Here is a 72,089-nt window from a genome sequence, read left to right on the forward strand (position 1 = left end):
CAGAGAGCAATCGGAGCGAGACACGGCTCGTTTCATCTCCCACCTCAGAAATTTGGGCTTCAACATCAATCTCACAAAGAGTTGTTTGACACCCTGCCAGAGGATAGAATATCTGGGGGTCCAGATAAATTCTATCTCCTATCGCGCTATACTGTCACAGAGACGCGTTGAGTCATTTCGGCAATGTCTGTCTTAATTCCACACAAGAGGGCATGTCCCATTCAGAACCTGTCTTCGTTTAGCAGGCCTGATGGCTTTGACCCTGGCTGTCATTCCGTTGGGGCTATTGAGAATGAGAGACTTTCAGCGCTGGATATTAGCGCTACGTCTCTGCCCACGGAGGCATCTGCGCCGCAAGGTGTCGATCACTGCACAATGCCTCACAGCCCTACGCTGGTGGCGGGACCCTGCGATCTTCCTCACGGGAGCCCCCCTAGGTATGGTTTCTCTGAGGAAGGTAATAACAACAGACGTGTCCCTGACAGGCTGGGGAGCGGTGTACGAAGGCAGAACAGTAAACGGCATCTGGCCTCTGCACCTCCGCAGCCACCACATAAACGCCCTGGAGCTGTTAGCTGATTTTGGCGTTGAAACACTTCCTCCCCTTCATCCACAACTGTCATGTTCTAATCAGGTCGGACAACACGACCGTGGTAGCTTACATCAACAGACAGGGTGGGACGCGCTCTCTTCAGCTTCACAGGCTAGCGCGCGGACTTGTGTTGTGGTGCAGCACGCATCTCGCCTCGATACGCGCCACACACATTCCGGGAGTCCTAAACAGGGGGGCAGATCTCCTCTCCAGAGGGAATCCCCTCAACGGATTCCACCGATGAGTCTCATATCACCCACGCTCGCCAGGGTAAGAAAGCACGGCCTGTCACTGCTTCTCATAGCCCCCCTTTAGCCAGGGAGGATGTGGCTATCAGAGATAACGCAACTCCTCTACGGAGAGCCATGGCAGCTTCCTCTGCGCCGAGACCTTCTCTCCCAAGCGCGAGGTCAAATATTTCTTCCCCAGCCTGACCGGCTAGCTCTTTGGGTCTGGCCCCTGAGCGGTTCAACTTGAATGCGGTTAGTCTCTCCGATAATGTGATCGCCACCATTCAAAGCGCTCGAGTACCCTCCACACGCGCCCTATATGATAATAAATGGCGTGTGTTTGAAAAGTGGTGTGATGACAAACAGATTGTGCCCTTCTAATGCGATGTTGCTAATGTGCTGTGTTTTCTACAGTCATTGTTGGACAAGGGTAAGGCCTTCTCCACGATTAAAGTCTACTTATCAGCCATCTCCGCCTGTCATGTGGGGTTCGACAAAGCGTCGGCGGGCAAACACCCTCTGGTGTGTCGCTTTATGAAGGGGGCACGCCATTTACGCCCAGCTACAAAGTGTCTTTTCCCGTCCTGGGACCTGTCCGTGGTCCTGGAGGCGCTCTCTCATCCACCTTTTAAACCAATGGACGGAATCGAGTTGAAGCTTCTTACGCTCAAGACTGTCCTCTTACTGGCGCTTGTGTCAGCTAAGCAAGTGAGTGAATTACGGGCCCTGTCAGTGCATCCCTCTTGCTTGCAATTTAGCCCTTCATTCAAAAAAGTGGCTTTACAGCCCAACCCCGCTTTCGTTCCGAAGGTCGTTGAATCATCTTATAGGTGTAATTCTTTTGACCTGGACGCGTTTCACCTGCCCCCCTTCTCTTCAGAAGAGGAGGCGAGGCTCCATTACCTGTGCCCAGTCCGTGCCTTACGCATTTACGTGGACAGGACAAAGATACTTAGGAAAAGTAGTCAGCTGTTCGTGTCATGGGCTACTTCACATCAGGGGCTCCCCATTTCATCCCAGCGTTTGTCTCACTGGATGGTGGAGGCTATTGGTTTGGCTTACGAGGCGAGGGGCGTGCCGCTCCCGGTGCGCCACAGAGCGCATTCTACAAGGGGTATTTCTACGTCCTGGGCGCTGTTCAGAAGAATATCAGTCCGTGATATTTGCGCTGCAGCTTGCTGGGAAAATCCCCATACGTTCATGAGATTTTATAGACTGGATGTTACTGCGCCCTCACTGGCTCACGCAGTCCTCAGTGTTGGTGCCCGTTTGGTCTGACTTGGACACCAAATGGACACCAAACTCAAATAGTGTTCAATGTGTGTTATAAGTTGGCATGTCACGTCTGTTGCGAACTCGAGCATGCAATCCGGGAGTTGGCTATATCTCCCATAGTGAGATACCAAGCGAATGTTTGAAAGAGAACGTTAGGTTATTTACATAACCCCGGTTCTCTGATAACAGAGTGAGGTATCTCACCACACTTTCCTTCTTGCATTCACGCACGGGGAAGAGCGCATGCTATGAATGACGAGTAGCTGCTGATACTGTAATATATATATGGAGGGCGGCCCTCCGTATCACAGCTGTGATTAGTCTGTCTGCGACAGACGTGGTGTAATTGGTGCTTCCGTGGTTGGTCACGCCAGAGGGCGTCTCCCATAGTGAGATACCTCACTCTGTTATCAGAGAACCGGGGTTATGTAAATAACCTAACGATATGTGTGCATTTACTTAATACATGGGGTTGCCTGGTTGGGAGGACAGCTTCATTCCTCCCTACATTCAGCAATAGCCTTATGCATCCATTACAAACAAACATGCAATGTGTGAAAGTCTGGGATTGGGGAGAGCACTTAATAGGCCATATGCCTATTCTAAGCTACTGAATATGCATGAAGTCGAACCTTTAGATGAAAAACAGTCTTTAATAATAGGCCTACAATGAATAAATAAATAAACCGCTAATGAAGTTTACTTTTGACCATCGCATTTATGGCCTGTAACTCCGTGATAAAAGGACGTAACAGGAAAGTATTTGGCTGAGCAACGGAGGTTAATATGTAGGCTACTATGTTTTGTCCAAATGATATCTATCGTTGTTGCACTCGAAGAAAACTGGAATGTTTCATTCGTCCTCCTTTTCAAGCGTCCCGGTTATAGGCCTACCCTACTTTGGAGCGGTCGTTCTCTCTCCAAACTTTATTCTCAAAATGTTGAGTTTAATGTCGACACGTGATATTTCAACTTTATTCTCGAAATGTCGAGTTTAATGTCGACATGGCGACTTTAAAGTCGACACGTCGAGATTAAAGTCGACATGACATTTCAACTTTATTCTCGACATGTCGAGTTTAATGTCGACATGGCGATTTTTTCAAGTTTAAGTGGGCCTTTTTTTCTTCAGAGTGTGTAATACTCCGTTAGAATTGGGTTATTCACCGTCTCCCCTAGAGTTAGATAAGTGAGCAAAAACATTTTTGTCTCCGTGCATGCTTTGTCGTAGTCCGGTAGTGCCCCCACTAGGTTAGCTCAGCATAGTGAATGGAGTCCTTTGTAGCCAGATAGTATGTTGTGAATAAAAGTGAGCCAACAAAAAAAAATTACTTCTTGTGGCCTCCGTCTTCACGAGTACAAATGGCAATGCAGATTAAGACGAGTATAGGTATTGACTTGGGGACACAAATGTTTTTGCTCACTTATCTAACTCTAGGGGAGACGGTGAATAACCCAATTTTATAAAACGGTGGCGTGTTCCTTTAACTCTGGGGGAGACAGAAAATAGGCTAAATTTCTCAAAATGTTGTGAATGGCGTGATCCTTTAATGTTATCAGTTGACTCTGTTCATCTACACTTGTGATTGAGTTGCGGGCATCGCAAATTCCATAAGAGGTGGTGATGAGCGCTTTTTATATATTTATTGTCTTTAATCCGCCAGGGGTGCGTTTCCCAAAACCATAGTTGCTAACCTGTTTAACTAACTTAGTTGGTTGGCAATGGGAAATTGCATTGCAACCAACAAAGTTGCTAACTTAGTAAGCAACTATGGTTTTGGGAAACGCGCCCTAGGACAGTAGAGAGAGTGACAGGAAGCGAGCAGAAGAGAGATAGGGTGAAACCAGGATATGGACTCGGGTCGGACTCGAATATGGTATGGGCACTGTAACCAGTTGTGACACTGTACCCCACCCATGAGCGATGTTTAACTGATGAAGTGAAATCTTAATATATAGCAATTAAGGAACAGCGTGCACTGTCTGTGGGCAGAAAAAGTTGTTATGTTTGCTGTATAGCTGCCCTCAGTGAGTATCATTTACTGTGGCTACATGGTCCATCAGTGTATGTGATGAGGATGTCATCTGTATTGGCATTTTAATGTCAATCAAAATGTTTATTCTCCAAAAAAACATTAGACTTAACTTTATGTTTAATAACCAAAGGTGAATAGTTCATTATCACAATCTCAAAATACAAAAAAAAAATACTCAGTATTTACAAAATACAGGAATTAAAATGTTTTTAAAAAACATGTTTGATATTGGACTGCTGAGTTGGCAAAGGAGTTGTTTTAATTTTGTACATTATCTCCAAGGAGATAAAAAGAAAATACGGTAAACCCTATGGCTTCTAAATTACATGAACTATCTTAAAAATTCCCACCCTTAGTGAATCTAGGAACACAGTGAAATAATTACAATCAAATAATTTTAATGTTGTGATTTATACATACTTTAGTCCCCTTTACATATATTAGCACATCCAAACCTTATCAGCAAAACTTCCTTTTGTCTCATCATGTCTTCATGGTTTCCTCTGCAAATCATTGACAGCATAACTGAATTTCTGAAACTACTGTACAATATGCATACCCTTTCTAAGGTTATTTGTTGTGGTGCAAAGCATGTGAGAGGATTTCAGACATCCATCATCAAAGCACGACAATTTCCTATAGTTACACGGTAATGCCACAATCCTTGCTTGAGTACTACAAAAAACAGACAGTTCAATTTGTGTATGGCATAACAAAAGATACAATGGCCTATTTACAAAATTCAAGTTTACATATCTAATATAAAAAAGTGCATTGAAGTCAGGAATGCGCGTTGAGGATTTCCAGCTTAGGAAATTAAGAACTATCCATAGGGGGCAGTCTAAGGTAGAAGCACCCTGTTCCAGTACAGAGGGCCGGTAGAATGTATTAGAAACCAGTGCATGGGTGACTGACATGTCAGGAGAGTTGCCTGGGTCCTCGTGACTGGTACATTGTTCAGCTGTTTTGCTGTGGATCAGAGCTGTTCACTGCAGTGCCTGATGGATGTCACCTCCCATCAAAAGAGAGTGTGTGAGTCCAGCCCCTGCTGTTCCAGAGCCTTGTGAGCTCTGAGGAAGCACCAGAATAAAAGAGAGAGTGTGTGTGTGTGTGTGTGTGTGTGTGTGTGTGTGTGTGTGAGTCCAGCCCCTGCTGTTCCGGAGCTCCACGAGTTCTGAGGGAGCACCAGAGAATTGCTGGTGTTATTTCAACCCGCACCTGTGAGGTTTTCATTAGGGACAGGTCATGAATGAAGAAACCAGAGACCAGGAATGATACTGTATCCCAACAGAAATGCAGGTCCTTCTATAATACAAAAAGACTGAGGCATCACCACACCTCAAACAGGGAACAAACGGCATGAGCAGCCCAGTTGCCTGTCTGTGTGCGTCTGTGTAATCAGTCGGCAGTGCAGGACGGTGTTGGGATCTGTGCAGTGGTTCAGTGGTTGATGGACGGACGGATCATCCAGTGCTCAGAGGTCTGCTCTCTCTCTCTCTCCCCTCGGTGTGTGTGTGTGGAGGCTTCGGTACCGGTCAGTCTGGGGCGGTCCCTGAGTGTGGGGTCTGCTCGCGCCCGGCTGCAGCCTGTGTTACCGCTCCTCCGCCACCTTCCCATTGGCCTCCTGCTCGGCCTCCTCCCGCCGCTTCTGCCGCTGGAAGAAACCCAGCTGGCCGAGGAGAGGGAGAGATTAGCGTTACGTGAACACAACCAGGTCTCACTGGAGAAGGAGAGATATCTTATTGAGAGTGAGCAATGAATGGCTCATCTGGCTAACGCCGTTTTCATGAATGTCAAAAACGGTAAAGAAAACACAAAATCTACACAAACCTAATAAATAAGTTATTTTGTTCACACACAAAAGTGCATGCAGTACCAGTTAGTCTAAATGTCAGACAGGTACACTGACTGCAAGATATCATGAGAATACTAATGACTATACAACTTTGAAGTAATGGCCATTCTTTACATGTGTGTAACAATGTGTGCATTCTTTACATGTCTCTGTGTTTTTGGTTATACATACAAATGCATATTTTATATGTTATAATACTGAATACATTCAATATATGTGTACTGAATACATGTAATATATATATATGTTGTATTTCAGTATTATTACTTGACACACTAACATGAATGGGCCATTGACATTAGCAAATTGAAATGTTTTTTGCACTTCTTTTTGTCTGTTAGACCTAATCTATCTAATAATTCCAGGGACACCTGTCTGTATGCCTGTCTGTGTGTCTGTTCTGTTCTTTGCATATCTCTTGAACCATTCACCAGACCGACTTCACACATGGCAGATGTCTTGCTAAAGGCAAAAGTAAGTGCAGTGTGGAGTTTGAGATCATGTCTGACCTCAACTGTATAGAGGCCTGACCGCCCCTGGATGCGGTTTGCCAGGAGGCATAAACACACTCAGCAGATCTTGACTTCTTAACCTTACTCAGCATGGACATTGACATGTTTATAAGTGCATCTCAAAAAAATAGAATGTCATGGAAAAATAAAGAATTTATAATACAGAAATGTCAACCTGAGAAGAGCTCTAATCAACTAATTAAGTCAAAGCACCGACAATGGTTTGGTATCCTTTAATCTCTCAGTCTGTGCAGGGCAATGGACTTTTCCATGATATTCTAATTTTGTGAGATGCACCTGTACCTCTCCCTGAACACTCTTAAAACGAATGTGTTTGAAACAACACAAACTGTGTTGTCCCTATCTGGACACAGAGATGTGTTAAAAACAACATTGTGTTGTTTTCAAAGCAAGTTATTTTTCAACACATACAGTACTGTGTAACAGATAACAAAAGCAACGTGTTGTCCGCCAGTGCAGGTTGGCGCCTTGCACGGCAGCCTCCGTAATTGGTGTACAAGTGTATGTGTGTGAATGGGTGAATGTGAGGCATGAAAATGGAAAGCGTTTGAGTGTGTTTGATGAGTAGAATAGATATAAATGCAGTCCATTTACCATTTACATTACAACGTACCTTCCACAGAGCGAGGATGAGCAGGGCCAGTAGTAACAGTCCCCCAAGGGTACTTCCTATGATAATCCAGATGGGGATCCGATAATCCTCCTCTTTCCTGATTTCCAAAACTATCTGTGGACATACAATAGTATAAAGGTATTTATACCTTATAAAAGTGATAGTTCATCCATGGACAGCAAAACTATTTATGGACATACTGAGGAATAAGGTTCATGTGGTAGACATCAATAGACAGTAGAATTGCTTGGCAGAAAAAAAAATCTATGATAAAAGACATCCTGTTAATATAATGTTATTTTCTGTTAATATACAGACAAATATCATGTTATATTCTGTTAACAGGTTAACAAAGTGTTATATTCTTGTAATAAACAGATTGCGTGCACAGCTCTGACTCATAACAACGCTGAAATTAACAACAAGCGTAAATTATAGTTTCAGAAATAGATGGAGGGTGCCTGGACGCCATTCTTGGATGCTGCTCTATGTCCACATGGCATCAGTAGATGTTTGGAAGCTGCTCTATGTTCACATGGCATCAGTAGATGCTGCTCTATGTCCACATGGCATCAGTAGATGTTTGGATGCTGCTCTATGTCCACATGGCATCAGTAGATGTTTGGAAGCTGCTCTATGTTCACATGGCATCAGTAGATGCTGCTCTATGTCCACATGGCATCAGTAGATGTTTGGATGCTGCTCTATGTCCACATGGCATCAGTAGATGTTTGGATGCTGCTCTATGTCCACATGGCATCAGTAGATGTTTGGATGCTGCTGTATGTTCACATGGCACCAGTAGATGCTGCTCTATGTCCACATGGCATCAGTAGATGTTTGGATGCTGCGGTATGTTCACATGGCACCAGTAGATGGCAGCAACGCTCAATCTATATGAGTTGTGCTCATGGTCCTTTCGGTCCTTTGGCTCCACTGAGTCAGAACATGCTGGAGAAAGCAAATGCTCTCAAACCAAACAGTGTGGACCCTCGACCCCAGCCACACAGTAGTGTGGACGAGGCCTTTGTGTGTGTGTGTGTGTGTGTGTGTGTGTGTGTGTGTGTGGACGCAGGCCTTTATGTGTGTGTGTGTGTGTGTGTGTGTGCCTTTATTGTGTGTGTGTGTGTGTGTGTGTGTGTGTGTGTGTGTGTGTGTGTGTGTGTGTGTGTGTGTGTGTGTGTGTGCACACACAGTAGTGTGGACCTTTGTGTGTGTGTGTGTGTGTGTGTGTGTGTGTAGTGTGTGTGCGACCTTTGTGTGTGTGTGTGTGTGTGTGTGTGTGTGTGTGTAGTGTGGGCCCTTTGTGTGTGTGTGTGTGTGTGTGTGTGTGTGTGTGTGGACCGAGGCCTTAGTGTGTGTGTGTGTGTGTGTGTGTGTGTGTGCACGCAGTAGTGTGGACGAGGCCTTTGTGTGTGTGTGTGTGTGTGTGTGTGTGTGTGTGCACACAGTAGTGTGGACGAGGCCTTTGTGTGTGTGTGTGTGTGTGTGTGTGTGTGTGTGTGCACACAGTAGTGTGGACGAGGCCTTTGTGTGTGTGTGTGTGTGTGTGTGTGTGTGTGTGCACACAGTAGTGTGGACAAGGCCTTTGTGTGTGTGTGTGTGTGTGTGTGCACGCAGTAGTTTGGACGAGTCCTGGGTGGGGTGTTAGCACGCAAACTGGGCCGCGTGCAGAGCTGTGTACATAGTGTGTACAGCTTGTTTGGAATGTCGCAAACAAGAGCTGGTAAATAAACTCACATGTCTGAGTGGCTGTTCCTCAAACAAAAACATCGGGCTGCTGGGACTGATCTGGATGGAGGCTGTTGTCACCAACTCCAAAGTTTTGAACTTCAGCTGGACAATAGGAGGTTGTTTTAAGTTTAGTTAGTTACTAAAATGGGCATACAGTGAAAACACTGAATATATCCATCAGAAGAAGTTGGCAGAGCTGTATTGGCAAGTGTAACTTCAACTATTCATATTACAGTGTGAACAGCAATCAATTAATCTGAGTGCAAAATCCCCATGCAGCATGGACTCAATACACTTTACAAAATAACAAATAATCAAATGAACCAATGATGGAAAAAGTAAAGTGTCTAACTGGTTAAAGTAATGTGAAGTGGTTGGATATGAACTGCAATGGTTCTGGTGATGTTGAGTAGCACTCACAGCGTGTAAGGAGTCAATGCGTAGGATCCCTCTGATGCGGACACCAACTTCTCTATGGGGTGGCAGGTTGACACTGCAGTGTACTGGCACTGATAACGCGTGTTGGAGTAATTCTGCCCAGACACAGAGACACCAGAGATTAAACAGCATTCCCACACAGATAGATCAGAGATTAAACAGCATTCCCACACAGGTAGACCAGAGATTAAACAGCATTCCCACACAGAGACACCATGGATTAAACAGCATTCCCACACAGGTAGATCAGAGATTAAACAGCATTCCCACCATACCTGTCAACATTTAGCTTTCCAAAAATGGGTCCAAAATCTGTGTTTGCATATTTAATACGTTTCATACACGTGTTTCAACACTGCATTTCGGTCGTTGCTTTTACCTTACCATTACCTTACGCATGCCAGTTATGTATCCACCAGCTGCCTGCCTGCAGCCTACTTCTAAAACTCCAAAGCTTCTTGCTGTCAGATTTGGTTCCGAGGGAACAAGTGTATCAACAACACTCAATAACAGTTTATGTGATGTGTTAATCAATTCAATTCCCAACAATTTCACAACAGCTAGTTCTGGAGTAGGCCATTCATCTAGCCCGCTTGCTTACGACGAGACTCAGCAGTTGGCACCCGCTTCCTTATTTGGGTTTTGGGTTGCCAGGGTTTAGCCTATGACAAAACAGTTGAAATTGAAACTAAGTGATCGTGTATGTGTAGGGTGTATTTCATACACAACCTGGCAACCTGAATGGATCAATGATTTTAAAATGAAGTTTGATGGCCATGCAAATTACGGGAGTTTTCCGGGAGAAATAACAAAACGGGAGGGTGCTGGGAGATGACCTTGAAATACGGGAGAAACCCGGGAAAAACAGGAGTGTTGACAGGTATGATTCCCACACAGGTAGACCAGAGATTAAACAGCATTCCCACACAGGTAGACCAGAGATTAAACAGCATTCCCACACAGGTAGACCAGAGATTAAACAGCATTCCCGCACTAGCCACACTAGCATGGATATCACAAATAAAGGATCATTTGGTGGAGAAAACTAAAGGTATCTTACCAGACGCGATACACGAGACAGATCCTCAGGGGAGGCCCGGCTGTGGGCCACGTGTTGCGGTGGAATGCAGTGGGTGCCGTCGATCTGAGGGGTCGGAAGATCGGAAGAATTCGGTTTATTTTGAGTAGAGACAGTCACAATTAAAATAATGCCTCGTGTATGATATGTTTTTATGTTTTCAAAGCTAAACACTAAGACGCATAGATGTGGACCAGATCACATGTCTCATTGTTCTTTTGCTGTCCTCATGTGGAAAGATTCCACTAAGACTGCCGAGATCAAGTTAGCTGGAAAATGAGGAGTTGTGGTATGCAGCAATTCTGGTCAGATAAAAACTGAGGCAGAGCTTTATAGACCCTTTCAACAATAAAAACAAAAACAATGCATGAACATTCCATTTGGTTCCCAATCTACTTCCTCTGCATTAAGATAACATATGGAATGTTAAAACGGAAGCCTTGTGGGGCCAACTATGATGCTGATAATGGAACTCTCTTGAAAGGGTCTATTGTAACTTTTGGCAAATCCTCTCCATTTGTGCCATGTGCACTTCCCCTTACTTGATCTATCTGGAAGCTGGCTATCTGCAGAAGCTGGTTTCCATTCTTTGTCACCTCAGGGATGTCAATGTTCAGCTGCAGGCCCCTCACAGGGAAGTAGCCTAAGTTCTGAATCTGTGTGCAGAAAAAATCTGATTAAGTCAGATGGTAGAACAGTGCATTTAGTTGGTAGAACAGTGCATTCAGATGGTAGAACAGTGCATTCAGTTACACTGAAATTAAATGTTAGTAGAACTTGTAAGTAATAGACTGTTTTTGACAGGTTTTGATTCCTTATGGTTGTTGGCCTGATGACTCACCTGAAAGGTGAAGTTAAAAGGAGGACCTAAGCTTCCGGGCTTTTCCAAGGACAGGTCAGCTTTGATTTCATAACGGGAAGGGTCCGAGTCCCTGGAAAGATAAAGGAAAGTATTCCATTTCTGTGCTGCTGGGGAGGCAGTAAACACTGATAGTGCGGATATGTCCTCCTAGCCATGTGCCATAAACATAAACATAATCATGGCAGAGTATGAGATTACCTTTGTGTCCAAAATAACTTTTTTGGTCTTTGCTATGGAAAGGAGGTTGGATAAACTCTCTACAGAAAACAAAATGCACTCACCCCAGACCACCCTGCAGTATGTGCAAAAGTAAAAAATGTGGATAAACATAGTGAAATGGAGCTCTCACCTTGTAAACAGAAGGTCAGCCTGGTATTTTAGCTGGTAAAAGAGGTCAACGACATTGTCATGCAGGTATACTTCCTGTCCGTCACTGTGAGAGAAGAGACAGGCATTTCTGACATGTCAAATATTTTACCATTCATAGTTCATATTTACTGTGATTTAGATACATGTTTGGCTAATTGTGTGTATGTGTGTGTGTGTGTGTGTGTGCGTGCGCGCATGCATGTGTGCATGTGTGTGTATTTCGTACAGTGCACAGTGATCACCTGCTAGCATTCAGGGTTACCCGCAGATAGTCCAAGACCATAGAACGATTAAACTCAAACTCCAGACGGAAGGACACCTTCAAGAAGAAGAAGGAACAGATGTTTAGTACAGCATCTCTGAAGACAGCACAGCGTACTGCTCCAGATCACACGTGACACATTTAGATTCTAGAAAATAGTGAGAAGTCTCGAACTGAGTCTAAGTGCTGTATGTTTAAAACGGAATTTCAGTGCTGTATGTTTAGAACTCTATCAACAACATGCGACTAAAGTATCTAAGGCTTGAGGGGAAAAGCCTGCAGTAACCTGCAGTAAATCCTTGGCTTCCATTCTGACCTGCAGTCAGTGCTGTTAGTGCAGTGGACTCTTAGGAACCAGAGCCTGTTGCTTTCCCTCAAGACAAAAACAATACCACACATGCATGCACACAGACACACACACACACACACACACACACACACACACATGCATGCACAGACACACACACACACACACACACACACATGCATGCACTGTGTTGACCTATGCCATATTCCTCCAAGCAGCAATACAACCACAGTTTTAGCAAAGCAGTTATTGGCACATTTACACACCAAACACAGTGCAATCCATTTCTCTTGTTTGCCTAGCTGCATCCTGTACTACCAGAGAATTCTTTTTGGCCTGATTTTTGTCAGTAAAGAGGAAAAGAGACAACGGTGATCTCTTTCCAGTGAGGGGGAGCATAAGGCTGAAAAAGAGTTTACAGTTATCCGTCTTATCCTCAGGATTAACCCTGATGAATGCCTGTTGGCTCTGCACAAACGGCCTAATCAGGTATTTACTTCATAAGCACGTTACTGACAGAACACAGGCGCTTAAATGGTACAGGCTGCTGCTTGCTGCAACCCCCCCCCTTCTGAATGCAACTTGAATTAGATATGTCAAAGGAATGCCTATTTGCTTGGTATGCCCGACCAAAATGATGTACATTACAGGGCCTGCGCTGCTGGTGAAGTTTATATGAGGTCCTTTGGGGGCTCCGTAATAACCCTGTCCCTTCGCTCTGAGATGGGGCTTGGAAAGAGCTGCCGGGCCATGCGGGTAACGGCTCCATTGGTTTTGAATGCTGGCACAGCTGAGCATGGAAAATGCTGCACTTCACTGGGCCGAGGGGCCAGCTCTGAAATGTTTATGTGTCCCTCGAAGGGAACGCGTTTCATTCATGAAGGGGGGGGGGCTCATCTGTGTAAAGCTTTCAAGAGAGACATCAATTCAGCTCTCACCACGGTCAAGTACCTGAACCATCGATCGGCAAACAAAGGGGAAAGGGAGATTACGTGTTTCCTCATGTGACAGATTTTTGTGGTTTGGTATTCGAAGTGTGGCTTCCTCACAGCTCATTTCGTGTCTTCCGGAGGGACACTGTCATTGTCTGGCACTGATGAAGATATAGAGGGAGTCTTAACTCTAGGCTCTTTAAAATGCCCAAATCAAGGCTCACTGGTTTGGGTCGTGGTCAAGCGTGTTAACTCACTTCGATGAATCATCTAGTGCTTTAAAGGCCCGTGTGACCCTTTGGCACATTGTCTGACATTCCAGGCTTAGAGAAACCCAATGACCAGGTTAAACAGTGCAATACAGCAGCAATGTTACCCACTGCATAATTTCATACTGCACAATATTCATCTCTTGGTAAGCTACACTACCCCATACTGACCCCACACACACACACACACACACATACACCCGCCTGCAGCCATTGACTGTATTGACTGTATTTTTCCCGGTTGCTAACAGACTGAACACTCCACAGAATGCTTTTACACAACAATGAGTCCTTTCTATTGAGGTCATGTTTTGGACTTTAAAGGTCTATATTTATGGGCTGAAGAGGACTGAACAGGCCATTAGTGGTTCACTGAAAGAAAGTCCTGAGGAAGTTGGAGAATCAAATTCCCAACCAATGAGTTTCATGCCAACTGCTACAAACAGAACGATGCAGCCTTAGATCATCCTTAGATCCTCTTGTTCCTCATAGGGAATCCAAAGTTAATCAGCTCCTGCTCATTTGATGGAGGGCTACACAGTAGTTGTTTATCAATGGCCAGCATATTTGTTCTCCAGTTATTTTGGTATCATCAACAAATTCAGTACTCGAGGGGCGCTGTGGCGCAACAGGCTACAGTGCCCACGGGGACCCAGGTTTGAATCCGACCTGGGGTCATTTCCCGATCCCACCCCATCTCTATCTCCCAATTACTTCCTGTCTCACTCTTCACTGTCCTATACAAATAAAGGCAAAAAGCCCAAAAAATATACAGTAACACTTTACTTGACGGATGAGTTCATAACACATTCATAGCAGCTATCATAAACTGCACATATGCAGCATTCATGACTGTTTCATAATTCAACATTCAAACCAAACCTTTCATGAATGTGGAAGACAGAACGACGACAACTTGTCCAAATAAAAGTCCAACAATTGCAAAGCAGCATTGCCGTTTTTGTTCCAAATCTCTTACCTGATCACGTCACATAGGAGTCAATGGGCTAAATATTTCATGAATACCTTATGAAGTCTACATCAAATGCCACTTTAGTATACAAGTAACATGGTTTGGTATGAATGTTGAGTCATGTCTCATGAAACAGTCATGAATGCTTTATGTGCAGTTTATGACAGCTGCTAGGAATGTGTTATGAACACACCCATCAAATAAAAAAACTTAAAAAAAAAACTAAAAAAACCCCAACAAAGTCACCAAACCAAACCAAAGTGACCCTGATCTTGCAATATTAGGTGAAACCAAACTCCAGGCTCTGGAAACTGATTCAGAGGAAATGGTGGACACAGATATGGTGACCCCTCTACCTTGTCTGCACTACACACACACACAAACACACACACACCTGCTTACAATACATCAGGGGAGTAATCCAAGTACGTGGTTTAGTGACAAATCTGCGTAAGTTAAAGGGAAACTTGGCAGGATTAGCTATATTTCCCCCTCTGCTGGAGAAGTTGTGCATTATGCTATTTCAAACTGTGGAAAAAAGGTAACAATAAAGCACATGGATTTGTTTACAAGCTAGCGAAACGGTTAGCATAAGTAAGGCAGAACAATGTGGATGTCACAAGGTAAGAAACACAATTTTAAAACGAGTTTCTTGTTTCTCACTTCTCTTACCGGGACGGTAGTCCCAAAGTTGCAAGGTTGGTTTTCCGCCTGGGCACGCTAAGGGGAGTGGGGAACAGGTCATTTAACCATCCAAATGATTTCTAAACGGGTTTATTAAGTTGAAATAGTTGCCAAGTTCCCCTTTAACTCAGAGTAAGTGATAAACCTCCTGTATGGCTAAGAGCTGTATGGCTTCCTTCTCCTTACAAAACAATGCCATAGGGCTCTTGTAGGAGGTTTACAACTTACTCTGATTTAACTTACCCAGATTTGTCACTAAACCACGTACTTGGAATACCCCCCAGGACATCAGGTTATAATTATATATCACTTCTTCAGAAAGATGCATGTAAGGCAGTGACTCACTTGGGTCTTGGCTCTCATGAATGGGGAGCTGACATTGCAAGATTTCCCATATTTGTTCTTCTCCACGTTGCGGCATTCTATCTTGATGTCAGAATTATCCTGTAATGGCAATGGTAAAGACAATGTGTGTAACTATTTGGCCATAGTAGGAAATCTTGGAAATGGCCATACAATACAATGTGGATTGTGTTATCTAAATACCAAATAACAGCATGTTAACTATTTTACACAATTTCTAATTAAATTCATGATTTGGCCATGACATGAATTGGCACAAATCATGTGATGACTTTGACTTGTAGGATTCTAAAGAAGCATGGACCGCTGATGAAGTCAGTGAGTCTGGACTGTGACCAAGTACCTTGACTATGAGACTGGAAAATCGTAGGTTAGGGGAGAACGAGATGTTGAGGCGCGCTCCGTAGGCATTCTCCCCACGGTTCTCCAGTCGGGTATCTATCACCAGTCTTCTGCGAGAGGCCTCGATGATCCGCTCCGATGGTGACACATCATCCTGATTTACACACACTGTGCCACGACTATGCACCACCTGTCCACAGAACTGGCTGAAAAAACAGGAGACACTCTGATTCTGGTTGTCTTGTCTATTTTGTGGTAACACTTATGAACACAGTATCACTATGAAACAAAACCCCTAAATTTCCTCCTTTATAAATGCCTTACTTTTATCCATAAAACCCACTTTAGGAGCACAGTAATAATTATTTCTGAAAATGTATACATGTATCATTATGAATATACTTATAATGCTTTATAGATACTGAGTTTAACTAAAGTGTTACCAGCATGGGCATACGAATATCTTGTATGAATCCCTTAGTGCTGAGAGTGATGACCATGCTTGTGTATGAGTGACCTACCTCCGGGTCATCAGGTCGGAGTGGCTCTGCAACACCAGGCTAGGAACACACCGGTCATCCTCATCACAGCCGTTCCAGAAAGGCAGCTGCAGATCAACACACAGCCAAGAGTGCTATTGTGAAACCATGCAGTTGTAGGGCTATTCTCATCACCAGATGTAGACACACTGACCTCTGAGTGGACTGTGAGTGTTTACCTAAATACATAAATATGCATGATAGCATAAATATGATTTTCACTTCTACATTTTACAGGAATGCTGAGATTAAATATTGTGTTAAGTGTTCTGACCTTGATTGTTGTAAACTGTCTGCTTACATTTGAATTTGAAAAAAGCAACCAGTTGGCACTGGAAGACACTTGAACACAGAGAGGAAAATCCAAAGCACCCACTTTCAGTCCAATAAAAGTTAAATAAAAGTCCTGCCACGTGTTTGCTCCAACCATTCACAAAACCAGCTGATTCTAATTGACACTCCACTCCAACTCCTCAGCCAGGTAGATGAGCGAATTAGTGAAATCACCTGTGTTAAGTGCACAGGTAGAACCATACTTTCTGAAGCCTTAGGACTTTTACAACTCTGTACAATTTTCATACAGAGCTCAAAAAGGGTAGTGGGGCCCATGTCTAACAAGGCCTTTTTCAGTGGGGAAGCAGGCCTTACCTGGACCCTGAGAGAGGTGGGCCAGCCATCGTCCAGCGCCGGGCCCTGATGAGGGTCCTGAACAGCCACCACCACGCTGAACACGATTGGTCGGGCATAATCAGTCGTCTCCTAAGGAGGAGGATAGTGGGTGAGCACAGATCTCATAGCATAGACTTACTGCCTAACCATTCAGTATTATGCTTACTGATCAGCAGTCATTGACTGTGTTTAAAACTAGTCCTGCATCCAAATCCTAAGTATGCAATGGTGAGGGTGGTGGTAGTGTAGTGGTTAAGGAGCTCGACTAGTATGCAGTAGCCACAAAGGTTGTGGGTTCAATTCCAAACTGCCACCGTTGTCTCCTTGAGCAAGGTACTTAACCCCCGAAATGCTCCAGGGAGATTTACCCCTGCAATTGATAAGTCACTTTGAATAACCTTTAAACACTGTTCGTGTTGGTGTACTGTACATGTTTGTGTGTGTGTGGCTGGGTGTGTTTCTGTATGTGTGTGAATGCCTATGTGACATTGGTGGTTCACACGTACAAGTGGCAACATGACAACATGTACTGAGTGAGTGTGTGTGTCTGTGTCTGTGAGTGGGTGTACGTGTGTGTACTGTATGTGTGTGTGTGGGTGTGTGTGCTTCTGTGTGTGTGTGCATGCATGTGTGTGGGAACATTGGTGGTAAATTGTAGGAGTGTGTCTAAAGAGATGTCTTTTATCTCCTGGTTGAAAATTATACTCTTTCCCATTCATTTCCTATGGCAGTCATTTTTGACCGTAAACAAAAAAAGTGTTTCTACGTTGAATAAATCACTCAAAATTCAAAGAAAGTAGTCAAAATAAATGCTATTTGTTCAAAAGCCTTTTGTGAAGGATATCATAAGATCTTGAGGCAATCTGATAAAAAATGCCATATTTATGGTACAGGGAATGTGTAAATCGGTCATTTTTGACCGGAACAGTATTAGCTTCATGCATACAGGTATAAGCAAATGCATAAACTAAACATGCATGCAATTGCTTTATGCCTACATACAGTAGAAGGCTAGTATGGGTATTTGAATGTAGCGTAGCATTTCCCCATATTGGAAGTTCTATGGCCGGCAATGCATCTTGCTGTAAAATTTTGCACCTGTCACAACTGTGGGTCTGTTTCCCATGCCTTCAACATATGTGAGGATGTGCTCTCACCACGACATGGAAGTAGACATGCTCACAAGTCTCCTCTCCAGTCAGGAGGGTGATGTTACGTGGTTGCAGTCGATCGGGCTCGTCCAGCAATGCGCGGGGAGCAAAGCGCTTCTCCTCGATGGACACATTGTACTGCAGAGCTAAACAGAGAGGGATGAGCTTTCATGAGACGAGGAAACTACGGTAGACATTGTTGTACATACATACAGTAGTAATGGGACAAAGTCTTTGTGAAGTATATGGAATGATGGAACAATGATTTGCAAAGTGGTAACGTACAGCTATAAATAGAGTGGTGATGTGAGGAGAATGAATGAGAAGAATGTGTGAAAGTGCCCTAAGAGCTGTTAAATATATGGCTAGTCTCACATGGGAGGATGATGACATTGACTTTAAATTTAGGAATGTCCTGATGTAATCTGATGTGTGATCTCCAAATCCGTTCCTCCCATCACCAATTTTAACATTGCATCAGACACTCGCTATGTCCTCTGACAACAACTAGTGGTAAATAATGTACAACTAAAATATTCTGCTCAAACGCTGACTCTCTTCACTAATTGATATATTTAGTGCACAAGAAGTGACGTTTACTTTTCCTCATAGCTGTGGGGTCACATTGAAGATATATGATCTGTAAAGGTTTCGTTTACCGTTAAGCCTAGCCTCCTTTTTTAACGGACCAGTTATTTATTGTTCCTGTCCGAACTCACAGGGAGGAAAGTCTTCAAGAATACGCCAAAGGTCAGTCGCTGAGGACAGTCCTCACTAACGCTACAAAGCAGAGCCTCTGATGACATACGTCAGCCTGGTCTTAATAGAAAGCAGACTGCGTGAGGTACTGATAGCAGGCAAGACTCCTCTCATCTCAGCCAAGGAAAACCTAATGATTTAGCCCAGCAGACGACACACAAAAGTGCCACAGACTTTTTAGGCTTAGAAGGGGTTGTGAAAAAAAAAGACGTTTCCACTTTAAAAGTGCTGAGCTTGTATGAAGTGGAACCCCAGCACATCTGACTGGCATTAGGGGAGGAGATCTGAGGGGGAAACAGTGAACAACAGAGATGTGCTGTTGTTTAGTGCCCCTATGTCTCAATCATGTCAAACCAGGACAAGACGCCTCTCAGTGACTCACTCTTCAGCTTCCCGGCACACATTCGTGTATGAGACATGTGGACTGAGATGACTATTTGGGAGGTCAGAAGGGGTTAACCTGAAACACACACGCTACCCTTTAACCCTCCTGCCCCACCATACTCGTGGTGGGGGACCTAAGCACCTATGGACAATCCTTTAAAATAAGTTGTGATCAGTGTGTGGCTGCGGGTGGGCTGCTTCTGCTGCTTTCAACAGGCTGGAAACCAGAGCCCTCCCTGGGGAACTGTGCCTGGTGGAGGCCACGCGGGTCACGTGCACATAGCTTTGATAGTTTACAAAAGCCTAATGTCCAACAGGCCCCTGGTTGTTAAGGTCTGTGGTTGAGAGGTTAAATATGTATCAGAACGTAGCAATTCCTACTATGAGCTTTCGGTTGGTCCAAGTAGTATTGAATGGCATCTCCACTTAAAGCCGTGACAAAATGTAAAGAGGTTGCTTTTGATACAGTGCATCAGGTCAAGACTGCATGAGTTACACATAAAGCACAGTTGCTGCATGTTTAGACTACAAAATGTTTTTGTCACTAATTCCAAATTCTAGACAGGAGGAAATTTTCTTTGCCGGCTGCACAGTATTTGAACTAGAATGGCTTTCTCAGAAATGTGGAATGAGAGGAATAGCTATAAAAAGAAATCCCCTTGAGACATAGACAGAACATTTCTACACCTCAGTGACCCTTTCAACAACACTGTAGTCATTTTGGAGCTGTGCGAGTCTAGCGTTTCTCTAGAACCTCTCCAAACTTCCAAAACAGGTCTGTAGAGTAATAAGGTAAACCACTCACCGACTTCCTGTGTTGGCCGTGTGGAGGTGCGAGCTGTGACGTTTAGACATACTATAGCTGACATACAGGTCACGTCCTTGCCACCCCTTCGACAGTCCTTGTTGAATATGTTTACTTTGCTGGGCTCAAATCTCACCATAATATGGATGCGGACGACACTGCGGGACCTGTAGCCCACATGGATGTAGGTGTCAGATTCACAAGCTGTAGTATAACAACACATTTTCTCTCTGTTTTGAAAATGTTCATTATAATATTGTTTCAAAGGTCATTTCCACACAGAAGGCCCTATAAGGCTTTATGATTGCAAAGCCGCCTGATTGCCTTTGTTACGCAGCCAAAGCAGCTGACTGATTTTGCGAAACGGTGAATATTTTCAACAAACATGGTCAAATGGTCAGCTATCCTCTTACCACAGAAGTACTGCGGCCCCAAGAGAACCAACTGATAAATCCACTAGCCCATCTCCATTGACGTCCATCTTTCCGTGGATGCTACGTCCAAAGTACTGCAGGCCGTTTGCCAGTTGTGCTGCACCAATCCTCTGTGAGGAGAAGGGAATCAAGGGAGTTAACCCAGGAGGCCATCAGAAGCATATTAAAATATAGTTTTGCATCATTATCTTAGGTACTCCCTAACCCTAAGTAAGAAGAGGGTGAGCACATCATACAGTACATTAATATTTGTAATGTGTTCTATTTGTAAGACTTTGTATGAAAGGCTAAATACTTAAATTATGAAATACAATCGAAGTCCTGAAACAGTCTTGACCTGTTTATATTTGCGGAGAATCCTGTTGCGTTGGCTATAAAAGACGTAAATGGCACCCCGGTGGTTGTCCTCCAGAGGGGCTCCGATCACCACATCATTGAAGGTGTCACCGTTGAGGTCGGGCACGGGGGCCAGAGCCGAGCCGAAGCGGGCGTTCTGTCCCTGGTCCTGGACCTCTAGCGCCCCCTCCAGGACAAAACGAGTCTAGCAGAGAGAGAGAAAAGTCACAGGGTTGACTGGGGAGGCACAGACTCACAGTGTGGCAAATGAACAGTAATGCCATGTATAGTAGACAAGCACATACATTTGTAACCCATGACGAATCTCCAAAATCCAGTATATCCTGCACTGCGAGGAATGGGCAGCCCTCAACTTATTTATGTTAGACATGAGTTGTAGTTACTTAACTCCTCTCTCTCTCTCGCCCCTCTCTCGGGAGCTTTGTTTGTTGTTTCAATTATATGAAATTCTTTTGGAAAGATAAACACAGACACAACAAGGACAAATGCAACATAATAGGCTAAAGCCACAGCATCAACTTGAATTCTCACTCAGCCAAAACCTCATTCTTGAATTCCATTGTTTTCCTACGGCAAACTTATGGCCTGAAGACATCTGTTTTTAAAAAAATTGCCAACAAGAGGCCTCCCCAAAACCTTCAGGTCAAAGAAATAGTACGGCTTCTGAATGTCCTGAGAGATTTGGTGATCAGATACCCGACAAAAATGTGAGGTAAGCTGGAAAGCATTTGAGCCTTTAAAGATAATTAACCTCAATTCCTGGAAAGTTTTAGGAAAAGGTGCAATTTCTCAAGCTTCGAGTGTGCTAGCCAAGGTACCCCTACACATCATCCCCAATCAATTTAGTCTCCCTTATGGTTTATGATGTACTGCTGTGGACAGGCTAAACACAAATGAGATCACTTATTTTATCATCGTCCCCAGGGAACAGTGAGTGAAAGGGAGGTTCACTGCATTCCTCTACACTTCAGACAGATGCGGAGCTGGGAGCCAGTAGACCCTGTCAGTCAGATCCAACAAATGTTTTAATCGGGCCATTAGTTACTTTGAGCAGGCTCACGTTGCCCAATCTGAAGATGTCACAAGCAACATTTCAGCTCCCGTCTGATCCAAGTGGATTTCTGGCGTGTCAAATTTTGTTGCTTGTCTTGCAGAGTGAGCAGTCGAACATGCGGTGTGAGCACAGAAATCGTGTGAGATTTAAACGTGTAGCTTGTATACGATTGAAAGAAAAAAGTGGCGTCTGCCTGGCTTAATAGATAGAAAACACAGTGAGGACCAGCTCTCCCACAGAGCTTTATTTAAAACACATTGGGCACTGCAGGCCCTTGATGATGACCGTTCATAAAGTGGCCAATCACAGCAAACTGGCTGTCCCATACATACAGCTCTTCTTGTTCCCAAGGTGTCAAGGCTGGGAAGAGAGGAAGATTGGGTTGAGCTTTAACTGGAATACCTGATTGATCTTTATTTTGGTATGGCTTCACAGTTAGCTGGGAGGCTGTTGGGGAATGGCCTTATAAAAAGCTGCTGGAGAGAGGCCTGGCTGGCCGCCTGCACTGTCTCTTAATGACCAAAACTTTTACGCATTTTCTCTCCAGCAATTTCCACCTATTAGAACCTTTCATCCACGAGCAGCAGGTAATTATGTCTGAAGGGCTAAATGTTTTCCTACTGAGTTCACCATGCACTTGCTGTTAATGAAGGCCGGCCGTGTTCTCATTGGTGTTGTGGCAGGTGCCCCATGTCCCAGGTTGGATTAATCAGCGTGTACAGTTCCACTGGACTCAGTTACAGCAGTTGTAAAGCATCAGGCAATGGAGAGGGAGTCCATTTTTTAAACCTGTCTTGGTGATGTGAACCATACCAAGCATCACCATGTAATGTTTTACTTTTCGGTTTAGTTTTTGTTAACTGATTTCCTTTGTATATTAAGTATGATATAGATATTTTCTTTTGTTTGTTTTTCTGAATGTATAGCACTTCCATCAACTGCCATTGTTTATTAATGTGCTATAAACATTAATTGAAATTCACATTAACATCAGAAATATATGTTTTGAACCAGAGAAAGCTTGTCCATTGAGGACAGGGAGGACTGTCCTCCAAAACTTACATAGAGAAATTAAATCAATAAATATGCAACAGACAACATGAGGCATCTGGTTAATATGCCGCCAGGATATATGATTACAGTGACATCCTTTAAGACACAGTAGAGGCAGAAAGGGGAGAAATGATGGAGAGAGAAATGGAGACAATCAGAAAGAGAGAGGGAAGAGAGAGGGGCTATTACTGCCTTTTCATTCTTTCTTTTTTCTTTCAATCAATATGAATGTAAAGTTGATTCTTAGTAAACAACATACTGTACATACAACATTCATGGCAATAAAACACCATTTGATTTGAGTTGAATTGAACTGAGACCGTGCCAGGGAATGTGAGGAGGAAATGCCATGGGGGCATTAACAACAGAGACAGGGGAGGGTGTGGAAGGGGAACTGGAAGAGCTGGTGATGAGGTGTTAGACACTCAATGCAGATGCTCAGCTTCCCACTCAAGGTCTCTGGTCCAGGCCAGCGAGGGCCCCAACGGTCAAGCAACACGTCCCCTCACCTGCTCCGTCACCCGGTAGATGTACACTTTGCCCTTTTCCCAGCCACCCCCGAAGAACATGGGAGCCGCCACCAGCAGGTTGTCCGTCACACCATCTCCATCAATGTCCACCGGGGCGATCTCACTGCCGTAGTAGGAGCCGATCTGTAAAACAAATCAACGACACAAACATCACACCCTCCCACGTGCACATAGACACCAGGCAGCAGAGATCCAGTCAGTTGTTATGTGGCAGTGCCCACCCCCCCCCCGTCACCATCACTAGCCAGGTGTGCTTCCCAAGGCCTCTCTACTGGCACTCTGGCTGTTAAACAACTGTAAAGCATAACACATCACTCACTCCTCTCAAGAATGCTATGTCTATCCTCGGGCTGTTGTTGTTGATGTCTGTGGTGTGAAAAACTTGTTAGATTCTTTTTCCTTCTCCCCCTCATCGAGGGGGTAAGGCACAGAGCAATTTAAGCACTCTGTTTTGAATTAGTGACTAAGATGGTGAGCACATGCGCTGTCCCAGCGATGGCAGCCATTAGCTGTTTGCTGTCTAGACTGTCATGGTGTCCCACTTGCTGTTTGGATAAGACTCACTTATTTTCCCACCATTTGCCAGTTGTCAGGGTACTTTTGCACTCAAAGTTGCCTTCAAGGACCACATACTTTTTGGACATTGGATTTCGCCAGAATGCTTATGGAGTTTCAAAAACAAGGGCTTTTTTGTTTATTGTGTGCATGCCTGTGAGTGGAGTTGTTTGTCTTCCTCTCCTCGGTTCTATGTGTTTGTTTGTCTGTTTCTGTGCAGAGTTTGTGTGTGTGTGTGTGTGTGTGTGTGTGTGTGTGTGTGTGTGTGTGTGTGAGAGAGAGAGAGAGAGAGAGAGAGATCTTTATGCCAATATTAATGTAAAGTTGATTATTAACATGTTATCTTTGTACCTGTAGTTTTGGCAACAATGACTTTATTCATTCATGCCAAACAGCACCATTTGATTTGATTTGATTTGATTTGAAAGAGAGAAAGAGAGAGAGAGAGAGAGAGAGAGAGAGAGAGAGAGAGAGAGAGAGAGAGAAGGAAGTTCTCTACCTGTTGTCCCTTCAGTGAGTGTATGATAGTGAGGTTTCCGTCGTTACTCAGCGTGAACACGATGACCTTGCCAGTATGGTTGAACCGAGGAGCTCCGGCCACATACAGCTGTCCGTTCTTGGCCGACACCACTGATGTCACTGTGTAACCTGCGTAGCCAGCATGGTTGAAACCATTACTCCCAGTTCACATTGCCAAGAGAGGATAGCAATTAGTTTTTGACCATAATCATTTGTAACCATATCCTTCGTGAGGGATTGGGGGTTGGAATTGCACATTATAGTTTTGGTAGTTTTGTGCAAATGACACCTGTCACACCAGAGACCCTCCGACCAGAATAACTTTAACTTTAAACTTCCTGTTGATGGCACATGTCTCAAAGCTGAGGCTTGCATGTAACACAGTTAAAAATGACATCAGGAAAACTAATCAGCTACTCATATGGGGTAGGGTCATAGTAACTGCCTATACCAAAATTCAGCAACCTCAACCCTAAATGGTAAAAAAATCTGGAGTCCATCTGTGATTACTAGGCCGCAATCAACCAGCCTTGCGTCTCAGGTTGGCATGCTCTCGTCTCGGCACTCTTGCATGAGCACAACCAGATTCATGCCTTCGCTGTATTCCATAATGAGTCTGGAATGGCTTCCATCATCAAGGGCCTGATGGGAAATGGGAAAACCAGAGCCCCGGAGCGGGATGTGAGCGAAGCCAGTGGAGCGGTTTATGGACAGGGGCCGCAGTAGTGGTGGCGCGAAACCACAAGGCTTCAATGCGCTTACCACATGGTCCTCCAGTAGGAGAGAGAGAGAGAGAGAGAGAGAGAGAGAGATAGAGAGAGATATAAAGGACAGCAGAGGGAGAAAGAGAGTAATAGAGCGTTGCTTGATAAGCAGTTGGTAATGAGGTCTGGCGGGCCTTTGAACCTGACTTCCCGTTCAGGACCCTCAGCTTCTCCTCTACGACTTCCGCTACTCACACCCAAACATCACACAGCGGAGGGAGGACAGGCTCAACGTTTCTCACCCTGACGTTACACGTCAGAGCACAGGCTCAACGTTTCTCACCCTGGCGATACACCACACAGGACAGGCTCACAGTGCTTCACCCTGGCGATACACCACAGGACAGGCTCACAGTGCTTCACCCTGGCGATACACCACACAGGACAGGCTCACAGCTTCTCACCTAGGTAAGCGCCGTGGTTTTTCAGCTCCTCTGGAAACTCCCTGGAGTAGGAGGACTTCGGAGGGATCACTTTCCCCTGGCGGCTCTCCTTCAAAACAGCCCCGTTCCAGTCGTAGGCCCCCGGCGCCCCCACCAAGATTCCATCCTGTTTAGAAACGAGGAGAGAGATAGAACCGATAGAATAAACATGACTACTCAAAGCAGATACTTAACATGTCTTTTGTCTCTTTTCCACTCCTGAAAATGAATGAGGAGTTACTTTCCAAAAATTAGATTTGAGAATATTCCAGTGTTTTGTCTGAAATGGTCCCTCCCCCTCATCCAGGCCTAGACGTGAGTCAGCATCTACAGCATAGACGATAGCACGCTCTCATTTTCTGACTAATCAGTAGCACTGATGCGGGCCACTTAAACAGTTAATGAGTTAGCTGCACTATGTGCAATATGCACAGCAGTGCTCAGTGCAATAAGACAGCTCTACACTTATTGCGTTATAGATATTGCGTTTGAATGTTTACGTTTCACTGAGAGAAGTTTTCCTGAGATTACCCACTGATATACACAGCTACAGAGTAGGCTATGTCTGCCTGCTGTAGGCCTATTCTGAGGCAGAGCTAACAGTGGGCCTGTCAGAAACATGTTCACTTCAGACAGCAGCACATTTTCCAGTGGCCGCCACAAATAGAAATTTGCCAAACAGCCTTTCAATTCCCTGGAATTGGCTACACAATACAAGAATGACATCCACTACCGCTAAGGAAAATACAGTAAAAAAAAAAATGAACCTCTCTTCAAGAGGAATTGTGTATTTGTTTCGTTGTACATGGTTCCTATGGTAACTGACCACAAACAGTGGTGTGCTAGTGACCTAAATACTTCACAGTTTGTCTAAGGACAGAATTCGGCCCTGGACTCTTATCCTTTGCTGAGATGTACGCATAAACTCTCCCCTCTCATAAAAACACCGCCAGTTAAAAGCCATCTTCAAAACAACACTGTAGCATTGCTTACAAGATTTGAACATGGACAAACAGAGTAGGTCTACATTTAACAAATCAGTGTTATCAGCAAACAAATATCTGAAGTTTGCAGTTTTGTGAAATTGGTTATTTTACTAAATAAAGGTCACTTCAAGTGAGATCCCAGCTGCTAATGGTCAATTAGACTAATGACAGATATTGGCTGCACCCAGAAGCAGATCATACCAATCTGGCAGTGCTTAAACACCTCATGGACATAAATCCTGAAGCAATTGCATTCACTTCTCATTAAAATGAATGAAAGGGTCGAAAAAAAGTATAGACCAAATAAAATATAAAACGTGTATGGGAATTGGAACATCTGAATTTGTGTGACACCAGCAGTATTTCAAATTGGCAAAGGTTGCCTTCAGCTAAAACCATCTGTGCTTCTGGGATGGTTTTCCCTTAAAGCTCCCAAATACTTTCCAAAAAGCTATCCTGCTTTCAACACTCAGGTTGCCTTTGTTGATCAAGTGCTATCCCAGGCATGCCGTATTCCGAGGGATAAAATTTCCAGTCATCAAGGCTCCCATCTGCAATTTTCCCTGTCTTTTTTTAGGAGGGACCGTAATATGTGATACTCTTAGCAGGTTGTACTCAGATAGTCAAACTGGGCAATTGAATCAAAGGCATTACATCAGCTCAGCTGGCCCAGACAGACAAGCAGCCTGACAGCGAGATCTACAGGTACAGTTGGGGAACAAGATTTGGCCAGACTGCCACGGATGAGTGTTCAGCTGGGTCAGACACTAAGCCAACATTCCCCATGATATCAGTCCTCAGCAAACAGTCCAAGAGAAAAGGGGAGGAAAAAAATAATCTTTCCAAGAAATCTCCTAAACGACTTTCTAACCCTCTCAACCAGATTCGTCCCGGGTGGAAGAGTGTCTCGTTCACGTTTTGGGGGATTCGCAGCAGATGGAGCCCTAAATCACGATGGCCCGAGTGCCTGCGGCCTCACGGGAGGGCCAGAGAGGACGGAAAGCATTCGGAGCGTGCCGAGAACAAACCCATCAGCCACACGACACTCACCTCCACCACGTGTGTGGAGAAGCCTGCCTGGGACATCTGGAGGGCAAATGTCGTCCCATTCTCACTGGTTCCTTTCAGACAGAGTGAAGGGGGGCAAACAAAAGACGTTCTTGAAAGCATTTTTGCAGGGCTGCAGTTGAATTCAATAGTCATGCAGGACAGTGAATTATGACACAGGATTATCAACTTGTTCAAAGGACTGTGAAAGCTTACAAAAAATTGCTTGAGTGAGATTTATAGCATTGCAAAATACTAAAAAAAAAAAACATAGTCTGAAGTTGAGCATGTGTTGCAGCAAGCATTTGCAGTTAAGTCCTCTACCCTCCAGGCTGAAGATTCGGTTTCCCAGGGCATCCACAATATCCTTCAGGGCAGCCTCATCTGTCACGTTGAAGAAGTGCTTATCATCTGGGTCACTTGCTATGTATTTAATCTCATTCAGGAAGGCCTCGGGATTGATTCCACGACGATTGTAGTAACCAAGGACCTGGAAAGACACGGCAGCAAGTTATCAGTTTTCTCGACGCCCCATGCCTGCTGGTCTAGTTCCTTTTGGTAACATGCCTGCTACCCTGCTAGCATAGTTCCCATTGATAATATGCCTGCTACCCTGCTAGCATAGTGCTCTGAGGTAACATGGCTGCTATTCTGCTAGCCTAGTGGCCTTTGGTAAAATTGCTTGATTCTCGTCTAGTATAGATCCCTATAGTAACATGTCTGCAACCCTGCTAGCATAGTGCTCTATGGTAACATGCCTGCTACCCTAGTGCCCCTTGGTAACATGCCTGCTACCCTGCTAGTAATATGCTTGAAAAACTGCAGCTATATCTTGTAAAGGCTTTGGTACCTGTGACTCATTTCTCCTGCACCCTCCTCATACAGCCCACACTAACCAACAGTTTTAAATTGGACCTCTTTGGGAAAGGCTAAATGCTAGACGTGGATCAGGCACTAATCATGACTAGCAGAACTTTCCAATGAAGTCAGCAGCACTGTGACCTCAAAGAACTCCCTGTCCATGCTGCCCTGGCCAGTTCCAAATGGGCCACTTCATCACCTCAGAGAGAGCACAGCAAGGCTAGACAGAGCACCAGAGCACTGTTCGCTCCCATCGAGGTCATTCACACTCCTGACCACATAAAGTAAGGAGGAAATGAAATGAAAGTGCTGTGAGAGCTCTGGCCTTCCCTTTGGCTGGGTGGAAAATGTGCCACTCATCCATGAAGTTGCCAAACTCTCATTTCTTTCCCCTTTTTTTGGCAAGCCTTATCTCACCACTGGCATGAAAGACAGGCATCATTCACATGGGTTTAAAAAAAAGGCAGAAGAGACTCACAGCAATAGCGTAGCGGGTAATGCCATCCTTCTCGCTGTCCTCAATAACCTGCTGCAAGTCAGGGCTGTCATGAGACTCTCCATCTGTGATCACAATCATCACCTTCTTCGCCCCGCGCCGGCCGCCCTTCTTGAATGCTTGTTTTCTGCGGGAGTGGAAAAGATACAGAGGAATGCATGAGAGCCCCAGGACGCCGAAGGGCCACATAAATCTCTTCAATAACAAGAGCTAATACTATACAGTGGGTACATAAATCCCACAAAGTGAATTTTCACAGCTGTGTTAATTCAACAACAACATCCATCAACTAAAATTAACGTGGACATTATAGCATTTTATAGCAGGTATGCTCCAGTGGAAACACACTAAACTTTGCCATTGCTAGTGCAATGATCTTCCAGTTTAGTAACAGGTGCTCTAAAATTGTAAATGGCTCTGGAAAGGGATTGGTTGGACTGTGCTTCATTCTGAAAGGGGATTGGCTGTACCTTGCTTCGTTGATGCCCAGGGCAGTGTTGGTCTCCTCACCCCCACGCTGCTGGATCTGTCGGGCAGCCCTCACCACATCCTCGACTGAGCGATAGTCGCTCAGGCTGAACTCATGGACGACCTTCTCACCGTACTGCACCACCCCAACCTGGGCAATATTCAAGTAGTTCAAGTAGACCAATAAACACAAATCCTTTATCAAAAGGCTGCATCATGATTTAGAGAGGTGGGGAAAGAGGTCAAACTCTACAGCATTTTCTACGCATACAGTATATATTGAATATATTTCTATTGTATTTCTATATCTACATTTCTACTTATTTCATGAACTATAGCCTACCTGAATCTGTCCTGGTCCAATGTAGAATTTTTGTAGAATGTTTATGAGGAAATCCTGGACTTCATACCAGGGGTAGATGGAGTTTGATCCATCCAGAACAATCACAATGTCCATGTATGTGTCGCACCCTTTGAGAGACAAGTGCCTTTGTGAGCCAAATAACATTAACATTTGCATATTAAGAAATTACCTCATGACAATGAGGAGGAGTTAACTAATAGTCAGTTAATGCAGTCCAGCATGTCATTTGGATCCTCCTAGTTAAACAACAGGTTTGTGTTGGGCTTACTTTGGAAGGCAGGGGCTATGGCCCGAGAGAACTTAAAGCTTGCGTTGACTCGTGAGCATATTCCTGTGCTGTAGTAGGAGCTCCCACACTCATGAGCCCAGAGAGGACCACAGGCCTGGAACAAGGTCAAGACAAGGTCAATAAGGTTAAACCTATGCACACCTCAAGGTCAAACCTCTGTATAAAACAGGAAGTAACTGTTCTGTTCTCTACTGACATGCATCCCATGTGCATATGCATTACTTTTCGTATTATACAAATGAGCCAGTATACAGTAGGATGTTTAGTGAGGTTTATGCAGAATTAATTTCTTAGTACATGTTCCAGTGTACTTTGCGCAATTGTTTCATGCCGTCCTGACACGTCAATAAGTTATGCTCATAAGGTTGTGGAGATGTGTCAAATGTCTTACAGGAGAACTGTGTACTCACCACAAAACTGTTGTCTTTGGGATTCGATGCAAGTGTCATTCCCAGCCTCATCTTGTCTTTCTTTTCAGACACATTAGTCAGAGATATCCTTCCTTAAACAACAAGGGATAGTGTAAATACACAGCAACCCACTCCTTGGCTGGAGGAGCACAGCTGAGGCTCCGCGAGAGGCCAAATATGTTTCTGAACACTTCAAACCAGCCCCCCCCCCCTCTTTCCCCACCCCTCTCATATCCTGTTAAACTCTGACAAAGATCGGTTGCATGGAGCTTCCATGCCAAGACAGAGTGTTTACACTTCATGCAGTTGATTGTCTCAAACAAATTCCTGTTTCTGCATGCAGTGTATGTGCACTCCACATGTGACACCTGGCTGAGCAGAGACTGCACTGTAAACTCTGAACAGGTGGAATCTTTGATGTTGGGTTGCAAGTATAACTGAACCAATGATGCTCATGTGTGATTGACAATTTTTTTGTTAACAGTTTCTCTTATAATAAGTTCCTTTACTTAAGATTTTCCTCAATTATATGGATCACAAAACATGTAAAAGTTTCATTGTCAATAATTAGTAATGGTATGGATGGTTAGAGATGTCTTGTTCAAATAGGAGACAATACCTAGGTTGAGTTTGGTGCAGCTGCCATTAGATCTTTTGCTCAGTGGACACTTGTAAACATCGCCTGTCTGGTGAGGTCCACTAGTGTCAAATGGAGCACCAACCAGTAACCTGGAAAGAAAACAACAATTGAAGAACTCAGTGAGTAAACAGAAACCCGCTGACAAACTCACACGATCAGAAAGCACAAAGCACATAACAGAATAAAAGAACCAGAAATGAGGAGGAAAGTGATGCGATGATGAATGTGAGAATGTTTGAGATGTTTGAGCAGACGGTGCAACAGACAGAATGAGACAGAGCACTGGGAGCAGTAGGGAGCAGCCCAGCCCAGTCCTGGCGTTTGAACAGTTAGCATGTTCTTTATGGAGCATGTCTGGGACCCACAGGACAGTGGCTGAAGCTGTTTAGTATGGTCACTGACCCAGATCGGTGTCTTTATAAACACCGCGATACCCCATAGCCTAGCCAGAGGCTGCTGATTGGATGTGATGGGGGTGAAGACAGTCCAAAGGGGACAGAAATCTAGAGGCTGCTGATTGGATGTGATGCTATGAGGGTGAAGCTACAGTCCAAAGGAGTTGGACTTGGGAAAGTAGATTTCATTCCAGTCATTTTGCCGACCCGGATACGATATGGTAAATAGTCAATGGAGGATTCTTGACAGTTATGATATAGGATGTATTGGGCATTATGCGATTATATTGGGCATGATTCTTTCACAATGACAAGACAACCCTTGGGAAAGCTAAAAAAAATGTCTTCACATCAGGTTTTGTCTTTATGCCAGGCCAGAATCCTCTCATAAATGTTAGTGGGTTACCTAATACCGTGCATGCTGACTGCAAATTTCACCATTTTTGTCATCACTCTGTGATCTCGGTCTTCAGGAAATAATAAAAAAAATTAATGAGCAGTTATAATGAGCAGTTAAGTAGTATCTTTTTATTTATTATTTCAATTAAAGCAGAACAGAATTCTAAGAATATATTAATTTAACCAAATGTCTATGCATTATAATAGGCTACAGTGCAGTGTATAAAGCATGTGTGTGGTCAGTTCCAGATTGCAGTCTTCAAAATGGAGAGCCTTTCTACACCATACTTCCCTACTGCTGGCTCTGTAATAGACTTCTGTGTAATAAGCAGAGTGGAGACCACATACTGCCACATCAGTAACACGCCGATCCTCAGTATAATCAACACACAAATAACATGATGATTCAGCTTTTACGCATGCTCTGTGGGACATTTAAACCCAGCTCCAGCCAAACAGCACTGCCAAGAAAAAAGGGCTAAAATTGCAGTTGCGTGCTGCTCACCCAAGCCAACAGTAGACACAAGGAAATGCACAGCCCACGCCAAATGTCAGAGGTTAATGGACTACACAGGAGTCCCTAGGACTGGCAGGGAGCACAGGAGTGATACCTGATACCCATTTATCGCAGAAACAGACCAGCTCACCACTGAATCTCCAAGGTCAGCCAGCCACCCCTGACATACAAGTCATGTCTCTATTCTAATTCACTAATCTGGGGTTCTACCAGTCTACACGTTTTTGAGATGTCCATAACAGCTTCTATGTTCAACACTTTGAATGTGCTGTTTTCAGAAGCTTTGATTGTGGTGGTCAGAGTCATCTTGTCTTAGTAGAAAGGTGGACTCATCCAGCGTTGTCTGGCGAAAACGCACCTGCTGCAATATCTTTTTCATTTTCCATTTTACATTACATTACATTACATTACATTACATTACATTTGGTTGACACATTTTTTTAACCAAATTTTTTAAAAAGCAATTCTCTCAACAATTTTAGGACAATTTAAAAACGGTAGAGTACATTAAGAATAAGTGCATCAGTGGGTGCTGTTTTTAAACAGTTAAGTGTCAGTTCAAGATGGGTGGTAAGTGCTAGGATCAGCAAGACTTGTTGTAAGTGGTGCTATGAGAGGAGATGTTCTCTAAAGAGCTGGGTCTTCAGGAGTTTTTTGAAAATGGAGAGGGATGTCCCTGCCCTTGTAAGAACTGGCAGTGTGTTCCACCAACAAGGAACAACAGATGAGAAAAGTTTGGATTGGCCTGAGCGTACCGGTGGTAGAGCTAGGAGCGCAACGTTCTGGAGGTGGCGTATGTCTGTATGGCATTCAAGTAGGTGGGAGCAGAGCCGGAGACTACTTTGTAGGTAAGCGTTAAAGCCTTGAATTTGATGCAGGCCGCCATAGGTAGCCAGTGTAGCTGGATGAGCAGCGGGGTAACATGTGCCCTTTTGGGTTGGTTGTAGACCAGGCGCGCCGCCGCGTTCTGGATCATTTGAAGGGGTTTCACTGTGCAGGCTGGGAGACCTGTCAGAAGGGCGTTGCAGTAGTCAAGTCGTGAGATGACTATTGCCTGAACCAGGAGTTGGGTAGCATCTTAGCATCTATGTTGTAGAGTGTGAAACGGCAGGACCAGGCGACTGAGGCAACATGATCTGTGAAGGGTAGTTGGTTGTCGAGAACAACTCCTAGATTTCTTGCAGTCCTGGTAGGTGAAACAGACACGGAATCAAATTTGATGTTGATGTCGTGGTGTAAGGGAGGTTTAGCTGGGAGGACCAGCAGTTCAGTTTTTGAGAGGTTCAGCTGGAGGTGGTGTGCCTTCATCCATGTAGCTATGTCTGACAGGCAATCCGAGATCCGTGCTTAAACCAAGGGGTCATCAGGTGGAAAGGACAGATAGAGCTGTGTGTCGTCTGCATAGCAGTGGTATGAAAAGCCATGCGAACGGATAATCTGTCCCAAGGAGGTGGTGTAGATAGCAAAGAGAAGGGGGCCCAGCACTGGGGGACCCCTGTGGTGAGATGGTGAGGTGCAGATAGCTGTCCAAGCCATGATACGTTAAACAAGCGTCCTGTGAGGTAGGATTAAAACCAGGAGAGAGCAGAACCGGAGATTCCCATGTTAGAGAGTATAGAGAGAAGGATGCAGTGATTAACCATGTCAAAGGCAGCCGATAAGTCAAGAAGAATGAGTACTGATGGCCGAGTGGTTGCCGTGGCTTCTTTTAAGGCTTCTGTTACAGACAGCAGAGCCGTTTCGGTAGAGAGGCCGCTTTTGAACCCAGACTGATTTGGATCCAGAAGGTTGTTCTGTGAAAGGATTTTCCCCTTCAGCACCTGAGAAGTGTTGCCTGTAAAGTTTCCGGGAAGTGACCTAGCGAGACCTGGCGAGACTGCCACCTAGTGATAAACCCACGAAAATAAATGGCCTGGTTTTGAACTGACGTGCATGCGTCACTGATTCGACCCAAAGCGGCAACCATCATGAGTTTTTCATGAGTTTTTCGATTTGTCATCTATTTCAGTTCTATTAATCATAGAGTTTTCAAAAGCGCACATATGATGTGTTAGAGTGACTATTTTTATAGTGTAATTTAAAAAAAAAAAGCTAAAAACGCAATATTGCGTTTTTGGCACTCAACGCATAGGAACAAAAAACTCAATATTGCATTTTTGGCACTCAAAGTGTTAAGCAGAGACTTTCTAATGGACACAGAACTCAAAAATCCTCCATAGAAATGCATGGGGTTAGTTTGTAACACCAATATGGCTGTTGTCTACACATATCCCGCCCCTTCCACAGCAAAAAAGTCAACATGTGAATACATTATGCCAATCATGTGGTGTCTTGTGAATACATCTTGCCAATCGGGTGGTGTGATCTCGCGGCTGGAGCAAGGTTGGTGTCGTGAAGCCTTGCACACGCGCATTTCTGCCGAAATAGATGCCCGAATAGTGCCCAAAAAGCATTACAATATGGCCGCCGAGTGGAGGAACTTGCCTAAAAGGACTTTGGTTTAAGTCAGATGCGTGTACAGTATATATCCATACATCTATAGCCTATTTCTAAGGTGCAGGACTCCAGGTATTGCTACTCCAATGAAGCATGTCATTAAAGTGATCTAATTCCCCCCACTCAGCGACCATCTTGGTAACACACTTTGGGCAGTTATCAGGCAGCTATTTTCCTATTCAAGTGAATGGGGAGGCATCCGTAAGGGAGGTCATAAGACATAAAAGTACATCAGGCGAAACTGTGTTTAAATCTGAATTGAACGATATAAATGTCTCGACCCAAATCGCTAAAATAATGCTAAAAGGACAAATGTGGTTGGTTACTTACATTACAGGAAGGGGCAGGATATGTGGCATTACAAACTAACCCCATCCATTTCTATGGAGGATTCTTTGAGCCCTGTGTCTCCACATTAGAAAGTCTCTGTCTAAGTCTATTAAATGATGCCATTGCACTTGCAGAGCCATGTTAGGGGACTACTAGCCTACAGACATGGAAGGCGTTGTTGCATCCAGGACCTGCCAGGCCAAGGCGCTGGAAGTGTCTCTGGAAATGATTTCCAGTCGCGGTCGCCTTCCCAGGGCCAGTATTTTTATTGCCATTAATACTGTGATTATTACCGCCGCTACCAAGATGTCTGGCGTGCTGGGAAGGGAAGTTCAACCGAGGACAGGTTTACCTGAGAGAAAAGAGGGACTATTGTTGCTTTGCCTGTGGAGAAGACATCTACAGAATATTCCAGGCGGCTGTCAGAGAAGCTGCTAAAACAATCAGTGTCAGACTCATTATGCTCTGCCATTAGCTCGTATAGCATCATTGTGGATGGCACTGAATTAAATATCCTTACTTATACAAGGCACCAACCAGTTCTCTTTCTCTTGCTCTCTCTCTGCGCGTTGGCATTCTAGCCTCCGGGTTTGTGGAAAAGTCTTCCGAAAGCTGTAGCCATTAATGTGCCGATGTTTTTCGCATTTGGAAAAGAAGAGGCTTTGGCTACCATACAGAACACCAGCTAAGCATTTAACATGTGGGGGTGTAGCTTTAATGGCAGTATTTCATCTCATTCCAGGTAGAAACAGAAAGTTTATCACATTCCAGACCACACATAGGAAAAATTCACGTCCTTCAAGGAATACAGCACCCTGAAAAATAGTATGATCACCAAAAGAAAGAAACTGAACTGCTTATTCTGCTTCAAATAGCTTCCTGACAGCATATGTTTTACTCCAGTTAATATTCGGTAATTCTTTCCCATTTGTTTTTATTGGAGATGTATGTACCCTTTCATTGCACTGGTATATTTAATGAAACCTGGTTGCCGTTTGACAGACAGCCGTATTTCTGGCTCACGATGGAGCTGTCCAGAGGCCCCCCCATGGGTGCAGGCTTCCAGGGACGCGTGAGCAAGCAGAGGTCAGGTCCCAGCTGGAGAGGCACTGTGCCACCTTATGAAAACAAACTTGATGGAGTCTGTTAGATATGTGGGCCAAAGGGTCCTTGACGGACCACCATCTCTGCTTGGCTCCCGTCGCTATGTCATACTGTATTATCCGGCCACCCAGGCAAGAGATTTTGGCATTTCGCAAAAGTGACGGCTGGAATGCCCAGACTGGAGTTCTACAGAATGCACTGCACAATTGCACATTCTCAGAATAGTTACATCAGTGTTTTATCTCCTGCCAATATAGTGTGAGAGGAGAATGTCACACTAACCACAAGACCCGTGAAGAATACCCTTTGTGACCTGACCTCTACAGACATGCAATGCACCATTGTCCCACTGAAGTCAGAAGAGCATCATCAACTCGGCTGATATACTGCCTGAGACAATGTGCAGAAAAAAAACAAGCCATCGCAAATACATTTTGTAATGCTACTCCACAAGAACCTAACCAGTCTCAGCTGTGACTCCATGCCCATATAGAAACTGCAGTCATAAAAGAGCCGTTTATAGAGTCTTTCTCAAGCTGCTATGAACTCAGATCCAATTCCTATCCAAATACCATGCTGGGGCAACGTTAGAGGAGAGTCTATGTGAGCGTCCACAAGACGACTCTACTCCAGCACGAATTCCAGTGGGCTAGGGTAGTAATCACAGTGATTAAAGTTCTTAACGCTACCTACGTATGGCCTCAAAGTTGTAGCTCTTGGAGAAGTGAAATTACATCTCACACATAAACAAACACCTCAAACAATCACAAGAGTGAGAGTGACGTTAGAAGTGCAAAGCAAAAAAGAAAGCCAATTGTTTTTTTGATTTTGAGTTAAAGAGCAGATGCAGCTCCCATCTCCTTTTTCCAGGTCAAGAAGACCAAAGGTGACAGGGCACCGGTGGACGGACTGTTAGCCACAGGAAAGCACTTCCCCACTTCAAAGGGTGGAGCATGGAGCCCAAGTCCTGCTGGCCACCATCAGACCACTAGATTCCTAGGATAACCAACACATTCATCACTCATGAAAAAAAAAAAAAACCCCTTTCTGAAAAACAGCCAGAAGTGAGCAGGAGTGTTACACAAAGGCGGCTGTGTTAGCACAGGGGCCTGCTTTCAACATCACAGAGCCGAGGCCACCGTTCAGGTTACAGGGTCTGATATGCTCACATAGTTCACACAGGCAAACAGCAAGGCCAGTGAGAGTGAAACACAAGGGGACAGCCTTTACTGACAACTAGCACAAGTGGAACACTTATTTTTGTGAGTAGATAATTACGGCTTCATTTGAAAAGGTTTTTATTTTATTTTCCAGTCATTTTCAGTCTGAGGCATTTCATAGGAAGCTGCTGTATATAAATCAGAAAAAAAATATTGAAATTAATTTGAAATTGAAATTGAAATAAATCGTGCAAATAACTTGAGCACATAGGGTTCCAAGTGTTAGCACAGAGGCAAGCCCCACAAGAAATGTGCTGATGTGGGTTAAACTCATCGAGCATGACTAACTTTGGAACGTTTCTGGAGTGATCTCATGAAGTTGGCCGGTCACACTGGACCTGAAATAGACCAGACTGCACTTCCACACCCACATCCTGACAGCCAGAGAAACGCAGCGCAGACGGAGGGAGCAGCGACCAGCCGGCCGGCCGGCTCTCGGCACACTCCCCTCAGGTCCAGGCACTCCTTGGCCTCGCAACGCATAGCCACAGCTGACTCAGCTGACAGAGCCAAACCCCACCCCAGCCCCCACCCCTCTTCACTCTGTCCTCTCCCCTGCCAATGCCTGGAGGTGGTGGTAGAGTAGAGGTTAAGGAGCTGAGGTAGCATGCAGTAGCCTGAAAGTTGTGGGTTCAATTCCCGGCTTCCCCCATTGTGCCCTCGAGCAAGGCACTTAACCCCAAGTTGCTCTGGGGACAATGTGATCCCTCGTAATGCAGTTGTCTGCTAAATATAAATGTAAATCTACACTCTGCACCCTTCCGCTCCCCCACCCCACCATATCCACTCCTTGCTCTGCCCCCGCCCCCATTCACTCCTCGACCCCCAATTCACTGCTCGCTCTGCTCCCCCCATATCCACTCCTTGCTCTGCCACCCCCCCCCCCAATTCACTGCTCGCTCTGCTCCCCCCCCCCCATATTCGCTGCTCACTTTGCCCCCCCAATTCACTGCTCTCGCTCTGCCCCCCATATTAAGCTGCTCACTTTGCCCCCCCACATATTCACTGCTCGCTCTGCTCCCCCCCCCATATTCACTGCTCGCTCTGCTCCCCCCATTCCCAGCTCTGCCACCCGTAAATCCTCTCAGGCAGCAGCAACTGAGACATATTCATCGCCCCGTCCGTCTGCACGCCATGGCCCGAGAGCGCTCGAGAGGGGACCCAGAGGATGAGGAACTGGCTTGGCCAGGGTAAGTGGGTCAATATTGACTTTTACCTACACCACAGCTCAAATAAATCTCATTTCGATGTCCATCCTCATTTGGCCGTCCCTGTTTGAGACGAAGCCTGCAGACGCAGAGGCAGTGCAGCTGGCATCGTCTTTAAATCATTACGGCTTTATTATTATTCCCCTCCATGGAATCTGGTGACCCCCATGTCCAGCATGGCAGAGCTTTTAAATGAAATAACAGGACTTTTAAATGAGACAAAACCGTATGAATGGCTCAGTGTGGTATCCCGCATGACAAACAGCTTCAACAGTCAGAACAGATATATCAAATGTACCCTGCAGAGGACTGGGAAAACCTGGTCCTGTGGAGAAGCTGACTGGAAACGGAGGCTGTAGGCCTCGGCTGGAATGGAGGCCAAAGTCGACACACTCCTGTAAGTGAGAGGGAACTCCCTACGTGTCCAAAGACACTTCCCACATTAAACAGAGAGTGAAAACACAGACAAACAACCTGAAGTGACTCCCTGGATCGCAGTCAGAGAACGGCTTGAAGCAGCCCTTAATAGACTCTCACCAGAACAACAGCTCTTCTCAGCCAAGGGCAATAAAAATCATCTAACCAAAAGTCGGCTCACAGTTCATTGATGTGCATAATTATGAAATATGTGAACACCCACACACATGTGCGCATGCGCACGCACACACACACACAGACACACACACACTCACAGAAAGACAGATGCAGTGATATAGATATTGAGAAGAAGTACCCGCCACTCATTATACACAAAGACACATAGAGATATTATAGACTTTGAAGAGTAACACACACATATTCACATTCTGAATTGTGAGATGCCAAGAGCATAAATATATGATTTTGTTTCTTTTCTCCCCACACACAACCTATAACCCTCTCCTCTTCACTCTGTCTGCCCCAGGACCAGTGCTCTAAACAGGCAGGGAGGCGTTGGGACTGTGGCTGCAGACAGCGGTAACACACACACACACACACACACACACACACACACAGTGGCTTTAGACAGCTCAGAGAGTAAACACAGCTCTGGCCTATGTGACACTCTCTGTCTGGGTTGGAAATGTGACTAATGAACACAGAGGCTCTGTTGGCTGGACTGTCCCAAACTGTGTGTGTGTGTACAGTATGTGTGTGTGTTATCTGTCCTGTGGCAGAGTGGTGAGAATCTGTGAAGCATCCAGGACAGTTTAGAGGGAGACACAAATAAAGCTGATGTTTATCGGGTATTCAGTGAGGAGTGAGGAAAATATACACACACACACACACTCGCACGAACACACACTTGAAAAATTTCCTCTAGCTGACAGATTACTTCCAGATGCTCCATGAATACAGAAGGCCATAGAGGGGGTCTGTTTGGCAGGCTCTGCTCTCCAAAAATATTTATTAATTTATCTGAACATGGGCAAAGCTATGTCAGGGATTTTGACTTTATAATAAAACATAAAATCTCTTATGTGTTCTACTACAGTATAATACATATAATCACTGTTTAATAAACAGCATAGAAAAACATTATTAAAGAACACATTTCACTATCATAAAACATAACCTTATAATCTTATAAGGATGTATGTCATCGCGCATGAATATCTACTTTTGTTGTACAAGAAAATGAGAAAATAAATTATTGATAAGAAAGAAAAAAACTCTTCAGTGTCCTGCTGCTATGTCCAACTTTTCTACTGTTTTGTATCTGACCATGATTCTCTTCTCTGGGCTCTCAGTGAAGGCGGTCACATTTTCTTTTCCTCTCCTCCCCTTATCTTCCCTGCTTTGCTCCTTTGTCTTGTCTAGTCTACTGTCTCATACTTTGAGAGACACTTTCTGCACTGCTCTCCAAACTAAAAAAATCATGGATTTGATCAACTGGTCTCTCAACGCAATTGACTGAAAAAGAATGTGGCTTTGAGTGAGATGTGAGGGGATGATTGAGCTGTAGATTCACATGATGTAGCACAAAATATGTGGAGTTAGGAGAGCATGTGTGTGACAGGGACATGTCAAGAGGATGCCTGATCTCTCTCTTTCTCTCTCTGTCTGTCTCTCTCTTTCTCTCTCTTTTTCTCTCACACACACACACACACACACACACACACACACACACACACACACACACACACACACACACACAGCTGCAGGAGTAGGAGGACTTGAGTTGGGCAGTGCTCCAGAGGACCCTGGCCAGCTGAAGTACTGAAGTTGCCAGCGACAAATCCCTATCATCGCCGTGCCAACAGCAGCAAGTAAGCAGAACTATGAGGTAATATGACAGATGACAAATGTCCTGGGCTTTCCAGCCTCTCATAACTGATTTGCAGCCTCATAAGCAGCTTCTCACTGTACAGGAGACCCCCAGATCCTCTCGGTGATATCTAGACAGCGTATCTCGCAGTCTGTGTCTTATTCCCAAACACTGGTATGTCTATGTAAATAGGAAATGGACTAGTGGGACAACACAGACTGACCACAAGAAACTGTTTATTAGCAACGACCACTAAATCCCACTTACGCCAATAAGAGTCTGTGGAAAAGTCTCTGTCTCCTTGTCAAGTCTAAAAGGGATGACCATAGTCAAGACAGAAGAAATAAGTGAAAGCAGAGAGTTGAGGGTTGAGTAGAGGGACTGCTTACCATTTCTGCCCTCCCGCGACGTGCTGCTGCACCGTGTAGCCAAACTGCGCCTGCTTGGAGCCCTTGATGATTTTGTGGTTCTTGGTGTCGATGTTGAAGCTGTGGAGGGCCCCTGGAATCAGACACAATGAGTTAAACACAGACCATCGGCAGCGTGTTTGGACAACAGGATATATTTACTGGCTACAACGACTGGCTCCAAACGCCAGCACTTCACTGATGACCCGAATCACAGTGGAAAGATTTCATGGTGGTTAACTGGAAAGTTTTAGCCAGCCTGTCTGAACACATGCAGAGTGTTAGTGTTAGTTAGTGGTTAGTGGGAGGCAAAAGTGCCCGCTACTGACGAGTATAACCTCAGTTCGCTGAACGATTGGGACTGGTATGTGATCAGCTGGGTCTCATCTGTCTTCATGCAGATGTGTGGATGGAGGAGCCAAAGGCAGATAGGTAGCCTGACTTCAAAGAGTAAAAGTCCTACCACACATTTGTTCCAACCATTCACTAAACCTTCTGATCAGCACAACTCTTCAGCTAGGTAGGTCAACTAACTAGTGAAATCACCTGTATTAGGTGCACAGGTAGAGCCAATAGGAGGATTTTTACATTCTGACGCCAGGGTCATCTAGCTCTGGGCCAGGAATCCATACAGCTGTGCATGACGAGTAGGTGTTTATTTTAGGACATGACCACCACACCATCACACACGGAACTCAACTGGTCTTCAGGACCTCCGAAATCCCCCACCTGGCCCTGACTGTCTTGCAGAGAAACAAACACTCCCACGGAGGTCTTTCGGCAAATCGCCTGAGTGATTATTGTCCCCGTTTCCCCCTATCTGGTCCCGGACGGCCCGGACGGCCGGGAGGAAACAGGGTCCATAAGGGCCCCGTCAAAACACGGCCGTCCGTCAAGAGGCCTGACTGACACGGCTCAGAACAACACTCACTTTATATGTGCAACTATAACTCACTTGTCGGGACATGGGGCTTACAATGCCCCTGTCAGAGTTTAAGAGTTAAGTGTCCCTGTGCACACATGCGCAGACGCAGACATAAGCCCGGTTTATGGTACACGTGTGGGGAGCTCTCTGTGCACACAAGTGAAGCCTGAACTCGAGAACAGCACCGGTGCTCTGACTTGGCTCGGCTTGCGCCCAGGGAAGAGTGTCAAAGTCTTGAACTTCATCTCGGTCAGGATTATTGTTTTGATATGACTGCAATATGCTGATTCCAATCGCGGAGAATGGGGCTTCCAGTACAAATCTACTACAGGTGCAGAAATGAGATACATCAATAATCATGACTCGCTCACTGCCGCAGCTGTTTATTTCTGGGAGAACCGGTCCAAAGTGCCGTTAATCATTGCGGTGAGGCCCTGATTAAAGCATGTGTTAACCATACTGCCGGATACACAGTCACCCAAATGCACATGAAATTTGGGTAAATGAAGGCTAAAACAGACGGGAGAGTGGAGACCTAAGAGTGGGTGAATGATGAAAGGCTTGATGATGTTTTCACAAGTTGTTGTCTGATTATCAGCGCCTCACATTTAACTTGTGGACCTCAGAGAGAAACATATGGGCAAAGCGCTTTCTCACACACATACACACACACACATACACACACACACACACACACACCAACACCAAACAGCCAGACCAGTGGAAGAAATAATGTTTTTAATGCCTTGTCACCACAAAGACCAGAGCTTTTTGGAATTGATGGTGATGAAGATAATAATGATGACATCATGGGGGATTTAAAAATCATTTCCAGCAGAGAGGACTGTTGAGAGGAGATGGATAAGCACAAAGCAGTCTTCCTTTTGGCAAGCAGTAATGGGAGGAAAAGTTAAACCTTGTCAGACTACTGGCTCCCCCTGCACCCAGCCCTGCTCCTCTATCATCTTCCCTACTGTCTCCTTGGCGCTTCGGCTCAGGGCCGGCACATGACTGATGTCCAGCTACCGCGGGGCCTGGTTGACACAGCGGCTTACGCGCACAGATTAATCTGGCGAAACGCCGACATGGCTGCAGTTACAACACAGCTCATAACTGGACGAGGATCAACTGTTTCTTTTTGCCTGAATTAGCCTCCCAAGCCCCTGGTTTAACACCTCGGGTAATGTTCCGACACAGTGTAATGAAGAAGGCTGAGTGACAGTCTTAAAAGCCATCAAGCTTAATCAGAGGCAGAACTTCCCGACTCGGCGGGCGGAATGTTATTTTCCAGGGCGATACCATCATATCACCCTCAGAAGGCCGTCATGTGAGCCCATATGAGAGGCTTCACCAAGCACATAACCCCACCCCAAGCCCAACGAGCAAGGCTTATTTCTCTCACAACCCCATGCACACTGTGCCGAGTTTCACTCCAAGCCCATGATGAAGCGTTAAGACTGGAGAAACTACGTTGCTATAGACTGCAGTTGCTAAGACTATATAGACTACAGTTGCTAAGACTAGATATAGTACAGTTGCTAAGACTGGATAGACTACAGTTGCTAAGACTGGATAGACTGCATTTGCTAAGACTGGATAGACTGCAGTTGCTAAGACTAGATAGACTGCAGTTGCTGTGACTTGACCAGCATGTCTCCTGTCTGCTCACCTTCAGTGAGCTGCTGTGTGCTCAGGGATGGTGACAGTAAATCACAGTGGCACCATGATGCAGCTAATCTCTGTGAAAGATCTATGTTTCTGAGGTCTCTCAGCCCTGATGAAGCTAATATATGTGAAAGATCTCTGTTCCTGAGATATCGCAGTGAGAAGTGTTTGAGGTGAGACACGTGGAGGTGGGTGGGTGTGTGTGTGTGTGACAGATCAGGACAAGGCAGGATCTCAATTTGGAGGAACTCATCATTTTCTAGGTACAGAGCACCAATATGAACAGAAGGAAGCCACACACACACATACACATTACACATTACATACATACACACACACACACACACACACACACACACAAAAGGCTTCGTTCAGTCAGTGTGACAGTAATTATATTTTAAATGTTAATGTGAGTATTATTGTAATGTTGGAAGTTAACTTGAACATGTTAAATGCTGGACTGTTGTGAAATATGATGCTACACTTACAAAACTTTAATTTCTGTAAGTGGATATATTGCTGGATATATTGGCATGGTTAATAAAACTTTCACACGTACCAGATGTCATAAACATTCTAACTCGAGGCATTCACTGATGCCTGAAGCTAACAGTGTGCAACGTTCATCTAAATATTGACACACTCACAACTCAGGTCATTTCCTGTAGCATGAATGGTTCACATTTCCATAGTTCCTTTGATGTCTCTTTGTAAATACTTACTATGTGAACTATGTGAAATCATAAAAGGAAATATCTGAAATAGTTGATTGTTTACACATGTTTATTAAAAGAAGACCTCCATTAAGCGGCAATGCAGACTCATGTTATAATGAATTGGAATAGTTAAATAGTTTTCCGTTTTATTCCTGTGAATTCTGAAATCTTTCCCACATGTGTCGTCTGCATCTTAAGGTCACGCTAAGCGCCACTCTGAAGGCTTCAAGCTTGTTTTAGAAAAGGCTCCAGATACCATCACAGAACACTTTTGCATTACTTCAGACAAAAAAAAAAAAAAAAAAAAGAGTGTGGACTGGATCCAGTTTCCATTTAAAGCCCTAACGTGGCAGAGAGCGATTTAATATTCCCAGTAAGATCAGCAGCTCCTGAAGCGGGCCTGAGCCGTGCTGGGTTTCCTGTGTACGGATTCCTTTGCCCAGATAAATAAACCTCAGACAGCCAGCGGCCGGGGCTTGAGGCTCAGGGTGTCCAAGCCGGGATGGGACGGGTCTGCACAGCGCTGCTCTTGGCTTGGCACCAAGCTGCAGGAGCTCCACCACAGTATTCTCTCCCTGACTCCGTGCCACCTACAGGCACTGCCAGCCTGGCAGCCCAGCGCCCACGCAGGCAGGCAGGGTTGTCCAACGGGGCAGGGTGGGCAAGTGAGCGGGGACCTAGCATCTGTGGCACACCACAGCCTTCTCCAGCTTTGCTGTGCCCCGCAGCACCCCTGCTGATGAGCAGTGCTGATGCCCACAGGCGAGACTTATGGGAAATTGAGTTTTAATGAAGTCCACATGCCGGAAACGCATCTGTCGGTCACTGCTCCCACCCGGCCACTGGAGCCCCATGTCACATGTCAAACCTGCTGCACATGCATGCAGCCAGCTGACAGCATGCCGTTTGGACGCGTAGCAGAGCGTGGGCATCATGTAACGCAGAGTTTTCTCCACTGACCGCCATTAGTTCTCCCTCGGCAGTGCCCCACGGTGCCTCTGTCTGGAACGCCAGGCCAAACACTTTGTACCGGGTAGTGGACGTGGCTTGAAATGACAGCTATGACCAAAACAAATGAGCTGTGAGTCACATGGTACGTGATGGCATCCACAGCCAGATGTGCACCACAGAGCCATTTCACTGGGCTTTTTCGGGCGGAATTATGTGAACCCAGGATCTCAGGAAATCTTGGACGGATGGCGAAGGAAATTTTGCTTGCGTCAGATGAGGCCATAGAGCATTTGTGCAGCTGAGACTGAACCTTCTGGACTGCCCTGGATCAGTCATAGAAAACAGAGGAGGCGGCATAGTGTATTGCAGCACAATTTGGATCATAGTGCAACATGTCTGTCTGTCTTGCATCACATACTCAATCCAAGACTATCATAGTTGAAATACTTTGTGAACAGAATAATTTGTTGCTTAACACTTATTTATTACTTTTGATCATCAGGGACTTCTGGCTGCTGACTAGAGGACGAGTTGAGAGCTTGTTTTGAGTGTCCCGTCTGGTCCTCTTAATGCATTCCCACACACCCACGCAGATCTTCGCAGTCAAGGCCAAACTGTGATGTGATGCAGAAGTTCTTTTCAGATAAGGATGAGAGGCCATTGGCTCGGAATACTTTGCTCTTGCTCTTGCATTGAAAACTCCCCTTGAATATGAAATGGGAAAAATGGGTCAACTTTCAACTGGGCCCTACATCAAACTGAGATGTGGTCTCTCAAAGAGCTTAGTTCAGTGTGTTAAAGACACCTGATTGGCAGCCATCTTGTTTTAATATGGGGAAAAAGTGTGAATAAGTGACACTCACAGTGAGGGGCTCACCAAGAGCAGCTGGCACACGTGATGCGATTTAAACAGCTTAACCGCTAACTGAACTTCACTCACTGATGCTTACCACTGGCTATCCTAGCCTGAGACATACAGAGCATTCTCTGCACAGCACGTTAGACTTTATCTACACAACAGCTCACTATCCGTGAGCCAACTCCTCCCTCATTGGGTAGTGGTTTATATTCACAAGGTCAGTCTTTCCTCTCTACGAAAAGAGAAGCCTGAAACTTGGCCAAGAGGAAGTGTAAAGAACAAAGCAGATATTTGGACATTTTATGGTCCTCCACCCTTAAGTCATGCTATCTAACCAACCCAGTCAAACCACAAACACTGAAAAATTACTAAGCTCTTAGAGGTGCAGTTAGCGATTGCGCTGGAAGTCGCGTTTGTTTATATTTATGCTTATATTCAAATTTATTAGCAGACCCTTTTGTCCTAAACAACGCAAATTATATTTTAACCAACGACCAAACGAAACATACCAGAGAGGTTGCTCACCCATCAGTATTCCTAGAGAAACTCCACGCAGGGTTTCGTTTTTGATTGGTGGAAAAGCTGCCCCCACTTTCTTTCCACTTTTAGAAGCCTGGGCTGCCTACAGAGACTGGGATTTTTTACACTGTATTCATGGAATGGGCAGCTAGCGGTCGTGAGGAGATGATTGTTGAATGTGACAAAAAATGTTATAGACCCTTTCAACAATAAAAACAAAAACAATGCTTGAATGTTCTATTTGGTTCCCAATCTACTTCCTCTGTATTAAGATAACATATGGAATGTTAAAACGGAAGCCTAATGGGGCCAACTATGATGCTGATAATGGAACTCTCTTGAAAGGGTCTATAAGCCTAAAATCGCGTGCAATCCTTTAATGTAGCCATTGTAATCAAACAGAAACCAAGTCCTGGCAAGAGCACAACCATCATTCATCAGTGAGTGCAAGGGAAAAGAGATGGTCTTTAACCAACAGACGACTATCATGCCTCTCAGATGAAGGAGGGGATCCCTCAATCAAACACAATGCGTGACACTGCCGAGCACAGCTGTTTCCAGTGAAGAGGAGGAGGGCCTGGAGCTTAATGAGACAACACTAGATGCATGTGGTTACATTTAAACCAGTGTCTGTGGTGTGACTTTAAGTGCATTCAAAACACCTGCCCTCATCACCTAAGTTGTGGTTAGCTTATACACTTTTAGAATCGACAGCAGGAGACTTTCCACATGATGGCAGGTTAATTGAAACAACCGCTCCCTTCATTGCCCCGTGACAATCTGAAAGAGTTCTCCCCAAATGTGGTGCGAGCGGCAATTGAAATTTCACTGATAACTGACCCAGATTCTGGCTGCACCCCAACAGTTTTCCAGACTCTAGCTGGAAACTCTGAGCGCTTGATCCGAAGCAGATAAAATCACCTTGAGTTTCAAAGAACACATGCACAGTAAACGAGAGCCAGAGAGTGAGAGTGAGGCAGGCAGGTCCACCCAAGAGCTAGTGCAGCAGACAGGAGAAGAGGCTCAGGGTGAACAAACTCACACACACACACATACACAGGACAAGAGGCTTAGGGTGAGCAAACACACACACACACACACACACACACACACTCACCCAGAATGAGAGGCTGAGTATGAGCACACTTACTTTATACTTTATTTGATTCCACTTTACAAGTCAAGTTTCTTTAGGAATCACATTTTCTGAATAATCCAGTAGATTAAAGCAGTCAAGCAATCTCATGAAGTTTTGCAGGTTCAAGTGCACAAGAAACATTGTCTCACACACACACACACACACACACACACGAGGCTGAGGATGAGCAGTAGCCACAGGTCCTCTCCATCCACATAGAATACTGAGACACAAAGCCTCAGACAGACCAGAGTTGAATGTTGTAGTTAAGAGCTAAACTCTCCCTGCCTGACTTTTTTCCCTTTTCTTCGCTGGAATCTGATTTTTATTTTCTCTGGTTTGAGTTGCCAGATGCCTCTCCAGTGACCTTCCACACAGAGCTGCTCAGAACAGTAAAAATACACAGCCGGAACTGGCCACATAGACAAATACACACTCTCTCTCTCACACACACACAAACACACTGTACAGACACAAACACACGTGTACTGGTTCTCCTCTGCCTCTCCCCGTTTCACGCATACTCTCTCTCTCTCACACACACACACACACACTCACCTGGCAGCAGGCTGCAGGTCCAGAGCAGCAGAGTGCAGTAGTACTCCATGTGTCAGTGTGTGTGAGTGAGTGTGTGTGAGGGCTGAAAAGGGGAGAGCCAGCGGTGCGAGCTCCACAGAGTCCACTCTCATTGACTCCACAGCTGCTCTAAACACACACTATATCGGGGGAGAGTAGGAGGGGACTGTGCTGAAACCCAAAGGAGGTGCACACAGACACATACACTCTCAACCGACAGCCCAGTCTCCTCACCCTCTCTCTTTCCCAGTCTATCTGACAGACGATGCCTACAGTGTACACTATCATACTCTCTCAGAATCAGAGCAGACATTTTATTCTCTACTTAAGATGGAAGGACATTTAGTTCAGTGGCAATGCTGATTTTAGAATATAAACCTTAACAATGTGATGCACAGAGAAGCTGTTTCTCCTGTTGCTTTCAGCCAGTTACAAAGAAAGAGCTAGTTACAGAGAAAACATTTTTAGGAATCATATTTTATCCGTCATACATTAATATGTCATACTTTTATGTTTATGTATATAAGATGTTTAAGATATTTCATATCATAAGAATGACTTCCATCTCTCCTTTGAGGGAATCATTGGAGATGTAGGTGTAGCTTATAAAGTTTTCTTATAAACAGCCAAAAGTGTCTACAATTACATGTCATGCAATTAGGTTTTATGGGAATGAGACAGTGATCACTTGCTGTGGTCAGACATATCATGTCATCCATTACTGTCATCCGCATGGATTACACAGGTTAAGACACTGCTGTCTATTACATAACACATGACATGAGCACATTTCATCAGAGCTTCATGAAGAGTGTGAAGGCCACCCCTGGGTACATATGAATGACAACATGCTCTTAAACATCTGTAAAGCCAATCAGCGCCAAGTGAAATCCTCTCATGTCGTGTTCATGTTCGAGTTTACGTGCTACTTTGTTTTCTGATGGATTTCTCTGATAATTCATCTTCACCTTGGATCAGTCTGTTAGCTCCATGTAAAGTGCAGACAAGCTGTGTGTGTGACGAGGTGGGCAGCTCCGTGTGTGTGTGTGTGTGTGTGTGAGTGTGTGTGTGACGAGGTGGGCAGCTCCGTGTGTGTGTGTGTGTGACGAGGTAAGCAGCTCCTGCGTGTGTGACACGGCATCTCTTGCCACATCCTGAGCTGCATCCGGCGCTGAGCTAATACTTAAAAAGTCATCTTCATCTTCTCAGCGCTCTCATCAGCATTCTCCTGCTGCCAGTGGTGTTCACTCTGCCAGCTTTACCCTCTCCTTACCCCCCCCTCTATTCCTCTCTCTCCCTCTCGCCTCCCTCTACTAATCTTTCCTCATCTCTTTCTCTCTCCCCCTCTCTTTCCATCTTTTTTTTCTCTCTCTCCTCCCTCTCTCTCTCCCTTCCTGAGAGAGTTCCCCTCTACATGGGGAGGCATGCATGGTTGGCAGCTAAGAGTGCACACACACCTCGCATCAGGAACACCCAGCAGACCCTAGATATAGCTGACGGCTGTATTTCCTAACCAGCTCTTTCTTCTCTTTGCGTTCTGTACAGTTCCGTAGAAAATATTCAGTAAACTCACCTTCATGTGTGCCTACGTTTATTACATATACTTTGTTTGTGTAAACTGTTTATTTACACTCTCTTTAGGCTGACAGACAGCTCCTGGCTGCACCTCAAATGATTTTACCTGTTTGAATAAAGGTCATACAAAAAAATAAAATCACGGGTTCAGAGACTGAAGCTTCAGACATCTTATGGCCCCCTGTGTGCTGTTAGGAGAGTATGCATTAACAGAAGGGATATACCCACCCTGAGCAATCAATTACAACAGCAAGTAAAACATAGACAGAGTCGTTAAACCTGTTTATTTTTACAGTTCCAGGGAGACATGGAGTCATTTACTGAAATATATAGATCTGCAGTAAATATGAATTATTTTTTTTTGATCCACTATATTTTCCTACCTGAGCTTTTTATCACTCGAGGTAATAATATCTAGTGTTTCTTTACAGTAAATTCTGTCTGTTCGTGTGGTTAACTTAATGAATCTCTCAAGATGACATAGAACTACCTCTGCTATTTAGGAAGAAACTGATGTGTGTACCAGGTGAGCGCAAGGGCCTTCCAAGATGTAGACTTCCCTTCAGACACAAACCACACTACACTGGAGAAAAGTGGTAATAAAAGCAGTGTGCCTCTGCTCACGAGCACGTCGGAACAAAAGGATCAGATGCTGCTCAGAGAGCGGATGGGGAGGGGGAGTTTTGGTTTTGTAACTGTCACAACAGAGCACGAAGCAGCTTTTACCAGAACTGTGGGGTCCCAGCTCATGCGCTAAGAATCTCCCCGCTGTCAGCCTGCGAGACAGCAGCACTGAGAGACAAATGATAAATCTAAGACAACCTACAATTAAAATCAGGGGTCTTTTTTTTCCTGAGGAAGGGAGGCAGGGGGCCAAGGAAGGCAGCACAGGAGTTGGGTTGCCTCAGTCAGTCTTTCCAGCCCGAGGAGGCTGTTTCCCTCCATGATGTTCTTGCTGACCAAAATTACTGTGCGGATATTTAGCTCACAGAACATTGCAGGAAGGAGAAAGCAGGGGGGGGGTGGACTCTCCCAGGAGAGAGAGACGTTAGCGTTATGGAAACCCGACTCCCTTCCCTCCCCTCCGTGGTGGAATAAGGAGGCACAGGGCCCCACTGTGAGGTGTAGGCTGGAATCCATACTTGTCGTCCGCACAGAAGCAGCGATTACTTCACAAGCCCAGGGGCCCTGCTCACAGACTGCAAGTGATTATGTCAATCACCTCAGCGCTGGCTCCTGCCTGACACACACGCCGCTCTATTGCAGCACAGACAGAAGTGCCGGCTACGTCAGGGTCAGGTCCGCAGAGTGCAGACTGAAGAAACAAGAAGGTAACCTGTATGCCGAGTTCACACGTACGCATGGCAGGCTGAAGATGTGTTTCTTTTCCGTCACTATTGCTTTGGTCCCTACAGTTTGCTTCCCAAAGTTTTTTTTTTTTTTTTGCAAAACGATTCCCAAACAGAGACACTGAGTGACCAAGCTGAGGATGACTCTAGGGGCTGTGTTACTGTATGATCGGGTATCCCCATGTGAGATGCTGCTCTGTGAACCCCTCTTTGAAAGTGAGATTTCAGTAGTTGTTTGGTCAATGATAGAATGTAATAGTGAGTGGCCTGGATCCAGGTCCATGATCTGAAGCATATAAGTGTACTAATTAACTAATGATCCGCACATCAGGGAGCTCCCATTTAATTATTTTTTATAATTTTGAGTTTGATCAGAATGAACCTAAACAAGTTGAACAGCTGGTGCCATGCTGAACAGAGGCCTGATGACCCAATGACACAATCACTGCTCCCTGGTGCCCATCTCCGTGAGACGCTTGGCCCTGCTGGAGCTGTAGACAGGCCTCTTTCCGACAAAAGAGCATCGTAAACTCGCATTCTTGGCAGAGAACAGCCAGAGCGATGTAAGCAACAGCTTTTGCTTCAGAGAGTCTGTGGTCAAGGCCGTGGATGCCAGTAGAGGAATGAGGATCGATCCAACGCCACGGCACACCACACAGACTAGCGCATATGCCCGGAGCAAACTTCATTTAGGCCCATATATGCCCACATTTCTCGGTAGCAACTTTCTCAAATTGGTAAGTTCCCCCAGAAAGTGGTATTTGCTGGCTGTACATGACTGTAATAGGAAACTCCTGCTGAAGACGTCTTTACAGTAACTAAGAAATACCGAGCCAAGTTGTTTCCATGTACAACTGCCAAGCTAAGACCAAAGGAGAATGTACAGCCGAAGATTTATGTAGTGAAATATAAATTCTGTCAACCAGGGGTCTTTCTGAAATAATACATTTTATCTCAGTTTTGCTGATGTTTGAAAAAATGTGATTCAAAGCAGCTCTAGTGTCCATTAGAAAATAGCGACATTCAGATTTACTGTTCCTGTTTTGTTACGTTATACAGCCTTTCCTTTAAGAGACTTCTCTGTTTATGGTCACCACCAACAGAGGGGGACTTCATGGAAAAAATGTAATCCTCAGCCCACAGATGAACATGAATACAACACACTCAAGACAAAGAGCTGAACAAAATGGGTAGTTATTTTGAAAGAGTCCATCAGGGCAGACGTTCTATAAGAAACACAGAGAAAACTTGTCTAAAAAAATGTCTAAAACAACATGTTTGAAAAGAATGTGATTCTCTTGGGATATGTCTAAGTACACAGAAAGACTAGCTCACCGCAGTGGACTGGAATCAAACATGTATTTTCTGGCTAACAATAAAGCCAGTAAATCACAGGCACAGTTTGATCCCCGCCTAATAATGCAGTTTGTATTCAAAACAAACATCCGCTCCTCTATACTGCACTGATCCCTTAGATCTGGTTGAGGAGATTTCCCATGGTCCCCTGAAGAGGCTCAGTATATCAAACGAGCTGAAACTGAAGCTCAACAAACCAGAGAACCTTACCCAGAGAGCCTTAACTAGAGAGAGCCTAAACCAGAGAACCTTACCCAGAGAGCCTTATCAGAGAGAGCCTTCACCAGAGAGAGCTTTAACCAGAGAGCTTTAACCAGAGAACCTTAACCAGAGAGCCTTATCAGAGAGAGCCTTAACTACTGTAGATATAGCCTTCACCAGATTGAGCCTTAACCAGAGAGCCTTAATCAGAGAACCTTATCAGAGAGAGCCTAAACTAAAGTGTCTTAACCAGAAAGAGCCTTAACCAGAGAGAGCCTTAATCAGAGAGAGCCTTAACCAGAGAGTCTTAACCAGAGAGAGCCTTAGGCCCTGTCCACATGGAGATGCTTTTTGGGTTAAACGCACAGGTTTTGCATCGTCTTGGCAGATCGTCCAAACGAATCCTGTAAATGCACTGCCCGAAACCGCACTTTTTTGAAACCTGGTCCCAGGGTAGAAAAATCTTAAACTGTAGCCCTTGCGAGTTCGTTTGGATGGCGAAACCGCATACTTGCGTATTGATGATGTCATCGCCACACCTCAGCTGCCCTGGACTTGACACAGTACTGACAATACTAGTTTTCATACATGACATTACCTACGATTACACTCAGTAGAATAAATATCACAACTGGTGCTGCGCAGCGCCAATAGCTTATCATGACTTGTTGGACTGAACAGTGTTTTCCCTGTGTTTTCTTGATGCATTCTAGCTACTGTCAGTGACGCGAGAGAACTAGTCAGAAGTTATTAGGGAAGTGCGGTGTAAGTTTAATTTGTGTGTAGTGCTGGTGTCATTCATTTATTTTACATGTCTTACAATATAAATAAATGCATTCATAGTCTAGTGAAGTCAGATATGTGCATACAAAGACGCTTAGAACTCATGTTAAGCCTATAGATGCGCACTAAATGCGAACGCACGATTTGATGCAGGCAAAAGTATCGACTGTTACTAACGAAGGTATTATAGCAATATTATAAATGTGGCGACGGAATAGCCTAGAACTTGGGTAGGCCTAGCGTTTAGTAGCCTATGCACTTGCGGTGATAGCCAAAACTAATGTAAATTGACTATCCTAGGCTACAACCAAAGAAAGTAAAGGAGATTACAGTATTTGTACCTGCGTTAGACAAATAAAGGACTGCACCCTTCACAAACCGTAAAAATGAAGTTTATTCGTTTTACAGTTGACAGTTCACTATCAGTCCACACAAACAATTCTGGTTTCCTTGCACTAGCCATTTTCGTCGTAGCCTATTCTGTCTGTTTGTATGGCGTACAGCGCGCAAGCTTTGGTCAATTCTGTAACAGAAACAGTGCCACATACTGTATAGGCCTGGGATATGAAGTAACGTGTTGAGTCGTGTTGAGATGGATCCGTTTGGACGCAAATATTCTTGATACGGTTCCAGGGAAGATGAAGGAAAAAAAGATCGGTTTGGTACAAGTGGACTAGCCCTTAATCAGAGAGAGCCTTCACTGATTCACAGCAAAGCAACTGTAAACGGTATTCTGCACATATGAAAATATGTCCACTTACATACAATTCAGTTGTGATCATCTGGACAGGATGAAATCATTCTGTAGGAATTAGAGGGGAGTGATTTCTCTCTTGAGGGCCTGAGTGAAATCGCATAAATAAGCTCCATGCAGAAAGATGGTCCGGGGAAGTGCATATGTGACTGACAAAAACTCAGGGTCAAAAGAATGCAGTGGTTTGAGGTTGCAGCTGATGTTTTCGCAATCACTCAGACGCTGTAGCACAGACTCTTCCTTTTACGCTCAGCCACCCTATACGCAAGTTCACAGCACTGTTTCGGCAGGATTCGACACACATACACATCACACGCACACACACACACGCATCACACACACACACACACGTCCTGCCTCTCACAACGATGGAGATGCCGTCGGTCACTAACCAGCTGTGAGCCTGAGGTTGTTTTCAGGACACCTTAGAGGAGCCACAGAGAGGAGATGAGAGCTTTGCCTTTACACTGATTGCTAACCAAAGCAGCCTGACCAGTTCCTGATGCTGGGTTCTGGAAGCTGTTTGTCATAAGATGTGTTTGTTAAATAATGACATCAAGAATGTATAGCTTTTTTGTGGTCTTAATGCCTGAGTGAAATAAGCATCTAGATGACAGCCATTTTCCAGTGGTATGAAAGCAGAATCATTTCAACATATCTTTGTAACTACAGGACACTGTAAAGATTACATGAATATACTGTAATTGCACATTCCTTTTGTACCATACATGAATGACTACCATACATGAAATCCCGAAAAACTGAGGTACTGTATCTGTGTGTCTGCTGTGTGGATTATACATTGAATTGTGCATTCTTTGTGTTACGGTAATATGACCAACATCTTTTTACGCGACAAGCAAAAAAGCTGCGAACACAATGATGCATTCTTCCCTGCAATTACAAGCTACCATGATTCCCATGAACACGTGGCCCTATGCCAACATGATCCTGCATGACCAGCAAAGATACTGTAAACTGTTCTTAAAAATCCATCAGAGACTCATCTTGTCTCTCAAAATAATTTACCCCCATGGAAAGAGCACTGCAGCTTTGCTTTTGCAATTTCATCCAACTCGATTGAAACCCCACCATTTATTCACTGGCTCCTAAACTTTAATTGAACATACTGACCACACTGTACCATGTGTAATACAGCAGTTCTGTCCACAGCAACAGGCCCCGTCATGGAGGCCCACACACACACACACACACACACACACAGTTTGGCCATGTGTTGTATTGTCAGAGGAGCCATAAACCCCCAAGCAAGGAAGGGGTCATTAACAATTTTGGTGGAAGGACTCCATGACTCAGAGTGTCTGCCAACAGGGCATTTAACCGTCCCCTATCCAAACTCGCTGCTCAGCTCTAGTTAGTTTATGTGCACATTTAATGTGGTTACTTCTAGCTTAGCTTAGTGAACAGCGTAGCAGCAGCGTTTAATTGTTTTAGAGCTGGTACCAATGGAAACCTCATTATAATGTGAAAAATGGTTAAGGACTCTAGTATAAATATTAGAAAAGCAAGAAAAAGGTCTAGTCTGTGGGGTGAGTCATTCTTACTTTTCCAGATATCTGGCAGGCAGCGGGATGGCCTCTTGGTGCCAGTAGCAACATAGTCAGATAGAGTAATGTGGAAAATGAAACCACACGCCACAGCCACAGTATGGCACACAGTTAATGCAGCTAACTCTACAAACACACCAACACAATGGCAGTGCACAACTACACAACACTTCTGACACCCAACTGAAATCTGAACGAATGATCACAAAAGCAACCACACCAAACACTGATAAAAACAACATAAATATGAATAAAACCAGCACCAAAAAGGAACCATGCCTCTTTAACAGAAACAGTATGTCAAAAAGTCAGAGTCTCCTTATCCTCAGAGACACTCACATACCACATTATAAACAGAAGCCTGACCCTAACTTTATATCACTGGAACCAGGGGGGAGTGTGTAGGACTGTGGTTATTGTGCAATAACTTCAACTTTAAGTCTAAAGTCAGCTCCTGTGTCAAGAGGGAACATGCAGTGCCGTTTCTTTGAGCCCCTGCTTACGTTTGTACAGAAGTAATGGAAAAACATGACGAGGGGAATTATTTTAAAAAGCTGCATTTTTTTCTGTCATACATCTCCTTGGAAAACCACAAAGTCTGTGATTTTCTGCATGTAATTATTAGTTTTCAACCGACTCCTGCGTAATTATTTATTTTAAGTTGGGCGCTCGGATGCCAAGCTAAGCCCCTCTTGCTGTCTTTCAGAATGCATTGCATATCAAGAGTGCATGATTCATCTTGCAGTGAAGGAGAGGACATTTGCAGTGTGATACAGCACAATATGTCTGGAAAGTAACATTTTGAGCTCACTTTGAATGTCTCTTTTTAAGCAACACTTCGTCATAGTTCTAGTTCTGGTATCATCTTCAAATTCATTTTGATCGTATATGGTCATGTGAAGGACAGATTAGCATGTCGTTCCCACCAGCCAGGATATGCACCAGTGTTCTCGAGTCCGAGTCCAGGTTCGAGTCCCCAGTGTTCAAGTCCGAGTCAAGTCCAAATCATTAAAAAAAATTCCAAGTCAAGTCTGAGTCGAGTCCACTACTCATCCGAGTCAAGTCCGAGTCAAGTCACTATTGATCCACGTCGAGTCCGAGTCGAGTCCCTATTGATCAAGTCGAGTCCAAGTCCAGCACTAAAGTAAGCATAGCCAACATGTCGTTCCATTTTTTCCCATTGCAGATGAAATCCTTAAAAGCAAAACGGACAATCTTCTGTCTCCAAGCAGGGGTGCCATCACTTGTGTGAAAGTAGTATTGCCAAATTTCTTGCCAAACCCAATGTGTTGTATTTATTATATCGGAGAGAATGCCATACCATAGCCATACCATAGCCTATAGGCCTACTCATAATAAATTAGCAATCCACATCCCAATCACACAGGCCATTAAGTCACATTATGCTGTTACTAACTGCTGACAAAAGTTCATACTTCACAAGAGCTAGATGGACGTTGGAGTAGGCCTATTTTGTAAGAGGTAGTGTGGATCATAAAAGGGCCTCCCCGGGCATTTTTTAAAAATTCTGGCTGTTAAATAGCCTACACAATTTTAGCGCAGTTTGGGAGGGACATAAACAGAGCAGGGCCCGTCTTGGTAGCTTCTATCGGACTCCCGTGACGTGAACACTGGCTACCTGCAACTGCATAATGTTATCACTTCACTGACACTATGGAGACATATTTCACGAGATGAAAACTAGCTTTCGGTTAACGGAGATGCAGATCATCTGCCTCGTCTGAGTGAAATGAATGTTTTTTTAAGCTGCCATCGCCATAGGCTACTATTTGCTACGATATTCACCTGTTAGAAATAGAACAAGTTGCTAATTCCTTTTTTTTTCGTGCAGTGGATTAGGCTATCAAATTGCTCGTTTAAACAGTAATTCGTGGTTTTAAATATAGTTGTTTCTGGCCTACCCACGAGAGGTTCAGTTTGTCAGTTTCACTTGCGCAGACACGTAGGCCTACATTGACACTCTACATGGACTTAATGTTATGCTTCTATATTTTATGACACCAAAATTAAAAAGTATGCTATATCTTGATCGGGAAAACTTTCAGTTTATTTTTCTTTCATCCGATAATAGCCTGCTGCAAATTAACAGACAGAAGCACGGCAGGGCACGCCCAAAATGAAAATGAATGAATTGAATCTTAGGTACTGTCATGTCATGTATGAGAACTAATATTGCCTGGCAATACTACATTGAAATAACGGCGGCCATGTCTCCAGGCATTTTGGTGTTAAAGTTAACGTTAGTTTGCTTTGCATGTGAACATGATGTGACTTGCGATGTACTATGACACGAAGCAGTAGCCTAACATTCCCTTGAACTAAAATTAGTATTACAAATAATTTAGATATTAAAACCATATAGCAAATTATACCCTAATGACATACTACAATTATAGCCTTATGATATATTACAAAAAAAAGTTGAGTCCTCGACGAGTCATCTCGAGTGCGAATGCACGAGTCCGAGTCCAAGTTCGAGTCATTCAGTGCTCAAGTCCAAGTCAAGTCACAAGTCTCTAAATTTAGCTAATGACTCGGACTCGAGTTCGAGTCTCGGACTCGAGTACAACAACACTGATATGCACTATGCAGGTCTGTGTTTTGGGCTGGAAAACACTGCAAAAATTAAAGAAATAAAGCTTTGACAGCATGACTGAATCACCAAAAGACACCAGTTAGCAATTAGCAAGCTTTTAGAGGAGGCTAATTAGATTATAGATTATATTAGATTAAACTTTATTGTAGTTGTGCAGAGTACAAGTACTAAGACAACGAAATCCATTTTGTGTCTAACCAGAAGTGCAAAAAGCAGAAAAGTGCAATGTGATATACAAAGTATAGACAGGTGGTGCATAGACCGGACAGGATATATAGTGTAATGAGTATACTGTTGGTTTACAGAAGGTGGTTTACAGTAATATAAATTAAATATAAATATGCAGTGTATACCAGTAACTTTATAAGAGCAGACTATAAATATGGCTATGTAGTATGAACACCATGTACAGATATGTGCAGTGTAATAGCAGTAACATTATAAGAGTAGTAAGAATAATATAGATATATGCAGTGTGTTAACAGAATATATTCTAAGAAAAACAGAATAAATATGGATATTCAGTATGAACCATATAGACAGATATGTACAGTATATACAGCTATGTGCAGTGTGGTAACAGTAACATTATAGTAAGAATAAGTGGATGTGCAGGATGAACAGAATGAAAAGAAGTAGAATATGGGTATGTATAAGTGTAATTACAGTACATTTATAAACAATAAATAAATAAGTAAAGCCCCTTGTGTCTGTTGAGGGGCAAAAGTTGCATGCCTTTTAGTGTTATACCATAACTCGCATAGTGCTCCTCTAATATTACAGTATACAGAATGGGTTGCCGAAAATGTCCCTACATGCAAATGTAGAGAATAGAGTATAGAAGGGGACATCTTACAAAATGTGTGCATGCATTTTAACCCTAGTTCCATTAAAATTGTTTTTGTTGTTTATCAAGTTACTGTAAACAAATAAACAAATATCTAGTATCATTAAGAAAGAGTCATCAGTGAATAGCACATGCATAAAACTAATGCATGGCCATGCTTTCCCTCTTTTTTCAGAGTATTGTTTTTTCATGTCAGTCATTTGAGTGGCAAAACATCTGTGCCGTTATCACCCTTCTGGGAATGGGTGTGAGAATGGCTCTTAATTGGAATGATCTCTGTGTGCAGTGTTCACATTATGTTGATTGATATATTGTGTCCTGGGCATTGGGGAGTTTTGAGGAAGGGAGTGTCTATACTGACTAGTGGTGACAAGGGCCCTAAGGTTGCAATTATCCCCTCTGCTGGAGATCAGGTCACAGAGGTTGTGACTAGTAAGCTTGCTGGCTTGGTTGGTTTGCCAACTGGGACTATGACAAAAAGTAAAGGTAAGGTGTTATTTATCAAAATAAATACAAGTTAAAACTGTTATCCCATAGTTGCCTTTCAATCTAAACATCAGTATCTCTGGCATAATAGCATCCAATACATTCAGCAGCCTACTTTAAAAACCTGAAACTCATTTCTCAAAGGAAAGGAACTTAAATAAATATGTGCATCCTAAATCACTGCTATATCTGATTGCATTTTCTGTGTGTAACATTTAGACCAAAGCTCATGGAATGTCCAATCACAAACAACAGTTATTAGAAGTTAGTGCCATCAAACAGGCAAAAGAACATGACGTGGAAAGGGAGGAAGCCATATAAACAAAGGCATCAAACCTGCCTGTTTTTCCTCACGTATGCTTTCAAGCCATGCCATGTTTACAGATAGACAAAAAGCATGAAAGCAACAACAAAGTTTTGTAAAATCCAAACAATGACAGCTGCAAAAAGCAGCAACTGCAGAATCTGTACGTCAGTCAAAGCACCACAATGGGGAAGTACCACTAAAACAGGAAAAAACAGTGAAGAAAATGCCAACAGTAAAGGTTTTGTTCATCACTCTATGCCTAAAGTACACATTAAAGGAGAAATCTGGTACATTTCAACTGAGGCCTTATTTTTAGACATTTGTACTGTATTTGTACATTTAGACATTGTTCCAGGTACCTGGAAAATCCAGACCCTGGTAATCTAGAAAGATTAAGGGTCTGGTCACGAACAATGTAATGGCCCAACTCGAGGGGCGGCAACAAGCATGCATTTAAAAATCTCACGGCGCGCAATTGGATAACACTAGACCATGTTTACTCTGAATGATTTCGGACTTCGACGCAATCGGATAACACTACGACCAATGTGTACTGTCCTCCAACGTTGCAGGGCTGTCTTCATCAGTTTAGCTGGTTCCCCGGAATATCGGGGTAAAAGTAACGTGCATCATTGCTTATTGCCAGAGTGTCTCGCAGAGACAATTCCATTGTGCTCTCGCGAGAACTCTGGATTTCCAGGGTAAGATTTTGGTATATTGGCCAAATATAATGAGAATTTTTCAGTTTTGCGCTAGCATGCTAATGCAGCAGCTATAGCTATACAATGCAGTTGGCATGTTGATGCAAGACACATTTTTTTTGCCACAGGATAGGATCAACATGTCACTAGTGTTTGCCAACATGGACACATTCCCTCCACAGATACCCCCTGTTTACCTGAAGTGTCAGTAAGTAAACTGTATAAAACAAGGATTTGTGCATGTGATCTACCACTACTATGTCTCACTGGTGTCACTCCCCCATGCTACTTGTTGTCTAACTCTAACAGAGTAATTAGTGTAGATGTGCGGCTGGATGATATAATCAAAGGTAACATTCAGGCCTCCGCGAAAAATGTTCTTATCGGCTACTAATGGAAAAAATAGGAGAAAGAATTATCGGCACATTATTGCATCACAACATAACAACCGGATAGAGGTAAACAGAGATGTCTTCCCCATGTTACCAAGGCACTTTTAATAACATTTAGATCCTAGACAGTGGCAAAAACAAACAGTTTACTTTGACATTTCCCTCATGCCAAATGAGGTCCCATTATATAGACTACGGAGCCAGATGGATGCTCAACACTTGGCTAGTTTCATTGGTTTATATTTGAAGTGAAAATCTAGAGCTAGAAATGGGCCGAGGTGGAAATATACTAGATTTCCCTTTAAATATCAAATGTTTAAACAGCTCCATCCCATTTAATCTCAAAAGCATATTTTTACATCAATTGTTTAAGTATTTAATTTTAGTTTAATTAACAGCCAACATAGCATCAATTTGAATATATGTATTAACAATATTAAGTATGAAATATTTCCCCTAATTGAATTTGAATTCTCTAATGAAAGCTTTTAATATGTTTGCTTATTCGCTAAATGTTAATTTCTCCTCTCAGCTCATATAACAGATTCAGGCTATGGAATGATGACATTCACAGGATTCACTGTCTCGACTGGTATTTGTGGAGAATTTCATAATAGGACTTTCCTGGACTGGTGTCTCAGTCACCACAGCTATGGCAAAAATGCAAGGGAATGATCAAAAATAAACACATAATCAACGTCACAGATGCTCAAAAAAGAACTAAGTTTCCTGAATTAGAAAGAAAAAAGTGGGGCTTGGAACCCATTCAGAAGCACCTTGAAGAAAAGAGCATACAATGTGTCTGGCACACTCCTACTCTGGACTTGCCAAACGGAGCTGGGGTCCTGGAATTTGGTTGTTTAGTTGGAAACACCAGCTGAGCACCTCGACTTTTCGATCACTGCACCGTGATTTACGAGCAGGCCCCTGTCCAAAAGCCTCAGAAGGGGGATACACTGTGCTGTGTCTGGGCCTACTGTGTGTCTGGCCCCTCTGTCAAGAGAACGTAAACATACCTGTGACACATGAACTAAAGAGAGCAGAGTGCCGTTCACAAGCCGGGCCGCTGCAGGCGCAGACCATCCGTCTGAATAATTAGGGTTTCTTTGAAAACATTCTTAGTAATTTCCCAGCGCCAGGCCACCTGTCATACAATCTGAAGCCATTGGTCAAAATAGTTTATTCAGCTGAAGGCATGTGGATGCTAAGTTCAGGGAGGGCAACCAGGTCAGGTGACCTCAGGACATCTTGACATTAAGTTTATGGTAGAATACAAGCTACTATGCCATTCTATACTATGAGTTTGTGCATTATGTAGTCATGTTAGCATCATGCTTTGATAATAACTGTGGGTGCTCTAGCTAGATGTCGTTGTCATGAGGGAGACGTTCTTAGGATCTTAATAGCCACAAAATATACTATAATTAGGATGTGGTCATCAGAAATCGGCAAACAATAATGGAATTGGCAACGTGACACTATTATGTCTTTGAATACAATACAAGCCTTCATTGCAGCTTACATTATGGGAATGCATAACAGTAGGTCTACACATTACCGTATAAATGCATGCATACATGTTTACCTAGTGATGTCAGCCTTATGATGGAGCATTCTAGTTGTTAGCAAATGGGTTTAGGCAACCAGTGTGACACTAGCCTGGCTCTGCCTGAAAGTTGCACTCAGTTCAGTTTTCACAGAGATTACAGTCTGGAAAGCCTGTATTATGGTTTGCCCAGCCACCTGGATGGTGGGCCAATCAGTGACCGGTGGTAGTGTAGTGGTATAGCCTGAAAGTTGTCTGTTCAATTCCTGGCTTCCACCGTTGTGCCCTTGAGCAAGGCACTTAACCCCAAGTTGCTCCGGGACAATGTAATCCCTTGTAATATAGTTGACATAAGTGTAAGATGTACTGTAAGTCACTTTGGTCAAAAAGTGTCGGCTACATGTAATGTAATGTAATATTGGTAGCATATTACAATACAGCCTATAATCAGAGGTGGAAACTAATACATTTACTCACGTTACTGTATTGAGTAGTTTTTTGTGTATTTTGTATTTTTTAAGTAGTTTTTAAAATAGGTACTTTTATTTTTACTTGATTACGTTTTGAGTGAAGTATTGTAGGCTACTTCGCTACATCACAAATCCCATCCGTTACTGAGGAAAAAAAATAAAAAATGAAGACTAACGACAACCGAAAGGAAGGAAAGGAAGGGAAAAAATTGCGCTCGGAACCACTACAGATCAGCATGTAGCCTAGGGCATGAGTCAAGCTGGCGCCGTCTTTCTGAAAGAGATGGAGGTGGATCACGAGATAGATTACCTGTGTAACCTAGGAAAGTGTATTTTCCACTCGTTCAATGGGTTGTCTCAGTTCGATTGTGGAGATATTCAAGCAGTTTACCACCATGGGATTTCGTGTTTTAATGTTTGTGCTCACCTTTCTTTGGAAAGAAGTTTATTAGCAGCTGTTTCCCCCTCATTTTGATCGCTCTCTTTTTCCTGTTTTTGCCTTTGTTTTTTGGTAATCCGACTTGATTTTCTTGGAGAAAGAAATTGCACCAGCAGCACTAGCTGTCCACTACTAGCGATGCTCAACTAGGCTACGTAAACGAAATGAGATACCGAATAGGTGTGCAGGCGTGGTGGGGGGCTGTCATTGTCATGGTCATTATCATTTTTCTGCATGGGTATCAGAGTGTTGTTTGATTATTATATATGTTTATACTCAAACATGTCCTAAAACAACCCTTAACGTTTGTTTTCTAAACTGTGCAACTCACCGAGTGGTTAGTGGTGTTCGTTGATGTTCCAAAACAAGTAGCGTAGTGAAATACAGTTTCTGTCGTGTTTTATTTGGCATTTTGTAAAATCCCATTGATTTCTGTTGGAAGACTCATTGCACGTTGATATTACTGCGCCACCGTCTATGCTCAAATATTGAGCGGAAGTCTATACGCGGTTGTGAGGTGTCTAAATAAATAGTTCCACAATAGCAAATAAGACGGCTGGAAATCATACATTGCGCCGATATATTTGCTTTTAATAATCAACGAACACCACTAACCACTCGGTGAGTTGCACAGTTTTGAAAACGAACGTTAAGGGTTGTTTTAGGACATGTTTGAGTAGCCTACAGTATGCCTGTTGGCAGCCACTCTGAGTAGTCAAAGGCGATTCAAAACGAGTCAGAAAAGTCGAGACAGGACCAATCGTCAAAATTTCGGTGTCCACCACTCTTTGTTCATCCAAAACAAACCAGAAAAGGGACTCAAAGTGCTAAATACCGGAATTTTCCTTTAAGTAAAACCAAACACAAGATAGGCTTCTATAAACAGGGATAGATTACTGCACGGGCCTACCCCAGGCCCAGGGGCCCAAGGGGTCAGGGGGCCCTGAAGCCCAAGCCATTTTCTGCACGCAGGGAATGCAATTCTAGCACACTTTAGAAGCACAAGGCTATTATGAGCAAGAATGAACCATAGACAGGGGTTAAATATAAAGGTTGCTTGCTTATCCTGTGTCATTGAAAACATGATGGCGCAAATGTTTAATTTTTTTGGATGACAATGACAAGTGGTAGCGTAGACATACTGATAGCTTTGATTAAGCCTGAATGATACACACAGGACGTGATGGTAAACTGTCCATTGTGTCAATGGATGGTATGCACATGAGGCTGGCTTTGTTGTTGAGAGTGGCGTGAGAGCTGTATCTCAGACGTGGGAAAGATATACATTTCGGGACACATCATCAGTAGTGTACCTTTGAATCAGGGGGTGTGTCGGCCTTTCATCACTAGACACCCTCATCAAAGGTGGCCAGGTACAGGGTGATCAGACCTGAGCTTGTGTCCCATGCCCAATCATGAGAATTGCCTGGTTGTTTAAATGACGCAGCCCACGGGACTATGCGAGGCAGGGGGCACCCTCTTCCCCCGAGTCAAGCTCTTGCAAACCTGACCGAGCGACCACAGTTCGTCAGACTGAAGAACTGTCGCTCTGACACTGTGATCAGCAGCACCGGAGCGCCACAGGGAACTGTGCTCTCTCCAGTCCTGTTCACCCTGTACACATCTGACTTCTGCTACAACACCGAGTCATGCCACATGCAGAAGTTTTCTGACGATACTGCAATTGTGGGGTGTATCAGGAACGGGCAGGAGGAGGAGTACAGGAGCCTGGTGGAGGCAATGGTGCAAACTCAATCATCTTCAACTTAACACTTCAAAGACCAAGGAGATGGTGGTGGATTTCCGCAGGTCTAAGCCCACTCCGCTACCAGTCCCCATTGATGGGGTCAATGTGGAGGTGTTAAGCACCTACAAGTATCTGGGTCTCCACCTGGACAATAAACTGGACTGGTCAGCCAACACTGATGCACTCTACAAGAAAGGGCAGAGCAGGCTGTACTTCCTGAGGAGGCTGCGGTCCTTCAATGTGTGCAGCAAGCTCCTCAGGATGTTCTACCAGTCTGTTGTTGCCAGCGTCCTCTTCTATGCAGTGGTATGCTGGGGAGGAAGCACAAAGAAGAAGGATGCGGGTGAATTGACAGGCTGGTAAGGAAAGCTGGCTCTGTAGTGGGATACCTGAAGACAGGAGTGCATCACTTCAATATCTGACAAAAGGACACTGAACAAACTGATCAACATCTTGGACAATGAATGTCACCCACTCCACAGCACTATTGTTAAGCAGAAGAGCCTGATCAGCTGGAGACTTCGCTCACTGCCTTGCACAACAGACAGACTCAAGAAGTAATTTGTCCCCAGGGCCATTGAACTGTTCAATGCTTCACTTAAGGGAAGAGGAGAGATAGACTTCTCTGCATAGTCTGTCTGCCTCTTCACCCCATCCATGTTTGGATACTGTCTGTCCACTAGCCACTTTTTACCACTGTCTTTCTGCCTCACTGTTTGCGTGCTATATTAGCACATTAGCACATATGCATAACCCCTCCCTCCATGCCACAGCCGAACTGTGGCCACACTTATACCTTTTCTTAAAATAGTTCTATATATAGATATATATATATATATATATATAGACTTATTCTTGCACTGTTGCACTGTTGGACTTACTCATTTGCACTATCACCATGACCACTATCACCATTGCACTATCACCGTGACACTCACTCACTCAGACAGAGCACCTTACCTTACCTTACTATGCACAGAGAATCACAGGCTCAGTCCCTGCCTCAGTCATTGCAAGCGCCTCTTGATTGATCAATCACCACTATGTGGATACTGCTTTTAGAATTGATTTAGATTAAGTGTTAGTTAGTATAATTTGTATTTTAGGATCTTTGTATATTTAGTATGTTCTTTATCTTCTACTGTCCTTACTGCTTAGTTGTGTTCTTATATTATATACTTTTAATTAGTGAATGTGTGTGTGTTGTCTGTATGCTACTGAGACCTTGAATTTCCCCTGGGGATCAATAAAGTATCTATCTATCTATCTATCTACAACTGACAGCATACCTTGTTCACCCTCCTCCTGGAGGGTTGTGATCTAGGTTCTCAAGTGGGGGATGGGGTGGGGGGGATTAGTGAGCGGGTCCTGTTGATAGTCTTTAAGCCCAGCAAGGGTCCTTCCACTTGATCCATATCCACTGGCTGCTTCTTTTTAAGTATATCTTAAAAAGTACTTAAGACTACTTTTTAGTACAATAAGTACAACATTAGTGTGCATAAATAGAGCACTTTAAATACATTAGGGAAGTTTACTTAGTATACTTAAATAAAGTGTATTTTAGTGCTGGTCCAATGGTTTCAAAATTAATCTGAAGTCTACATCAATTTGGAAGCAATGACTGGAAATAATCTCCAATGGAGAGTGTCCTGACCCTATTCCCAAAGCGAGTATAGTGTTATGCAAGATGCTAGCACAGTGTAAACCTCTATGAACTCAATGACTTCAATCTGAAGAAATGTTTGAGATGAGTCTTTGAAGATGTTTCAAACAGTTTTGTTTTGTGTTTGTGCCAAAGACAAAATAGTGTTCTACAGTAACCTCAAAAAATGCAATCTTGGTCATTGTCGGTCAACATACACATATGGTTGCAAGTGTTTGTTTAACAGCTGGCAGTAATCAGAAAATCAAAATGTGCAATCAATTAAAAGACCAAGCAGACATAATTATCATTATGGGGAGAATATAAGAGCATGTGTACAGATGGCCTATAAGTTCAGGATGGGAAAGTATACTATGGACAAATCGGCCTACCATGCAGGTCTCTATATTTGTGATAAATGTCTCAACATTCATATACTGTATGTAAAACCAACAAAAGAGTTCAAAACTACGCCTTTGTTTCTCTAAGATCAAGGTGATCTTCCGCAGCGTTTAGATCAATGGTTTGGAGACCAGCTGCTCTGGTGGTAGTATTTCCTTGCGGTTCAGAGGGGATGCCTGTTTTTATGGTGCGAGCTCTGGCTTGTTAATGCAAAGCTGTGGAATGAGGAGTTGAGGCTGGTCTGTGAGCTGTGTAAGCAGTGGCTGAAGCGGCCCTAATTGAAGCAAGAGAGCGGGACTTAGCACTAGCTCCTGCGTCCCTTTGAGGTGACGACACAGTCAGGCCACACAGACACACAGATAGACACTCAAAGGGAGACTGAGGCCGGCTGTTTTCCCAGTGGCCAGTCCAGATGGGATGAATCCTACTCGAAAGTCCAGAACCAGGCCCACCAACGTCGACGGCCGTATAAACTTAGACAAACAGCAAACAAACAGAGACTTGCACATGCTTGAAGTCGATTCAATTTATTTTATTTTATGACAAGCAACGGCACGGCAGCTAAAGACTAGACTGAATTGAAACAGGAGATCAGGAGATGATTCATAACCCAGTTTTACTCAGAACACATTCCAGTAGCGTGGCATTAGATCGGGATAGATTTATAATACACAATGCTACTGTCCCAAGTGGTAATAATGATGGAAACAGTGACAACTCTAAGATGCTCACATGCGTTCCTCCTCCATGCTCTTCCTACTTGCTCAGACTTTGATATTGTGACGGCATAGCAATAAATTGTGGGAAGATCTCATTGTTGTATTATCATTTCTTAATGTTTTTTCGTCGACAGATTGCTCAAGGCAAGATCTGGATCCTTTTGTTTGTCTCTGCTATTGCATTAAAGGGACTATTCTTAACTTAAAAAGTGCTAACACATGTTCCTTTGTACTGTCATTTCTCCAACGTGAATGTGTTGTTTTCCAGACTGCCTCTGTTTGCATAGATGATGTGTCCATCCGAGCTTGAAGGTCTCCATTTCAGTACTCAGAGATGAATACCTGAAGACAAATTTATACCCAGTCAGATATCATTCACACTTGAAGCATCACACCTCAAGAATGTTTAATTTTCACACAGACAGTCTGGCCGTCAGCATTTGTGTTTTTTAAAGCCGTCATTACTCAACAAAAGTGTTGTCTGACTGGGACATGCAATACCATGACGAGGTTAAGAGAGCAATGGCTCTAAGAGAGAGGAAAATGCCACATGTGGAATGCTATACTTAATGTATCATCCTGCGTTGCAACCCGACTGAGGCGAGAGGCTTGAGTCGCACCGGGGCTTTTTCCACGGAAAACCCGCATAAATCAGGCTCTCTCTATGACCAGCAGGTGAAATAATAAAAGTGTGTGAGAACGTCCTGACAGTGGACGCAGGCAGGAACCGAGGCTGGGGCAAGACAGTAGGAAGCCAACATGGACAGGAGACGGCAACAGGAGACGCAGTGGAAAAATCTCTGACAGAAAGACCAGACTGGAAGTATGCAGTTGTATGGAGAGTAAACTTTGTGCTCCATCTCACCCACTCGTCTTTCTTTCCTTCTCTCTGTCTCTCTCTCTCTTTCTCTCTCTCTCTTTCGCTCTCTCTCTCTGTCTGTCTGAAAGTTTGTCACTCACACTCCCCCTGTCCTGCATTTGTAAAAATAGACAAGAGGGCCCCTTGAATAGGATCTAGAATCTAGAATAAGTGCAGTGCATGAGGCAACACCAGTGATTGTTACCAAACTCAGATGTGTTCGGTAAGAATAGAAAAATGCTGAGTAATCCTGGCCTTCTTATTCTCTCTAACCAACCACCCCTGTGCCTGTTCCGTCTCCATCTCTCTCTCCTCGGCCTCGGCCCTGGAGTCTTTCCCTTCGCTGGAGGAAGTGGTTTGTGTGCAGACTGCGGCCGGCTGGAGGATTGTGCCGTGCGCTTGAGAGAGCCGTAACCGGAGAGCGCCGCATTAAAAGTTCCACCAGAGTAACGTTTTCTGCAGGGGAGGGATTTAGTGGTTCCCTGGTGTTGGGATGGAGGTGGAGGAGTGTGTGTGGTGGGGGTGGTTGTGGTGATAATGGTGTGTGTGGGGGGGGTGCAGATCTGGAGAGCCATGTGCGTGTGTTTATCTAAGTCACTGAAGATAGCAGAGGAGAGAGGAAGACTGCCTCCTATTGATGGAACACGGGGAATGAAAAAGCCACTTTGGGAGGAATGACCCACAAGCTGTTTCTACGATCTCATAATGTTTTAGCTGTAATGGCACGCATTTACAGGGGCGTCGGACTGGGAGGGAAAGTGGGACTGATTACTAGGGCCCGGAGGGCTAAGAGGGGCCTTGAAAAGTCTGGAATATGTTTGTTTTTTTCTGAATATTTTCATTTCCAAATTAAATGCCATAATAAATGTAAGATTAATGTAAACTTAATTTGTAAAGTGTATTTGCTGAATAACTTGGTTGATTGACTGATTTTTGTATAATAGTGAAGACTGTCTAAGGTCACACTCATCCCTTGCTAAAATGGTTTAGTCTGCCTGCAAGACGATAGGTTGGCTATGCACTTTTTGTTGTCAAATTGATGAAGATGTTTTCTGTTAAGTTGTGTACTGAGTTGCTCTGATGAGAATGCCCCTTGTAAGTCGCTTTGGATAAAAGCGTCTGCTAAATGAATAAATGTAAATATGGTGAGGATTTTATATACTGTACTCTGTACAGATTTTCACACAAATATGAAGGCTGTAGTTCTATGTCTACTTTCATTTCAATTTGTGCATGCGGTCATATTAGTACAGGGAACAAGGCCCTCAAATATGGACATACAGTACGTCCTCCACCCGAGGTAGAACAAAGCAAAACCATATTTTTTCATATCTCTAACATGTCTATTTCATGAAACAGACTGTTGTATAAAAATATTTTACTGCACAACATGTTTTTTTTAAGTTTTTTAGATCCTGCTTTAGATCCTCCGGATTTTACAAAAGGGACAGTGAATACTTTATCACATGTATCTTTGTAAATAAAGATCAGAAACTCACCAAATTTGGACTGTGTGTCCACAGCAAGTTGGTGAATGTCATGAAATAGTAAAATAACCAATTAATGTGACCATTTCTAAAATACATACCCATAAACATGACTAGAATATAGGCAGAAATGAAATAAATGTTGAAAAACAACATACCAGATCCCTATAAATTCATGTAGTTTTGAAAAGTAAGTCAACAGGTATCACTGAGTACAATTTACAAGTAGTAGTAAATTAATTGTTTGACATTTCAGTAAACTCTCTAGTGTCACTAGCCCATAACAGACATCCTGCACCACCTGATTTTTTTTAAATCCTTAAAATGTCTATTTTCAGAATCTGCCAGGTACAAAGCTGAAATGTGGGGAATGTCCCAAAGGCTTCATTTTTAACCCTTTGCTGCACCCGACCAGAACCCGAAAAATCAAAAAACGATATAGAAAGTGGCATAACATTTGAAGTAAACAACATACAGAGACAAATGAACACATTTTCCCATACAATTCTGACCCCAGGAATGTAATGGAATGGTTCTTTTTGACATTTGACAACATATTGACCCTATTTCTGGACAAAAATAGCAAAAAATGGCTAAAGATGTGTAGAGGATAAACTATTTTTTTGTTTTTTCAAGCACATAGGGGGATTTTTTCTCCACAAACTGTTATTTCTTTATCATTCAAGTGTCTATTTTTTAAGATGAAATTGGGTACCAAGCTGAAATAATGTCCAAAATGCTTTATTTTTAACCCTTTGCACCAAACCCAAAAAGTCTAAATATTATATAATATGATATCCAATAACAATTTTACAAAATTTTGCAATTTTACAAAACACACAACAGTCATTAATTTCTAAAATTTA

The 72,089-nt window shown here is 43.9% G+C and overlaps 1 protein-coding gene across 1 annotated transcript; it reads right to left on the reverse strand.

Moving 5' to 3' along the window:
• Window positions 1-4,142: 4,142 nt before the first annotated feature.
• Window positions 4,143-49,079, reverse strand: itga11a (integrin, alpha 11a). The gene is given in 31 exon segments (XM_048263777.1): window positions 4,143-5,802; window positions 7,135-7,248; window positions 8,875-8,970; window positions 9,289-9,384; window positions 9,387-9,401; window positions 10,367-10,450; window positions 10,927-11,040; window positions 11,226-11,316; window positions 11,596-11,679; window positions 11,858-11,934; window positions 15,388-15,486; window positions 15,749-15,953; window positions 16,269-16,354; window positions 16,935-17,045; window positions 18,113-18,252; window positions 20,055-20,221; window positions 20,468-20,598; window positions 20,826-21,029; window positions 23,462-23,605; window positions 24,537-24,685; window positions 25,725-25,869; window positions 27,779-27,849; window positions 28,100-28,265; window positions 29,115-29,259; window positions 29,603-29,751; window positions 29,944-30,071; window positions 30,233-30,347; window positions 30,664-30,755; window positions 31,283-31,392; window positions 41,610-41,721; window positions 48,959-49,079. Coding segments are annotated over 31 exon segments (3,567 nt in total). The 5' UTR covers window positions 49,008-49,079; the 3' UTR covers window positions 4,143-5,724.
• Window positions 49,080-72,089: the final 23,010 nt, after the last annotated feature.

Source organism: Alosa alosa, chromosome 14 (genome assembly GCF_017589495.1).
Source record: "Alosa alosa isolate M-15738 ecotype Scorff River chromosome 14, AALO_Geno_1.1, whole genome shotgun sequence".
NCBI classification, from domain to species: Eukaryota; Metazoa; Chordata; class Actinopteri; order Clupeiformes; family Clupeidae; genus Alosa; species Alosa alosa.